The sequence below is a fragment of the Melanaphis sacchari genome, unplaced genomic scaffold (assembly GCF_002803265.2).
Source record: "Melanaphis sacchari strain LSU unplaced genomic scaffold, SCAv2.0 Contig23_pilon_pilon, whole genome shotgun sequence".
NCBI lineage: Eukaryota > Metazoa > Arthropoda > Insecta > Hemiptera > Aphididae > Melanaphis > Melanaphis sacchari.
Genome location: NW_020271114.1, coordinates 4,340,094 through 4,412,182, shown reverse-complemented (window position 1 = coordinate 4,412,182; position 72,089 = coordinate 4,340,094). Strand labels below are relative to the sequence as shown.

Genomic DNA, 72,089 nt, shown 5'->3' with positions numbered 1-72,089 from the left:
ACACAGCACACGCCCACTAGAATTCGAGTGTCAACCTCGTCATTACAATTGTTTCCTAACGCCCCCGCTGTGCGCATCGCACTGTATGAATACCGGTCCACCCCTTCCATTAGAACATCCACCCCCGCATCAAGCCCGCAATAGAAATACGACTTTATTATAATAATTATTATGCGAGTAATGCGTTGGCAGCGATAGTTTCGTATACGAAGAGTTTAGGTTTTGTGTTTATGACTATACGTTATAATAATAATAATAATAATAATAATAATATTATCATAATAGTATACTGTCACACGTGTATTATTATTATATAATTACGAAGATATAAAGTTTTTGAACCCGCACAAACCCTTTTTTGACTCGTGTGACCAAATAATTGGATGAAATAATCGTATTACTTGTGCCATGTGTGTACAAAGTTGTATTATATTATGTAACTATACCTACAATATTGTACATAAATGCTCATATGTCACAAAATTAAATAATATATGTTTTTTTTTTCATATCATATTTGCATTGATATCATTTGCTAACTTCCGTGCATATATTGTCATATAAAAAGTTTCGAAAAAAAAAATTTACTCTAACCTGTATTCGAGGTAAATTGCATTAGTGGCAATACATTAAATTCGACTTCTAAATTATATATTATTGTCGAATCTATGCGCACAACCAAATCAATGAACACCAAAGAATTTTCAAAAAAAAACACCTAAAGTGATAATTATAAATTATAGACGGCACCTCGTAGAAAAAAAAAATAATTGACTTTTTAAAATAATATGCGTTGTACAAAAAAACAAAATAATTATGTACCTAATACACCAATTTCTTTGTAAGATTAACTTGTATATTATATTGGTTACTTTGCCGGTATGTATACATACGAGTATGGTTATTTCAACGGACTTAACGGTGTGTTTTTTCGAACTCTCTTTGTCCGCAGCGGCGTTATCTCTCACAAGAGATAAGTTTCTTTTCTCGTTTTAAATAGTATACAACAATAATAATTTACATACATAGTTTTTAACGACTTTCATCACACAAAGAACAACTGTAGGGTCATTAGACCTTAGACCGATAAGACAACTTTGTTATATAGTGTGACCAAATTATTATTAATGCACACGTATATACCTAATTGATTTGTGTTGCCTGCAAAAACACCGCATGTGCACGTTGCAGTAGAAGCGGTTATCGCGCAGAGTAAGTATACACATCTATAAATTGCAATTCCCAGGTGCCACCTGCCCGTTCTGTAATATAGAAATTAGGTGTCGAACAACGTGAAATTGTTATCGCCACGGTGGCGGCGTCGGCGGCGATCGATCGCAGGATGTCGATGAGACACGCGTGAAACGATCGAAAGAGAGAGATAATTGATTTGCGATAACTTTTAATGAACTAACGTTACTAACGTATTATAAGAAAACGATTGTTATTGCGCAATCGGATTATAAAACCATCTGTACATACTATAATGTACGTACGAGTATAACATGAAATTATAATATTATTAAAATTTTTGATTTAAATTAATTTCTTGAAAAAAAATTGTTTTAAAATCCTCCTGGAGTTAAGTTCTTTTTAATGTCACTGGATCATTGTAACAAGACCCGCATCGGGCAACTCGTCTCATTAAATACAATATTATAGAAATACCTATACTATTATTATGGAACTGGCTCCGCGTACCTATACTACATACTGAACGTCGGTTCCAATTATTTGAATTATTATTATTATATGACCGGATGGCAGCAGCGGTATAATATTTATCTTTTTCATAATATACTAACAACCAAAGTTCAAATATTGCAGCGGTGGTCGTGTATAATTTAATACAAATGTAAATTTAGTCGGATACAGTACATTGTATACAACGCGTGTGTAGGTATATATATAAAATATGTATAGGTACACGTATAATAGGTATGTATATACGTGCGCAGACTTTGTTTAGAAATCGTTAGTTCGAACCTTTTTCGCGGACGAAAAATCGTAAATGCCGATAATACCTATCTGTCTCCCCCACTCATGAAGTTGAGTTCACTTAGCACACCGCACTGTTATAATATTACTTGAATGTATAATATGCATGGTGTAGATAGGTACTTGTGGCGCACACACTAATACGCCATCAGACAATATTATAAACACGCTCTCTTTTGTTGGCGAATACCATTGATCAGATATCCATCGTGTATCGTATAGTCTTTAAAACGTACAAAGTTCGCCGACTAAACATATCGCATTCAGTTGTATATATATGTCCTTACATATGTTGTCGTTATCCTGGTTCAATGCTGGGCTATAACATACTATAAGTATATAACATTCCCGCTACCTACGTGGTAAATTTCTGTTGGTAAGTATATTATGAGTATAAGTACATGACGGCGCTGTACTGCTATTGACACCACTGTCAGCTAGTGTAAAAACAAATGAAACTTTTTAAAATTAAAACTTACGCCACCACATAATACATAATATTATTATTAACCATACATAATATATATAGTACGTATAACACATTTCAATATCGTTGTTGCAGACAGACGTAATAACAATATGTATATACATGTACCTACATCATACATTTACAACTATGACAAGGAAGTTACCTCAATGTACTACTGGTGTCTATTAGAGAATGTTTATATTTTATTTAATAAAATATTTAAAGTGCTTTAGAAATTTAAAATTTTGCTGCACACTAAATTTGACAACACAGATCCATTTTAATTCACCAATCAAATTCAATGCATTTTTTTAATAATAGTTGAAAAATTACGAAATACGTAATCGTTTAGAAATTAGCTAAGAAATATTGCTTAATTCATCATTGCTTGGAAATAATGTACATTAATGTTATTTTTTTAATTTACGTCTTTGACAGTTTGATATAAATATACAGAAAAATATGGCAAAAATCAAGATTGTAGATTTCTTTGAATTTATTTTAACATTAATAAAACAATTAATTAAATGGGTTAAATTGAAGAAATATTTGATAAAAGACAGTAGAAAATGTAATAACCACCGTTCATAATTATTATCACCCAATAAAGGTTGAATTATTTTTAAATTTTAAATAGTCTTATTTAAATTGTGTATAAAAATTTTAAAATATTAATAAAATTATATTTATAAAATCAAAATCAATGTCTGTTTTATACATGAAAAATGAATGCAATTTTGATTTATAAACATAAAAATAAAGAACCGATATTTAATTCAATTATTTATATATATGCTAACCATATACCAACATTAATTATTTTTATGAGTATCACTATGCCAGAGTAGCACAACTACCGAGTTATTTTTAGTAGGCCAGCTAAGAACATTTTTCAAATTTGTGATGCCACCCACTAATTAATGCCCCTGGCATTATCTTTACAGCGTTTATTATTTTGTAGGTAGGTACAATTTATTAGCTGTAACACTTTTGGCACACAAAGGCTTAATAGCTATAATGTTAGAAAGTATATTTAGTATTATTTGTACGCACAAACCAATTATTTCATAGCGGACGTAAAAGAAAAAAACAATTAGAAAACTTAATATTCTGGTGAAAATAAAAAGATCAGAGAATATTGCTAGCCAGTGACTATCACGAGAAAATGTGTAACAAAAAGTTAGAATTGAACAGGAAATATGATTTTAAACCGTTTATACGGTCCAAATATATTTTAAATTTGTCAGAAAAAAAAAATTAAGTTTCCAATGAGCCGAATGATTTTTTTTTTAATGTACCTGTTATAATAATTTCCCGTTATATTATGTTTGAATAATTTTTATTAACGGACTGTTATAATAGGTATGTTAAGAGAAATGCTTATCTATGGTTATTAGTAAGTTATTTATGTTGTAGTTTAGAGTTCACGTAAAATTCATTTTTATCGACTTTTAAAAGATTTGTCTATTTCGATTTTTATTACATTTTTACGACATTAGACATGTTATATACACAATATGTTAATAGAGTACTTGTGTATATTATCATCAAATCTGAATAAAACGATTAACGCAATCGTATGAAATAAGTTTTAGTGATATAATCTGTAGCCTATACAAATGCAATAAAACGAATATAACATCTATCTACATTTAAGTGTTCATCAATCCTTTGTATCACTTGCATTTTGGGGAACGATTTGATGTGCGGGTTAAAAACTCAAAACTGAAGTGGGTAACAATAAGGGACAGGAATAAATGTTTAGCAATAAATGGTTTATTATTGAACAATATTGTGTTGAAAAAATATTGAATAAAATGAACCGACAAATTTCATTTCATTTTTTTTTCTCGTTTCACTTTTATCGATGTTTAAGCTTTTCTAATATAATTAATCAAATTAGATTTGAATAAAATACGAATCAACCAAATATTTTAACGATTGTATAATCGATCTGTATAATAATTATTAATTCCATCTTAAAGGGAGTATTAATGTAAATGTTGGATGTAGGTACATATAAACAGTTTAACATAGTTACATTTTACTAAATTTAAAAACGAATAATTAAAAAAAAACTGGTTGAGTGTGCGGATTTGTCCACCAAGGGTAATTACTATAATTACAATATAACATCATGCAAAAAAAAAAAGAAAGTATTAGATAACATTTTTGTCATAAAATATAAAAAACACTAAAGGAAGTGTGGTATATATAAATACTACTATACACATACAGCAGTTTTTAAAACGTATACATATTTTATGCCTTAATTATTATTTTAATTAAATGGTCCCAAACGACGTGATTTTTAGTTATTATTTTTCCACTTCGTGACGTTATGTCGTTATGATAATTTATTGTATAGATTAATAAAATTCAATCTACCTAGTAGTTATATAATAGTAGATGACAACTATGGGTATTATTTTAATAAAATAAAAAATAAAAAAAAAAACTAAAAAATCATAGACGTTTATTATGTTGTGTAGGTACCACACAAAACGAAATTTGTTATTTTTAATTAACCAGAAATAGTTTGAGTATATTTTATAGAGTGGGCATCGAGGCACGGACATGTTGTGGACAAGTCACCTATTAGATTTTCTTGGCCCATTGTGAAAAATACAGTGGGAGGCGTCAACAGTAATCGTAAATCTTTTAAGGCTACTTAATTACCAGTTTATTTTTAAAACTGGTCAAGATTACTTTTGTCTCTTTGAATTTTAAAAAACGTAATTGAGCTCGAAAACTGGTCTATGAAAGTGTTTAATCTAACACTGTATGGGACCAAGGTTAGAATTGATATTAAACTTTTTAAAGAACGCGTCATCAACAGATTAAATACATACTGCATGCTTTATAAATAATAACGAACATAACTATATCGAATTTTCAGATCGTATTTGTATAAACAGATTTGCCTTTATAAATTGTTTGAAGGTTTAAAGCCTAAAGGCTTTACGTGTTATAACACTTAAAATCTTATTTATATAAATTTGAATTGCATATTGATTACGAAATATATTTTATGAATCCACGTAAAAAGTATTAGTGTCTAAATTAATTATGTATAGCTACTATACCTATATACTTATAAACCTGTGCTCAATAAAAAATATACATTTTATCATCTTCAATTAATTATAAGACGCTGCATAGGTAGATACAACAGTTTATTATTATATATTTATTATGATTACAATAATTATGATTCAGTTGAATATCATATCGTAATTAAAATGGTTAAAATAAATAAAGTATAAACGCACCTTCAACAAATTTTTTCTGCCATTTGTTTTGTACGATTTATGTTTGACTTAAATTTAAGTTTGATATATTCGTAAGCCGTATACCAGTTTACATATTATAATGTAGTAATAATTATACTGAGCGATGAAACATTTAAGTCCTACGGATTTCTTGGGGAATACGAATTTTTTAAGCGCACGCTTAGTAGATTGTTTTCAAAAGTTTACTATCCCACCTTCCATGTAGACTTCTTAATGATTGTTAATATGATAATTTAAATTTCATTAAGACAATAGTTGCTTCTATTGCAGAGGTGGTTTCTTTAAATTTCGTAATAGGAGGGCCCATCAATATTATCATCATAATATTATATTTTATGAGAATTGCTTAATTTTTATCAACTCTATACGAAACCTTTTTTCGGTAAATAAAAACTCAATGCTCAAAAATTATGAATATTGAATGGAATATATAATTATATATTAATATACATACCAGCTGGTAACAAAAGTATGAATAAGAAGTTTTGTAATAGCTTCAAATTGTTAATCTACTTGTCATACTTGCAATTGAAATTTAATAATAAAAATATTTCTTAAACTCAATATAGTAATGATAAAAAATATTTTTATAATAGTTTATTGAAGTAAAAAATGCATTTATGATATAGAATACATTTATTTAACATTTTAACAATAAAACCCGCATAATAGGTATACTATGCAAAAGTGCCATTTGATAAATAAAAAAGTATTATAATATGAATAGCGTATAATAGTACTATATTATACTTATTAAGTACTTGTTTAAACATAAATGGACATCTGTGGTATTATTATTATTTTAACTTTTGTATAGTTTAATATGTATTGAAAATCAAATCGTATGTAATGAATTTAACATAAATATAAGCAGTAAAATCATAACAAATCTGTTATATCTACATAATATGTAAATACTATTCCAATGAAAACTGTTAATCAAACATTTAAAAACTTAATATTTTCTTTTATTTAAAATTATTCTATTCATGGATTTACATAAAACTAAGTAAATCGCATTATTTAACTCAAATAATAAACATTTGAAAAAAAAATGTATTATAATATTATACTCGTAGCATCGTAAAAGGTAAGGTATAATGATACAATACTTTTTGGACAATTAACCCACGATAAATGTTCTTACAACTTCTTTTTTTTTTTGATGAACTTATTTTTTAAAACTATATGTATAATATAAAGTTTATGAAGTTTACTATATACAAGTAAAATACTCAATAACTATATTATATACATTATAATTATTATGAAAAATAAATAAATGTTTTAATATATTTTATTTTCTTCATTAATTAGTTTTAGAATTAATATAACTTGCTTCAAAACAATTATTTAAATAATAGATTTCCAAGGTAGAATAATAGTAAGTATTTTTGTTACAAATAACTATGTTACTGCTGAGCTCTGATAATACGTATACGAAGTACTATTATTTATTATTATTATTATTTTTTTTTTTTTTTTTATTGACTTAAATACGGTTAACGTTGATAATAAACTAATAATATTCTAATAACTATATAATAATAACATATATAAACTATAACTACAATAATTATACGTAAACATATACTGGAGGTACCCCGAAAAAAATATCGTTGGTAAAATATCGCAATAAAAATGTCGTGAAACCAATATATCGTAAAGAAATAATATCGTCGTAAATCATTATTGTAAGTATCTGTTAAATCCGAATACACCAATAATTTAAAAGAGCAAAACAGTAAGTTGGACTAAACAAGTAAAAAGAGTAGTAGTAGATTATCATAATCGAAAGTTTGAAGATCATTTTCAAGGTAATTCATTTAATATATACTTCCATAATTAATATACATATTTAATTATTTTTTTTTTTTTATTTTTCTTTTAATACTTATATCAATTTTATTAAATTATACATATTTTTATCAACTCTAATATAATATATTTATATAACAATATTATATACTTTGAAATTTTAATTATATAACATTATTTAAAAATATTATAAAATATCAATCAATAATCAATATTATTTATTTCTAACTAAATTACTGCTATATTTCATACAGACGATATATGTGCTGGCCGTATTTATTCTATGCGATATATTGGTTTCGCGATAATTCAGTTGTGATATTTTGGTCACGCAATATTTTACTGGCGATATTTTGTCGGTAATTCCATACTGGATCAAGTGCGCAGAAAAATTTTTATAGGAACCCCACCTAAATTTTTTTTTAAATTACATACCTATTAACTGCTTTTTTCATCAATATGAATACAGTAATATAATGTTGTAATAACGCATTCTTATTTTATAAGTTATTGTTTATGTAATAGGTATATAATTATAAGTAACGACTCTTTTTACACATAAACCATAAATTCCATATGTTTTTGCGTTAACCACATACTTTTATACAAAATAATGTCATACAAACACTAATAAATAATAATCAATAATCGTCCTAACCCTGCACTTATATCCAACCTTTTTTTCTACCATTCTCCCTTACTATCCAATTATTTAACTTTCTTAATAATTAAACCATTCTTACTAAGCAAATAAATAAATTTGAAAAATAATGAAGTAGAATTTTTTAGACTAACTTCTTTAATCAATCTGTTCTGTACATATTAATTGTTTAGACATATTACCTATACTTATTATATTTGTACCTAATGCATACTTCACGTGAATATTCTTAAATTTTTTTTCTTGATATTAAAATAATCTCGTATAATATGTATATTAATATTGAATGAACAAAACCATCAGGTGTTAGATGAATTACAAAATTCACGCGATCTGTCAAAATAGTGTTTAAATATTACATGTAGGAACTACACATATATTTAGCTTAACTGTAGATAATTATTCATTATGCGGTGTTTATAATGATACAACATAATAATTTTATTGTTTCATCAATATAAAAAAAACTCATTAAGTTCGACGAAAATAGAAATGTTTAAAATTATATGCAATTTAAGTTCCTAATATTATATTTAATCAGATTAAATTTTAATAATATGCTTAAGACATTTTTGTAAGCTTGTATTTGCATAGAAAGTAAAATTTAGTCATTTTAATAAGTACATAATTCAATAATTAAAATATTCCAACCATTGTGAACTTAAATATATCAACTTATTTTGTTGGTAAAATAAAATAAATTTGACTCATATAAAATGTGAAATTTTTATACTATATATGAATTAAAACACGTGACGGTAAACATATATTTGAAACTAAAATATTCTGAATATTTCAAATTTCTAAAATTATCAACAAATAAATTTAAAGGTATTTTATTGTTTGTTAATGAATTGATAGTATTGAAATCAATGTGATAATATTTTTTAAACGTTAAGTCTTTGAAATATAAAAAAAAAAAATAGTAAACTAAGAGCAAATATCGAAAGCGTAAGCTTATATATCGATAACAGATATTTATACAGATTTTACAGTTATAGATAAAGAAGGAAAGGCCACTGAACGCAAATATTTCTAATTTATGTTTATATTTTAAAATATTTCTGTGAACAGGACGGAACGGTGAAACGGACGGTTTAATCAAAGAGAGGAGATAAAAATTAACACTTCAGTAATAAATCGTTTTCATAATTTACATCTAGATCAAATTAACTTCCTACACATATTATCATGTATAGTATGCATTGTACACGGTATACCTTATTTTTAATGCCATAAGGATTTATGTGTAATTTTACGAGTATAACCTGATAATTTGAACACTATTTTAGATGAAAAACTACTAGTGTAATATATTATAATAAAATAAAAGTAGGTTGCTTTAGTAGGCACTTAATAGAAATAAAAATAATAAATAATAACAACGTAAAGAAAAACGTTTCTGTAAAGTACAAGATCTATAAACAAATATTAGATTGTAGAGTCAGATCATTATAGATAATACAATTACACATACTCAAAGAACTTTAGTCAATCAATTAACGATATTATATGCTATTTCAACAAGTAAGAAAGACACTATTGAAGTATTGAACAAAACGCTATTATTGTTGATAATGATGTATTGATGATTTTAAAACAGTTACATTTTATTTTAAGAGCGCGGATAATAAACATTAACGGTCATAAAGGCCACCCAGTGCAACAGAAAAAAATCACTGTTGGACTCATTATAGAACTTTATCAGTCTATTCAATTTGACTAGATGCGGTATAAGAGAAATCAAAGAGTAAAATTAAGGATCTTCAAATATGCAACATCGTTAAAGTCTCCACAGCGTAATGTCGGAAAAAACAATTTCTACGTATTTTTAACGGAAAAAAATCAAATCAATAGCCACAGACCACAAGTGTAAGAAAAACACGTGATATAATGTATGTAATACTATGTCAATAAATTTGTCGTCGAGTTCGTGTATAAAAATACATAATATAATATATTACATCAAACATAGTGCAGCCGGTGCAGGTGTATTTGAGAGTATTGTGATTAATTTAAAAACTTTTGACGTTTACAGCACCGACCGTTTGACATAAAATATTGTTTTTTATTACGAAATTGTAAAAAAAAATAATAAAAAACGCCAAATCGATAAATGAAAATGGCATATTAAACAAACATAAGACTTTGGGCGTATCCATCCTAGGATATTTGTATATATTAAACACGTACAGAAGACAGGTCTTCACTATATTATATTGCGAGTGAGTAATCGAAGATTAAGAAAAAGAGAACGATTCGGCGCGTGTTTTGTTATGCGATTATAAGTACCTATGCGTTTTTACTTCTATACCAATTCATAATTTATTTTGTCGGGAACATCAGTAATCAAATAATAGGTTAGTACCTGCGTATATACTGTATATACACAAAAATTATTCTTGCTCACGAACCGACAATAGCGACGATCCGCATAAATATAATTATACCCTCGGAAAAAAAGCACACAAAATAATGTTAACCCGTAAGCATTATTTTTTTTTCCTTTCCAATTGCCCAGTTTTTCGTAATAATTCCAATAAACGCTGCCGCGACATAAGTGTGTGGCACGCGCTCGCACATAAATCTGTATGTATATGCGTGTATTAAATATATGTATATGTAATATATTAATATGTATAGGTATAAGTAATGTAATTTTTCGATTCTGAACCTTACGGGCACAGGTGGACGAGATAATATTGGACATAAACGAGATATAATACGAGAGGTGTATAAATAAAATAACTAAAAGAAAAAAAACGAAAACGTCACGCGATCGTTCCACATATATATAATAATATGATAAACAATATTGAATATATATATATATATATATATATATATATCCCTATCATAAAATTATATAATAATATGCTATATAATATTATTATATTATGTTTATATTTATACATAACATACATTTTTATATTTCTATATGTATGCAGAGGTACGTACAGTGTATTTGACGTCTGATGTTAAGTGTCGCGGGCACGCACCGACCACGACGACGCGGTATATATATAATAACATTAACACGGCAGTCTTTTATTTTCGTTTTTATATTTATTATTTTATATATATATATATACATGTACATATACGTATATTTTTATTTTTGGGCCCACGCGCGACCGTTTTTTTTTTATAGTATGAAACAGATAACTTCCCATTACGTGCGACGGACGACCAGACGGGCCGGCGGCGGCATTTTATATTTTTATTTCGTTTTTTTATTATTATTCTCTCTCCGCCATCGCCACTGATTTTACTACCAATAATTCCACCTCGCGGCTGCCCGACTGTCTGCCCGCTCTCAAACGCGCCACCGCAATTTATAAATGCGCGCATTATAATATTATATATACTACATAGTATAATATTATGTATCGGTACGCATGAGTCTTGTTTTCTACACGATCATACCAGCCTCTGGGTTCGACCACTTAGGATCACAACCGTTTATAACATTTATGTAAATATCGCACAATACGAAAATTATTATTATATTATTATTGGCGCGTGTTTTGTTTCTTACCCCTGTCCCGCGCAACTACTCGGCTCGCAACGTACCTACATAATAATATAACAAATTCCACGGTAAAATCTATAGACGTCTGACGTGTTTAACTACAATATACATTATAATATAATTCACACGAAATTGCGTTTTAATAATATATACTATATGCGAGCTCGCGAAAATAATATCTTCTTGATATACTTTCAAATCATATATTATTAACCACTTGACAGCTACTTTTAAAGAAATGTTAACATGTATGATTATTGTTATTACTTATTACATAGTTTCTATAATTTTCAGTACAATCCAAATATCAACTATAAATTTTTTTTCATTTTGCATAAATTATGCTAAGTTTCAAATTCCTCAGTCCGTCAAATTTACAACTATAGTCTATACTCTATAGGTATATTATATTTTCTTATAAAATTCACGTAATGTTATGAAGGAAATATATTATAAATCTCCAAAAATTCAAACATCATAACGCAATCGGATTTTTTTTTTCTATATTGTTGTATTTTTCTTTTTTTTTTTTTACTATATTTAGATTAAATTTAATTAATTAAGAACAATAAAATAAATTACTTATAGGTACATACAGGTAAATTAAATTGATAAATCAATTAACCCCATTAAACTTAGCTAGTGATGGAGCAGTAAATTAATTTACGTAACTTCAACGGTAAATCTACATCATTTTATTAAATATTAAAATATTTTAATATAATATTTATTACGAAAATATATTTTGGAGGTTTTAAGCCATTGATAATGTACGTGACAAAAATATACAACAGATAATAATACACACTACACAGCATTACTAACAAGTTTATTCAAACAACAAAAAACGAAAGTGAGGCGAAATGCACTCAAGTCTTCGAAATATTAATTTGAAAGTAGTAATTTTTAGATCTTTAATAGTTAGGATAAATAAAAAAAAGGTTATCTTAACGAGGTTTTTCTAGGAAAAAATGTTTATTTAGTTCAAAGTCTAAAATATTCTTAAGATTTTAAGTAGTCTATAAAATTTGGAAAATCCAACGCTCATGTTTATAACTAAATTTTGTTGCTTTCCGAAATAGCGATTTTAGGTAATTTTTTTACTCAATCCCTGCCCTAAGTATTTAAAACAAATTGAAAGACCGAATTATATACTTCTTCCAGGTATTCCATGTGTTAGTTAGTAAAATCGTATTCATTATATTAAATTTAAGAATACTAGATCTTGTTTTTGTTACGCTAAATAAATAAAAAGTTACAATCGATAATTTATGAAGACAAATACTTTACTCTCAAATTTGTTAACATTTAAGACAATTGATGATCAAAAAGATAATTGATGTATTTTTACTCAATTTCATTGATTTGTATAGTAAGTAGGTACATTGATAATTGAAAAAGCAATAAAAACAGTTTTATCTATATCAGACAATTTTTATTATTATTTAATTGAATATTTACTGCATATTCCTCATTTTGCTTTAATTTGTACAACTTTCCACGTGTTACTAGAGAAGAGTCATAATATGTCATTTGCATAATAAGTATTAATCTATTTATACTCAAATTACCTACATAATTTATGAATAAAATTATCAAAAACCGACCTAGAATACTCTATTATGGTATTTTATACCTAACATTAATGAATACTCCATTTTATGGTAACAATATTAGTCAAATATTTTCTTGATGGGATCCAATTCAATTTTAGCTTTCATTATTAATTTATGACTTTTAAAATTTATAGTATTATATGTATCTATTGTTTTATTTTATTTTAATTTCTTTTATAATAACTATAATTTAGGAATTTTTTATTGAGAATAAACATTTATATATATATTTATGATACAAACTTTAAAAAGCACACTTGTATTCAATATACATGGATAAGGTTAGGTGTAATACCTTTATCTTTATTAAAATAATTACAGTGCATAAAACACCTATTATTTGCTATTTCAAATTAAAAAACATTAACAAATTGAATAGGTACCGCTACAATTATTGCAACAAACCGTTCAGGCTAGCTTTGAAACCACAACGTCAACTAATTTATTATCGTGGAGCTCATTTTAACGGTATTTAGGTGTTTATAATATTTATAGTTATAATTTATTTTAAAATGGTTAAATGCAAATATCTATAGAATAAAAAACATTGGGCATTTTGAACGATTCCACCACATTGGTCATTACTGATTTAAAATGTTGTAATCCATAAATTCATATTATGAGTTTTATGAACTGACGTCGGACATTTACTTTTGGCACCAGAACATAGACCAACCGGTAATCTATGCAATCGATAGTATATAGACGCACGAAATATGTTTAATGTTTATACAGGTTTAACCGTTTAACGTGGTTATTTAAAACGCATTGAAACCATCCATAATATACTATAATATTACACATAGCTATAAAGGCAATTAAATTATTTTCTGTTTACGATGTGTATTTCGTAAACCAATGATTTAAGTGATTAACTTACTCAAACAACAAACAAACGTATGACCAGGCAACGATAATAAACAAAAACATACTTTATTTTTGTTATTAAATAATATTTATCACAACAATAGTTTTTTTTCATACACGCGCCAATGTGTACAGTTATGTACACGTACCTAATTATTTCAAGGCTATATAATTCATTGCAAAATTCAACAATATTAATAATAATAATTTAAATGGTTTGAATAAAAATTTGATTATTTCCCATACTCCGTTCATTACACTTAACTACGAATCATATACTTAACTAAGTGTATACGTGGTTCTTTATTAGGGGTTATTATTTTACACTAAAAAAAAATGTTGATTTTCATTTCCGCCAAATCTAGTTCTTCTTAAATTATAAAATGATAACCATTTAGAATTACTCATAGACTATATTCGGTAGTGGTTCTCGTTATTATTTACACATAAATACTGTTTTTTAAGAATTCCATATAGGTAAATAGTTTTATAGTTTATTTTTTTCCAGTGGACGTATTAATTAATTAATCTATTTTGAATATTTTTTATTTTTGGCTTTTTTATATTGGAATTGTTTATTTGTATGTACACAATTATAATCAACGATTTTAAAAATATAGGTAACAATATTAGGATGTAGAATTGTTTGTTGAAATGTATGGTATGATTCTCAATTATTTATTATACACAAACTATCATTGAAATTGGATCACACTGTGATTGAAAACATACTAATTTCAAGAATATAATTTTCAGTCAAAGTACTATAAAACAATAACATTACAAAACCAGAATTATGTTCAATGTTCAATGGTTCTCGAATCTCAAACAATAATTTTGGAAGAAAATTGATTTAGCAAAAACAAAAATTTAGTTTTCGGTAAAAACGATACACGTACCTTTATAAGGTATAAGTTGTAACTCATAACTTAAAACGATCAAATCTTGGGATGCACCTAAAATATGGATATTTCGTATAATATAATAATGTATCTAATATTTATGCGATTGAAATTATACATAAATGATAAGATAAATATTATTCCAACATGGTGCAATAAAATACTACAACCATGAAATTTTGTGTCATTTGAATTGCACAAATTGCCTGTCTCTGTTATTTTGATTGAAGACCAAAAATAAAAGAAACATGACCAATAATACAGTTAATTCAGAGAAAAAATTAATGTAAGCAAATCACAAATCATTGTTCGATAAAAAAAAAAAGTTAATGAACTATTTAAATCTATTGATTATCGGATACGTACAATAATTGTGTCAAACTCTATGGCACGTATATCCTCGTATTAATCACTATTCTCTAAGTTTTCAATACTATTGTTTCCTCATTCGACTTCTGAGAATTGCGATAATTATATATATTGCGGTTTCACTGTCTCTCTGCGACGTGTCCTGCTGTTGTATATTATTGTTGTCGTGCGGATAGGGGCGGAGAGTTTCTCTCGTCTCGCTACACTATCGCGAGACTTTACAGGTTTCATTATGGTTTTTTTCACTGGTTTGAGCACACATCTGCGTTTGTATTATGGGTATTATTGTCAAATGAAAATAATATATTCGACTATAGATCAAAGGCATAGCCAATTAGACAGTTCTTGCGTACAATTTCAACAGGTGGATCACCGGTATATATTCCGGTGCAGTGACATCATTACACCGCTACATATATTACTTGAGCCGAGCATCAGGTTTTACGGGAAAAAATGATAATAGCTCACGGTTTCATGTCCTCTTCACTATACCCCTCCTCCACCGCTAATACTACTTATCACCGCTCGTCTGCCTCGCGTGTTTCGCAATAAAAACAACAGTCCACTATCATTGATCATTATCGACGGACCCAACCGTGCAGCGACAGAGTATATTATTTGACTACTTCATTATTGTAGACGTTCAGTAATTTACTGCAGACGTACAACAAAACTAAATGTCATCTCGGTTTGACCTAATGACCGGAACTTCGATAAAGCAATGCAAACATCCTGGTTGATGCGGGTAAATGCTACAAGCGAATCCCCAATAAACCTGTACAAAACATACGAACAATAGATTGACGGGAAATCCTTAAGTTTAACTTTTATCCAACGTGATCTCTACCTACGTAAATTAATTCATTTTACCCTCAACAAACTAAATGTGTAGCGAACTGATAAAATTGTTTGTTTAAACAAATTGTGTACGACTCAAAATGTCACGGTTAAACTGTATATAATATGTGTAGTAATAAATAATTTAAGCTACCTAACTATTGTATTCTGTTGTTTTATTTAACGTATTTATTTTTCGGTATCTGAATTTAATATTTGAAGATATAGAAAGAAATTACTATATATTATATACTTTATATCTATAGTGTTTTTAAATATTCATAATACGAGCACCTATAGCTAGATGACATTATAAATATAGATCAAACTTCGGGATTTTCATAACCAGATTTTTTATTTTGTGGCTTGAGTAAATTTAAATTTTACAAATTTTCATAATTAATCGTAACACAATACTATGACTTATGAGTATGTTAATTATTGACCTACCAATTATTATATACTTAGAAAAGCGCTTTTTCAGTTAATATGCGAAGGAAGTATGAGTATTTCCATAATATGGCCGACACGGTTTTCATCTCAGTTCATATTATTTTACAAAATTAAACAGCTAAATATCTGTTTTAGGAATTAATCTTTACACACGAATGCACATGGCAAATAGCCATACTTGTTTATAATATCAGAATATCCATTTTCAATAATGGATGAATTAATGATGTTTTATCGGTTCTATGATTTGTTCAATCTTTGGCGGCGTGTCAAAGAATAATGTTTAACTTGTGAATCAATATGGTTATTTGATTTTAACCAATGCATAGTATTTTTAAATTAATTTAAATAAAACAATTAATAGTGTTGGAATTAAATGTACTAAAAAATAAAAAATAAATATACTAAAAATCAAAACATAATAAGTAAAATTCGTTTTTAAACATCAATAATTTAATAAATTTACCGTAGAATAAAACCTATAGGCGGCAATAAAATCAAAAATACTTAAAATTTTAATGATAATTTATATCAAATTTACGTGTGACCATAATTAATTATGACTAAAAATAGGGTTTTATATGTTAAACCATTTTTTTACATAAAGTGAATGAAGAATAGTAAGTAAATTTAATAATTATATCAAACTGATAACCGACTAGCCGAGACTAAAATTTGCATGGATATTTAAAAGAACAAATGTCATACAGCTGTAAATTTCATGAATATTAAATACTTAATAACATTAAATAGGGTTATAATGGTAGTGCCTAGTGCCTACTGTAAGGAGTATTATATAGGCAATTAATCACGATTGGAAAATTTAGAGCTAATAGAACAATATTTAAGCTCTAAATTGCGCACTTATAAATAATATATATGTATGAGTATGGCACCACGGTAGTGTTACCATAGGCATTACCACTGATCGTAATCTTATACTATTACTTCTCTCACATAATATAACACGTTATATTATTATGTGTTAGAAGTAATAATACAAAACTATAATCAGTGGTATACTATAGCGTTTCCCATACGGCCATACGTATTATGCACGAAAGTGTTTATTATGTATCGTATCGGAGAGAAAATAAATATTCAAAGATTTTGATTGATTGTATTTATCGAACGAAATAGAAATACGGTTCTAGATACGCGTACGATAATAATATTATTATTATACGCTTTGTTATAATCACGAGTCGGCGATCGCCGCACGCCGGCGCCGCCGTATTACAGCAAAAACAATATAATATAATATTATTATTATTATTATTACTGTCGTTGGCGTTGGCGTTTATTCGAACGTCGATTGGCGATAATTAGTCTGAATTCGTATGTAAGTATAATATAATATGTTAACGAAACGTTTATGTGTACGCGCAGCTCGTCGACGACATACACACTCGCACCGTATATAAATATATGTATAATATTATAATATATAGATAGGTAATGTGCACACTTAACCTCGGTATCTGCACTTTGTCACAACTGTCAACTATACACGTATATGTGTATACGATTCTCACCAGGGAATCATGAAACTGGTTGGTCGCGATTTCGTTCTTAGATTACACCGCGTATGTGCAACGTCCGTCCGTCCGTCCGTCCAACGATAGTGTTGGGGGACCTCGCATTCCGATTTTTTTTTTTTTTTTTTTTTTTTAAATTCCGTTTTTTTTTTTTTTCTTTCGTTTACAATGACCACCGGACCACGTGTGCGCATTCAAAATGTAAATAACCCATAATATGATTATATTATAATAATTTGATATGCTTAATATTATTGTCTATCTACCTGAATTGTAATTTATTTCATAGATGATTTGTCTCCGCGCATGGGTTGGATGCATACTATGTGTAGTATACTTTTAATATACAAAGTGATCATCACCATGCTTATTCTCATTTATTTATTTATTTTTTTTTTTTATTTAATAATGAATTTATTCAAATTCCGGTTTTTGGAATTTTTAAACTTATAATTAAAGACCAATCTTCAAATTCTCATGATTAATTGCACTACTTAAGGAGTGTTATGTGGCGAATGGTGGTACAAACTTCTGTTTCTCAAAAGAGAATCCTCATTTTTACTTTAAATTAGTAAATGAATTAGTGGATAATTGTTTTAAATATTTTAATATGACTATTTCAAAATTCGAATGCGTGGTTTTTGAATCATTAAATTAAATTGTTTGATAAGTTATTAAAAATGACATAAACAAAAATATAAAATAAATGTAACATTAAATCTAGTATTTGTTTTAAATTATAAATATTGATAGATTAATACAAACTACTAAAATTTCCTAATTACCATATCTTTCAAAACCATTATATTATATATTATTGTAATATGTTATTTGTCAAGTGTATTATCAGCTTGTGCTTTAACCTATAAGGCGTTAACTTAATAAATAATTAAATTATCAGGAACCTATTTTTTTATTATACAAAGTTAAATAGTTAAAAAATTACTTATTGGCATTTTAATTTTGATACATCAGCATTTTCAGAAAAATTATTCGTTAAATAGCTCTGAGTTAAAAAGATTTAAAAAATAGAAGTTTGTATTTCTGCAAGACACTCCATAATACAAATTATTTCAAGAATTACAGTTCAATGGAATATTTAATCATTTTAAAAATCCGATTGTAAATAATTGCATTAATGAGAAGGAGAAATGGGGGATCATGATTATGAACCACCCTGTATACATACCCGTCGTTCTTTTATTAATATCATATAGGTATATATTATTTTACTATAGATAAATAGAGTTTAACCTATACATAGGAAATGTTAGTGAAAAAATATTACAACGATGATAATGAAAACACGCGATTATTACCTTCACCGGTATCTTACAATAATTTTCCGTCTTATACACATATGCATTATACATAGCCATGTATAAATATAACCTACGTGTATTATAAAGTTTGCGAAAAATTACAGTGATTACGCTTTTATGGATAATACCTATTTAATATTATATATTATACGTTCACAGTGGAAATAGGTTTTTAAAAACCATTCGTGCAAAACGCAGGCATAGAAATTGCTGGAGAAAAAATCGGTGTACACATATTAATTATAGGTGTGTACGAAGGAGCGTTCTCGGGGCAGTCGCCGTCGTCGTGACGGTCGTCGGTCATTCACAAAACGAATATAACATATTATAAGATACTATAATGGATCGTTAAACGCGCACATCAACGAGCACTTTTCTCGATCCCGCGAACTAGTATACGAATATAATATATATAGATATATATCCGAGTTACACGTACAGAATATTATGATATACATATTATTATATAATCGCAGACGTTAACGACTTGTGGACGAGTTGATATCGGGTTGATACTTAATTTCAAACTCTATAAATTACGCACCGTTGTAGGTACTTCAAATTCCCTCCTGCAAACGATGAGGTTCTTAAGAGAGAAAAAAAATATTATACATGGTATACGTGACTTGGTCTAGACCTAGTGTGGGCGAACAGCGGACGGACACGTACGTATACATCTATTCTATTGGTGTTTTTCTCTTTTAATTTTATCGTGTACGTACATCATGTACACGGTTAATTAATACGTACATAATAATATAATATGCCGTGTACGAGCGGATAGGTGTAAACGACGCGAGCGCGCGACTGTACGATTGTGATGGTGATGATGTGGTTGTATTTACAAGTATATAAATTATATAACGCATATATATTATATACGTGCATGTACCCAACCTATATCTGTAAATTAATTGAGTGGAAAAGAAAAACGATTAACGAGCGCGGGCTGTCGCGTCAGTCGATTATTATTATTCATATTAATAATAATAATAATAATAATAATGATACTTCTATAATCGTCGGTGTCTTATGGCTACATGTTGTCCGAGTACACGTCCCAAAAATATTATGATATTATGCACTCTGATCAAACGGTGGAAGGAACTAGTCGATTTTAAAAGGCCTATGTTTTGGAATGTTTACAGTAATTATTCACGATGGTAAAATACGCCGCCACCACTGCTGTGTATATAATGTGTACACATCTAAACCAGAAAACCAGTATCATAATAAAGTATACACAGTAAGTATATCTGTGTTTGTTTCAAGCGTACGCCCGGGGGGTCGGATAATATGTGGTGTGGAGTTGTGACAAGAAATAAGTAATTCTTTTATATATCTCAGAGACGTCGCGCACAACAGAAATAAGAAAAAATATCATTTTCCAAATGAATAATTAAATAGGTATACACATAAATGTATATTATAATATAAATTATACACACGCCGCATCTGATACATCGACGATGTTCCAAAACAAAAAATACGACAATAATCGTGCATTTGATATGGAAAAACGAGAACCAACGTTGTATATATTACGTAGCTAATCTTAACGCTGTAGCAGAATAAAAACTTTCGACCCATTCGATGTACGCCTACATAGATATTCTTCGGGCGCTAATATGTTATTATATACCTTATTAGTTATTACACTGTTACGTAACGCGTAGAGCAGAGTTTAAATTTATTAACGTTATATACTTTTATGAATTGATGCGAATAATATGATTGTGTTAACACGTATCTATAATGTGTATAGGCTGTAATTTTTTTCAAATATGGCTTATGAATACTTTCAGAGATGGAAAATATACTATCTATAGCTATGAAATCATTAATTAATAATTATTATGGACATATTATTCACACTATACACTAAACTTTACTAAAAACGAAAATTAAAACGTATATTATTTTTACCTAATTATAAAAAAAAAAATTGTGCATAATATACACACCTTGCGTCATGACTCATGATATATTCATGAAAACAAGACATTTGTAATTCGTGGAATCGATAATTTAACATCGCGGTTTATTCAGTGAGTTAGTGACAGTTTCTCACGTAATATGATATAGTATATTTTCTACTTCCCCTCCCCACTAAAAAAAAAAAAAAAAACAATGTAGTGACAACAGACAATTAAAAGACAGTAGCTCCCCAATTCTGGACTTAAATCCCATTGCGCCTCTAATTCAAGACCTATTTTGTAATATACTATAAAATATCATATTAGAACTTTTAAGTATATTAAAAATGTGATTATGCATACATCACTATAATATCAGACTTTGGTATAAGTATTGATCTTGTTGTATTATTATTATATATATATTAAACATACCTTTTAATAATTTAATATACATTGATATTATTAATTATTGTGTATTTAAGACTTAAGTCTAGTAAGCACTAAACTGATTGTTTTTAATTTATTTTCAGTATCATTCTAAATTAAATACATACTCGCGTTCAGTAGCGCATTTAGGATAGGACTATAGAGGAAATGACAGCAGTGGTAAATTTTTAGAGAATTTTCACGTATACATTTTTTTTTTTTTTAATTGTTTCGTTGATATTATTTATCCTTGGCATTAATAAGAGTCACCAGTTACAAATAATTGTATACAGTTTAATACTAACTCGTGTCCATGAAATTGGCATAGCGACTTTATCTAATCTGCAATTCAAAAAATGAGACAATATATTGAAAATCAATTGTAAGTATTTCATGACAGTTTCTCGTATAATGTGAGATAGGCACTAAAGCATCATTCTCAAAAGGACAAAATTTATTTTAGCTTATATTAATGACTTATTTTTAAATTTAAAAACCAATATGCAATTGATTTACAATACATAAGCATAATTTTCAATCAATTGAACAAAGTCGGGAGCTAGCTTCACGGACATCACTAACTAGGTTGGCAGTGAATGCAAGATTATTCTGTCTTATAATGTGTTCTTATGTTCTAAATGTGCTTCTTACGACTGTTTGAACCAACCACACTATACTTTACTCAAAAGTTCTATGAACTTTGGTAAAAATCATTATTATAATAATTTTATAAGCTAATACAAATATGTTCTAGTTTTAATATTTGTTTTTAATAGTTACATGATTATGGATGATAGGAGGGTTGGCAAAATGGATTTGTCTTAAGATAAAATGATCTTAGATAGTTAGCTGAGTTAGTTAATTTGGTATTTCATATTTGTCCTCAAATCGAATACAACTCGAAAAATCGAAAAAAAATTGACGTTTTAAACGACTAAGTTACATATTTCAGCTCTCTGTAAAAATATAAAGTTCTGTGTGAATCGTCGAATGTAATAACTGCAGTGTTATTATTGCTAGGTACCAATCGTCTACTAGCAGCCGCGTGAACACGCTACCTGTTAAAATACACGCAGACGGATGTTGCCGGACTACGCGCGGGTGTGGCAATCGGCTAAGAAGAAGAAGAAAATTATCATTATTGTAATAATAACTGTGATTGAAAATACATAAATCTTTTATTTCCCTGCCCGAATTTCTACTGCGTTACACGGATTAATAAGCTTGGCCTGAGTAGATTTTAATATATATATATAAATGTATTATACTGCCTATTAAAATACATCATCGTGGGTAAGTACGCTTGTAAACCACTACGTGATATAATGTGAGTTACCATAAATCCGAAAATACGCATATAGCAACGAATTAATAAAACGATAATACGTCGTCATTAAATAAATTATACCTACGTCGTAGTGAATATTTGATGTCAAATAATTACAATAACTCATTACGAACAAATGACACGCCCAATAGGTTCTTGACTACCAAAATTTGTTCTTCAAATGTACACACGATATACATATATACATAAATACAGTAGGTACACAGATACACACACACACCACATAATATATAGCACGCGGGTATCGAGCTAAAAACGTATAAAACTCGTTTTGCGAAAAATGATTAAGGTGTAGTAAAATATTATTAATATAATTTAGTGGATGACGTTACTTAAGAAGATTAAACACAAAAAAAAATTCAGAACCACTGCTGAGCAACGTTCATACGATATAATAATATTATACTGTGAGTACCTATCTATTATATCTAACGGACCCAAACTAAATACGATGTATATAACATTATAACAACCAGATACAAGGAAGTGTACCTATTACCCAATCACCAGCTAACGGGCGCGGGTTATTGTACAGATTGGTTGCGATTAAGTAGGTATAACGTTGACTGTTGAGGATACAACGGTAAGTCGCAAAAGGTTATCTTTGAGAGATAGAAAATCTTTTATATTTCCAATAAACACGATAATATATATACAACACCGTGGCTTGTAGATTCTCGAAGAAATTTCATACTAATAACAAGGTCACAAAAAAAAAAAAAAATTCGAAAATCAATAATAATAATAATTATTATTGCAACTATCAAAACATTCTCTCTGTGTCACGATTAAAATACACAATTTCTAATTGCAACTTTTATGGGCTTTAATCATAGATAATGTATTAAATTTTTTGACTTAAAACGCATTACGTTGAACCGATTAAATCCGTTGGCGTTGACATTCCACCGCGGTAAGTGGTAACTGATAACTATACGTACACCTATACACAGGTGCGTATCCGGGATTTTTAAAGGGGAGGGAGTGTTGTAACTTAATATTTAAATACAACTTAGAGAGGAAGAGGGAGAGGCCATTCATGGATACGATCACATTAATACAAAATACGTTTAACTTTTGAATGTTTCTCTATACTATTAAATATTAATATAAATAAAATATTATAATGATATTCATATCAATTTAACGAGACGACTCTTTCTGATCAAATCTTTAGATAATAATCTTATCTGTGCATAATCATGTCACGGATCACCGGATATCATAATAACATTATAACATTTCTAGCAACTGTTAATTATACATTTTTTAAAATCCTGAAGCTTATTTAGCATATAATAAATTTTGGATTGTATATTTATATTGCCAAAGGGTGGAGGTGTTTTAACTGAGTTAAATTAACTCAAAATAAGTCACATGTTATGGTTATAAGTTATAACTTATAATGTTGCGGATTTCATTTGATTACAAATAAATTCACTAAGTATAATAGTTATTAAATTATGATTAAAAATTATTAATTAACATACTGTCAAAGACATCCACTGATGTACAGAAATGTATTGAGTTTATTACAGTACAAATGTAAATTGGTTATACTAAAAACATAAACCACAGCAACGGGAAAACCCCACCAGGAAAAATCATATGGAGTGACACATCACATTAATCCATAATAATATTTAATGACACTAAAACAATATCAAAATAGGTAAAATAAAATCTAATTTCTTACCTTTTCAGTAGAAGGTTTCGTCGAAAGCTTGCAGGGGGCTATAAAAATCCAGAATTCAAAATGCCGAATCGTTAACGTAAAATGCCGGAATGAGATGCATTGCCTTGGCATCCCTAGCTGGTACAATTTTGAGTTGAAATTTGTTTGGTATTATGTTATTGATTATGCAACAATTTGTAACCACAAAATAAATTATCTTTGCCGTAACCATCCGTAAACGCTTTGTGAGTTTTAAAATTTAAGGCACCTTCACAACTTGACCGTGAAACGTGATAACGATGGTAACCGCACGGTTCTGGTATAATGATTGAACTCAACTACGCGGTAATACGGTATTAGGGTAAGTTGAGGTATGGAAAAGAAAATTACGGTTAACCGACAATAACCAATCACAACTTTGTAATATGCACAGTAAGCTACGAAAACGCTTGTATATAGAAGGGACGGCGATGTATTATTTTTATTTAATTTTATTCAATTTACGGACATTGGACATCATATTATTATATACAATGTAATTATAAGATAACAATGCCATAATATCAATAATACAATTTAAATATCGTCCAGCTATTTATGTACGCGTGTATATTACACTGCTGACAATGATTATTTTTTAAATAAATACGGAAATGATCGTGGAGAGATACCTATTGAATAATGATTGTTATAATATCGGGTGGCTATCGTATGAGTTTCGAGGATATTTTTAAAGGGTTGATGCCATTGCCATTTAATATGCTTATTCTCATTGATGATATAGTAATACAGAGAAAACGCGTCTACAATAATAAATTAAAGTATTGTTCTAAAATTTGCATACAAATGTGTTCTATATGCAGGGGTCGTACATATTAACTATTTATTATTTTATTAATTTATTTTATTTATTATTTTTTAGACACACTAAAAAATTTTTCCACCGTTTGACGTTGGCGATAGACGTAAATACCAACAGATGAACTAGAATACGACTTTTCCAAAAAATATTTTACCATATTACGTTTTAATCTCTCACTCCTTCGGGTTAAAAACCTCCGTCAAGAAAATTTGTATACATTCAACTGTTAATCATATGCAATAATATTTGTTTCTTTAATAGAAATCAGAATATTACACCAACGACAGCGTAAAACTGAAACAAAAAAGTAGGTATATTCAATATTTAAATAATTTGAAAATGAATAACTGGTATGACGTACGTCTGAACTACTATTACTATTGAGTAAACCACCGACAAAATTAAAAGTTTACAAAAATAGATACCTATAATCATACTTGCACGAGCTTTATTAATTAAAATATTAATTTTTTTCCAAATTAGCTGCAGTTATCTCTAAATTTATAATTGATAAATAATACAATAATAAACTATGATGATAACATATTCAACGAGCTATAAATAGGTATACACAAACCGTCAATTATTGACATAGATGTGTTTTGCACTGGATAGGTACATATTTTTTTTTTCGTAGTTATGCAGATGCATGTTTCGTTAAAAGTTACAAGTAAGTTATAACTACTCGTCGACATGATATGGTTTGTGAATGATACGTTTATAAAATACGTTACCTATAACCTAACCTATAAGGTAAATCGATAATAACTATAATGACTCTCATCTGTATAATATAACTATTAACTGTATTATAGCTATAATATATGCGTAATATTAATAATAACCATAGGCGTGTTTACGGATCGGGTCACTTTGGAAATGAGCAGACCAGTGAATTATAAATCGATTTGAAAATAATTGTTAAAACTTTTTTTATGCAGCAAATACCTTTATATAATACTGATTTTATGCGAGAAATTTTCCTAGCAAACATTACCTATACTCTCAGCCAAATCTGCGAAATCTGTTCCGAACATAACTACGCCAGTATGACAATAATATCAACAGCTAAGAGTGGTTATACGGAGTGGTCCGAATTCACAGGTGGGTTCACGTTTCGTAAGTATGTATATAAATATGTATAATAGCGAGCTTTATGGAGGTTCTCTGTGCGGGTTTCGTAACACAAAACGTGGACGACCAGTAAAATATTACAATACGTAATCGTAATCGTCATCATCGCATCACCGCCGACGCGCCGTTTAAAACGCACCGAAGCGTAAACGCCCTGCACCGGTGTAGTTTTATCTGGACAGATCATCTGCATCACAGCTCTTGACTGTTACACATAACCCGCACTGTACGATACAATCGCGCACGCTGCAGTACACACACTATATTATAATACTTACTTGCAGGCACACGACGCCGGTCGACGGATTTTTATTTTTTACACGATAATAATTAATACCTATATCTGTACATTGCATAGATCATTTATGTTATTAGACGTACGGTTTGGTTTTTTACGCATAATATCAGTATAATTGCACCGAAATCAAGAAACAAATTATGATCATCTCTCTCGTCCACGAGATAATATTATTATTATCGCGATGACGATCGTGTATTGTAAGTATAAAATATAAATAATAAGTAGAATTTTCTCAAAAAACTAGTGTTTTTTATTTATTTTTTTTTTCTACCAATATCTATCTATAGGCACCTATCGCATAGTATATTAATAATTGCAGGTAATCGGCGGTGTTCGCGTGTCCTCGCAATTAACATAAAACGCGGTTAAAACCATCCATTAGCTACAGCACACAAACGGCCGCGTATAGGTATATACACTTATGGAACACTGCAACGTGCTACCTGCAACCGCTGCGACGCCGATAGACCAATTAATATTATGCTCTGTCGCATGATAATATTATACAAAACATAATATTATAATAATATTATATCGATGTTTTATAATGGCCGTGTTGTGCGGCGCGTATCGCGGCGAACCGATCTCGCGCAGACGGCGGTTATCGATCCGACCGGAAATCAACGGTGGCGGCCGGTGCTGTCGATGCTGCAGTATACCCGCCGCGCGTACATATGCACCGCGCATAATTATTATATTATTATTAATTATTATTACCTAAATAAATAATATTATTATCGTGTTCTATTCGGCACGACGACGCACGTTCGATCACGTTTTCGGAAATTATAATGCGTTGTCGACTCAGAGATGAGCCACACAGTTCACCTGCGCTTTTAACGTGAATACCCGGACATCGTGTACGAGTACACAAAGGTAACATGTTATCATGATTAGAAAGTGACCAAATACTTTACGTGTGTAAAAGTGGGATAGAAATATCATGGCGAACCTACCCGAAAGCCGAGAAAGGGATGATTTGACGGAATGAGGAGGAATGATGGTAGGATTATACTGCGGGTGATGAGCAGTATACTTTAAAATTCGATAAACCACACTGTGTGATATCATTTGGAAACAGATTTTAGGTCATAAAAATAATAACTTACGTAAAATATATATCTAACTCTTTATCAGAACAGCTCTTTTCATCCCTCTCTACAAAATTAAAATACAATATGACAGTTTAAAAAAAATGCAATTGTTTTTATTTCTGATAATTTTAAATGTTTTTGTAATAAACCGGGAAAATTAATATGATTTACGTTGAAATTATAAAATTGGGATAAAAGCTATTAAGATCGGTAGGTTAGGTTACTTTCCACGGACAAGACAAAAACATTTAGCGGGACATTCATTAAAAAATTGGGACGCCAAACTATAGTCATACATATAGGTAGGTATGAATCATACCGTAACATGATGCACGTTGGCAGAGGGGGCGCAAAACTTGGTACAAAACGAAATGGATGCAAACAGCTTGAGTCCCAAATACGGAATTGAATCAGTATTAATAACCATAACTCTACGAGACAAAATTTTGTCTGAATAAAAATTTGCCGTCCTTAAATTGAAAAAAGACAGTATCATTATGCAGTAAGTCCCGTAATCGTCATTCTTTTTAAAAAATAATACTATAAAAGGCACGCCGAAATAATTATAAAAATAGAGTGGCACCCGTCCCTTGCATTCTCCCAAAATCGAGCACTATTTCAACTTTAAAAAACACATTTCAATACATTAATTACACTTACCGTGACTAAACCACTTATATTGTTGTGTACCGACGTTGAATTTTGTGTTAAAAAATATTCAACACTGTAATTTTATGATATTCGTTATATTTAGTCGTTCCAATAATTATTTTTTCGTTGTAACGATCCGTGTATCATAACACAAATATATTTAACTTTTTTTTATGATGTTTATACGTCTAGTTTTGATTAAATCCGAGAAGTATCTTATTCTTATACGATAATATATTACATTTTCACACCACGTATACGGTGTACTATATAATCTGATTAGTTTTTGGAAGTTAAACAATTTTTGTGGACGGGCCCCCTTCGGACCCCCACTTTATGTATAATATTATGTATAAACCAATAAACCTAGGCCGTTTATCACATTTTTCCGTCAAGACAACAGATTAACCGTGGCCTACGCAGCGTCAGCAAGAATTCGTTAACGGAGGGTGACGAACAATTCATAACCACACATAATATAACTGATGAGTTTGGTGGCCAAGGAATACTATATAGTTGTAGTGCTCTTGATCGTAGCCTAACATTTTAAATTTTAACATACTCATAACATAATACAAACAATAAAAATATTCAATTAAATATTGATTTGAACAATATTTATGCTGTAATCTTGATATTATTGGGTTTATTTTTTTTTAATTGATAATCCGATGACAGTTCTTAAATAATAGTTTTAGTTCATAAAATAAAATATGATTAGGTTATTTTTATAACCTAGTTTATAATATAATAATGTTGTCAACATATCTCTAAATGTATGTTACATTCAATGCATTCTTTCTTATATATGTGTTGTCAAAGAACATTCCTAATACTAGTAACACATCTAGAGAAGGGGAAAATTAAATTCCCTCTTTTTCCCTCACAATTACGCCAATAATTGTGATCATTTACTGCTCTATAACTGTTAAAAAAAAAACCAAAGAGAAGGGGATTTCTCCTACTTGTGTCTAACTACAACTAAACTGAACAGCGAGTGACCGTGGTATATGATATATAGATGGTAGGCTACGGTCACCATCGGTTCAAACAATCTATTGATAGACACCGATAGTCAAGCATTGGTCATCAGAATATTGGCATATGATGATAATAATATAAGGAAAAAAATAATTCAAGTCTCCACTTTTTTTTTTCTTATAAATATATTTAATAGAATTTTTTTTTCAATTTCGTTTCACGTAAACAAACACAGAGCGGCACAGACATAATATTATTATTACATTAATATAATATTATAAACGAGTAACAATTTTACAATAATGTACGGTATGCAAAAAAAAAAGAAAAATGTCAAAAACCGATAAAAAAACAAAGTTGCATTTTAATTCTTATAATTTCTGTTGGTCTTCTCTTAACACATGAATTTGAGCAAAGCTTAACATTATTATGACGACAGCGAGTTTTCGCACGTCGCATTTTAGTAAAAATAAAAATAAACATACACGGATATAGGACGACACATACTATACTACGCTGTACCAGTATATATTCGAAAATAAAAAAATCGTTTACAGGTGCGTAGCGTACGTTACATGCATTATTATTATATAAATATATTATATTCATAGGTACATAAATATAGTGTAATACATTGTAATGAAAAAATATAAAATTTATAATTAGTTTTTTTCACGGACAATCAGTTTTTTGCGTCGTTCACTATTGCTATGGAAAAAAATACAGTTTTCAAATGATATTATTTACGGCTTGAATAGAAATAAAAACGGTTTATATCATTTATATATAATATATATATATATATGTATATAAATAGGTATGTTTTATACAAATAAAAATAATATTATGTCCCTGTTTTACCGTTTTCCGTTTAACAATCTCACGACAGTTATAACATTTCGTTTCTATCACATCATGCACGTTTTGTATAATATAATATTACAATAAAAATAGCATTATACATTAATAATAATTCAATCGTCCGTATATAATATTTATGATATGACGTTATTGTATACTAACGATAATCGTTTGGTAAGAAAAAATGTCGAAAGATATGTGGTTTCCGTAATAAAGAATTTTATTTAACACGCTTCATTAAGAAAAAAAAATTAATGATAGTAATAATAATAACAGCCGCTTCGTATAGGGATTTTGCGATAATTCTTTTATTTTTACAAATCGCGAAACGTATTTCCCGTAATCAGGTATTTAGGGAGATTTTGTTATTAAATTTGAGCAAATATTCGCTTCAGTGCGAACAAAAAATGAAAAAAAAACAGTATCAACATTGTATGAATAATGACGACGGATGACTGTAGCTGGATGACCAGAATGTATCGAGTCGGCAAATCTCGCGACGATAACAATGGTACAAAAACGAAAAAAAAAATGGTAATAAAAAACGAACTTACGTAGGATGGCACGTCGCGGTACATAATACATAATAATAATATACAAAATAATAGTTATCACACACCCTGTTGTTTTACACTTATTTGAAAATTAATTAGAGTAAAAGAAAAAAATACATGACGCGCGTATGACGACGTTCGTTGTTGATTTACGTAGACTGCGCGCGGCGACGACGATTGTCAGCGTACGAGACGAAAAATATATTTTATACGCGAGAAATCTTCTCTCGCGGACCAAATACTTTGTCGTGGTGTACGAAACACGTAAGCAGCACGAGTCGAGTCGTATATCGACGACGAAACGAAAAAAAAAAATGTAGGTATACATAATATAAATAATAATAGTAACACAATACCCGAGTATTACGATCATATTATTATTATTTGTAGTCAATACACACATAATAATATGAATGTTATCCATACGAGAAAAAAAAATGTAATCGTTCAGGAAAACGAACAATTAAACATGATATACATGCGCATAGACTTATTGTTATTATTATAATATTTTATCTTTGGTTTTGACAAAAAGCTGTGTGCGCACGCGCGTTTGTAGTGTAGTATGTTGTGTGTGTGTGTGTGTTGTGTATGTGTACGGTGTGTGTGTTCTGTGTGTATCGTTCTTAAGACTAAAATTTACAAGTACAAATAGTATAATAACATTATCGGCGCTACGTTTTATACATTTTAATAAATAATATTATTATAAACACATTTTATATTATTTACTATATCATTAGAATATTACTACACAAACGTGAGACGTTGACATCATAATAACAACATTACGACCCCGTCCGCACGATTCCGCGGACACCGCTGCTACTGCGGTTCGGACTTGCAGAGGACCTCGAGCGGGGGCGACAGCAAGAGTTGGCCGTCGGTGGGCGAGGCGGGCGACGGCGGGTCCAGGCCTAGCGCGGCCGCCATGGCCGCGGCCCCGGACGCGGACGACGACGAGACCATCTCGTACCGGGAGTGGGTGCGCATGTGCCGGGTGATCATGTCCCGGCGGCACGCGGCGTACGGACACTGCGGACACTTGTACGGTTTTTCGCCCGTGTGCGTGCGCTGGTGCGTGCTCAGGTGATCGGACCGCGAGAACACTTGCCCGCACACGCGACACGTGTACGGCTTGACGCCCGTGTGGAGTCGCATGTGCCGGGTGAGCATGTCGCTGCGCGCGAACGACCGGTTGCACACCTCGCACGGGTACGCCTTGGTCGCGCCGCCGGACGAGTCGCCGCCACCGCCGCCGCCGTTTTCCGACGACGACGACGCCGGCGTCCCGGTGATGGACGACGACGACGCCGACGCCGAGGTCTTGTGCCGAGAAGCCATGTGTTTGGCCAGCCGGTCGTGCAGGCTGAACATCTGCCCACACACCGGACACACGTACGCCACGTCCGAGCCGACGGGCATCTCCTCGACGACGGGCGACACTTCCAGGTTGTACCGGACGGCCACCGAAGCCTTGGTGGTGCGCGATGCCACGTCGCCCTTGACTACCGGCACGGTGTAACCGCCCGCGCTACCCGGCCGGCTGTAGTAGCCCACCGACACGACCGACGTCGTAGGAGTGGCAGTGGAAGAGACGGCGGCCGGGAGCGGAGGTGACGGCGGCGTCGTCGCGGCGTTTGCGATGACGGTGGCCACGGAGGGTTCGGCCGCTGCCGTCGGCGGTTCAGGTGCGGTAAACGGCCAAAATCCGTTCTTCATGGACAGGTCGAGCGGCGAGTCTTGGGGCGGTTGCGGCGGCGGGTGCGCGGACGATCTGGAGCCCGCGGACGGACCCCTCTTCCGAGCCGGCTTGTCCAGCGGATGTGGCACCGAGAACGGCCTCTTGCCCCTCCGGCTGCCGGTCCCGGCCGCGACCGTAGTGTTCAACCTGACAGCCGCGGCCGTCGAAGCGGTCGAGTCGTCGTTACCGCCGCCGCTGCAGTGTTCGGCTTTAGTAGCTTCGAACCACATAGGAACATCGGAATCGGAATGGCTCCGCCGCTTCCGGAATATGTCGGGCAGGTATTTGGTGTGCAGGTAGTGTTCGAACGTGTACATGGAACCGGCTAACAGCGATGCCGGCGACATGGGCGTGACGGGTAACTGCTGCGGATTCTTGTCGTGGTGCATCATGTTCCGGTTCAGTTGGTGGTGCTGCTGCTGCTGCTGCAGCGATGTGGGAGGCGGCATGGGTGGTAGCGGGTGCCGGGGCGGCGAGGTCCCGTCGCCACCGCAGAACAGGCAGTCGCACTTGGGGTACTTGAGATAGTGATGAAGCGGGTGCGGTGGGAGCGGTGGCGGCGGGTGAAACTGTTGCTGGGGCGGTGGTGCGGGTAGATGCGTCGCCGGCGGGTCGTCCGGCCTCGTCCGGTTCGGGCTGAACGGCGAGTCGGTGTGGGAGCTGCGCGGCGACCGATTGCACGACGACGATCCGGCTGGGCTGAACGGTTCTTCGTAACTATCTTTGCACGACGACCTCCGCAACGACTCGTCACTCTCGTACTCGACGCCGTTCTGGACGTGGCCGCTATCCACCACCACCATGGCTGTCACCGACCCACCGTCCTCCTTGATCGTCGTCTCTTCTTCTTTCACGGCCACGACCTCGTTGTTGTTGTTGTTGTTGTGATTACTACTGTTGTTGTTGTTGTTGTTGTTGTTGGGCGAAGTCGCCTGACCCGCCAACCTGTCCAACACTTGGTTCAGGCGTTTCCGCTTTTTGTGTTTGACGACCACCGGACGCGCGCTGGGAACGTGATGTAGATGGTTGTTATTGTTCGTGGCCAGCGGATGGTTATTGTTGGTCTTGTAGATCGTCGACCGGCTCGCCCTGTCTGTCGGCGGCTCCATTTCCACCTCAGCCATAGTCATTCGTGCAGCTAATCGAACAGACTTTCGATCACCACAAAACGACGCACGCGCACCAACAAGGTGGTGACCTGAAACGAAAACAATTTCAAATTAAAGCCGATCGTTTAGAACCGTCAGTGTATTCATAAAAAATAAAGTTTTTAATAAAAGTTTGTGTAACTAGTAGAAACAAATATATTGTTTTTTATTCTTGATAAAAACTACACTGCAGGCTAAGCTTTCAGAGTTGCAATATCGAATATTGTAAATCGTTTAACATTTTTTAAATGCGTAATTATTATTAATTAACTCAAAGGAAGTCCACGACGCAACGTGTAGTTTTTATTAATCAAACACGCAACTTTGCTACGACACAATTTTAAAGTTCAGAAAAATCGAGACGGTGTAGAATAAACAAGCAAATAAGTATTAAACGAAAACATTTTCAGAGCTGAGCTTGAGATTTTCCATAGATAAAGAAAGGTTGGATCCTTCTCAGATGAATCACTCACGCAGAGAATATGTTTTAAAACAAAAATGTTGAAAATTTAAAAACATCCACGAATAAAGTCGGAAAAATTGAAATAATATTGTAACGCAAAAGGGTAAAGGCCAAAATCCATAAGTAATCTACGAATGTAGATAAATCCACCACCTAAATAAATAATATTTATTTATTTTTTTAATTAACATTAACACATTATAAATTTTAGTTATTGTGATACTTAGTTTTTTTTTCACTTTTAAATTGGAGTCGCGGTCTGCACGTCGCTAGTCGCACACGTTTAATTACGCTCCGTTATTTTCGCGATCCCGTCAAATTTTCGCGTCCAAAATTGTCGTACCTAGTACGTAAAAAAAAATTCGCAATTCTTCCCTATTTATTTATACATTATAAAAACTGGAAGTGCGCCTAAGTGCGTTTTTTTTCAATCCAAATGTAAACGAACTGAGTTTACGTTTAAATAAAGTTCTTACCGTCTACTAAATCCGTCACGCTATCGCTGCAACGCGCATCGGTACACGACCTTTGCCCACAGATAACATGCCGCGTTCTCTCAACGTACCCACATCGCCGAAAGTGATTAATAAACATGCAGATAAAAACAAAAACAGCAACACTATACAGGCAGCTCGCCTAATCAAAAATTCTACAAATAATCCTATGCTGAACTCAACAGATCCAACTTCACTCCTGGTTGATAACACGGATGCCGGTTGGACACAAAAGATAAGTAAAAGAAACCATTCTGATTCATCTGAACCAAAATCTCCGGATCCTACCTCAAATAAAAAAAAAAATAATAAATTATTTATAACGACAAATCGTTATGAAGTGCTTACTCAAACCGAACCTGCTGCTACAATAATTGAAGCTGACACTGTCTCCGAAGGATCTATCATTGCTGATCATATAAAACCCCCACCTCCAATCTTCATGAAAGGAGTTTTAGATTTCCCTGGCTTTTCCTCAGTTCTAATTGAGCTGATCGGAGTAGACAATTTTTACTTCAAATCTTCCACCGATCGATTAAAAATACAGACTGCTAACCCCGAATCATATAGAACACTAATTCGCTATTTGAAAGACCAAAAAGCAGAATACCACACCTTCCAATTGAAAGAGGACAAGCCACTGAGAGTGGTTATTCGAAATTTGCACCCCTCCACACCTACGGAGCTGATTAAAGCTGAACTTGAAACACGTCTCTACGAGGTTAGGCAGGTCACAAACGTGCTGCATAAGATAAATAAACGCCCACTTCCACTTTTCTTCATTGACTTGGAGCCCACTGACCACTCCAATGAAATATTTCAATTATCCTCCCTTCTTCATACGAAGGTTAAAATCGAAGAGCCATACAAACCAAAGTTGGTAAGTCAATGCCTCAACTGTCAAGACTATGGTCACACGCGATCCTACTGTGGCTACTCAGCTCGTTGTGTCCGCTGTGGAGACTCACATTCTTCTTCAATCTGCACGAAACCAAGAGACTCTCCTCCCAGATGTGCCCTATGTGCAGGAAACCACCCAGCCAACTACCGAGGATGCAACGTCTATAGAGAACTTCAACGTCGAAACAAGCCTAACAACAAAAGTAAATTTTTACATGATAATGTTAATTTTAAGTCAACTAATAATAATTCTACTGTAAAAGAATGCCACCCATCTGTGGAAACCAACCCTATAACCCTCACTCCCTCTTCATCCCAGAGAACCTATGCCCAAGCTACTTCAAATCAGTCAAGAGATACCAACCATTCTCCCCCTGAACTAGATTTTGATAAAAAATTTTCAAGTTTTCTTGACGAATTCAAATCAATAATTAACCCCTTAATTACACTCTTAACTCAAGTTATCTCATCTCTCTTAAAAAACAAAAATGATAAATAACTCACTCACCTCAAAATCAATCATCGTCATCCTTTTCAATGCTAATGGAATAAAAAACCGCATCAATGAATTACAAGCTGTCCTATATGAAAAACGTGTCGATATTGCCTTAATTACTGAGACTCACCTTACCAAATATTCCAATGTTTTTATCCCAGGTTATACTCTGCTCAAATCCAATCATCCAGACAACAAAGCTCATGGTGGTGTTGCTGTCATAATTAAATCTACTTTGTCCTTTTCTCCCCTACCAAACTTCTCACAAGATTATCTTCAATCCTGTGCTGTATCTATTAAGCTGAATCATATACCTATCACCATCGCTGCAGTTTACTGCCCCCCGAAACACAACTTATCTTCAACTCTTTTTCTCGACTATTTCTCATCATTTACTTCAAATTTCATAGTCGGTGGAGATTTTAATGCCAAGCATCAATCCTGGGGCTGTCGAACTGGCAACCCACGTGGCAATGTTCTACACAATTTCGTCAATGCAAACAAATACTCAATTCTAGCACCTCCAGGTCCAACGTATTGGCCAACTTCTTTACGCAAAAAACCTGACATCCTTGATATTTTCGTTGCCAAAGTACCAAGTAATTTAGTCTGCACTCCGGAAAACATCCTGGATCTAAACTCTGACCACTCATCTGTACTTATGACAATCAATGCATCCCCAACATTACGTATGACAGCTCCAAAATTATTTTATCCTTCAACTGATCGTATTAAGTTCCATAACTTAGTAGATCAAGAGATCACACTGAACGTTAAATTAAAAACTCTGGAGGATATTGATAACGCCGTTGATAAATTTACCTCAATCATTCAATCAGCTGCATGGGCATCCCAATCTAAGTCTACCCCAACTTCCAACAGCACGCCATCTTTACCGATGCATATACGTTCATTAATTACGGATAAAAGGAGAGCCAGGGCAAGGTATCAAACTTCTCGTTTACCCTCCCACAGAGCACTTTACAACAAACTTTCTAATTCGCTTAAAAAACAACTTCTTAAATACAAATCAGACATATTTGAACAAAAGCTATCCAACTTATCCTCTTCTGACGGCAGCCTCTGGAGGGAAACAAATAAACTCCTACAATACAAAACTAGCCTACCACCTTTAACCAAAATTGACAATTCTATTGCTATAACTGACGAGGACAAGGCGGAGTCGTTTCGTCAGCATCTAGCGGAAATATTTAGGCCACATCCCGACGTAAATAATCCAAATCTCACCTCTAAGATTATCCAGTACTTAGATTGTCCCATGCCTCTTCATCTCCCTGAAAAGTGTTTTACAACAAACGAAATAAAAACAGCAATACAAAAATATTCCACCAAAAAAAACACCAGGCTTTGATCTTATTACTGCAGAAGTTGCTAGATGTCTTCCGAAAAAAGCTATACTATTTCTTACCTATTTATTTAATGCAACCTTACGGCTTTCATACTTCCCACTCTTATGGAAATTTTCAAACATAATCATGATTCCTAAACCAGACAAACCACCTGATCTGCCTTCCTCGTACAGACCAATAAGTCTATTACCTTTTCTAGGTAAGATACTGGAAAGACTGATACTTAAAAGGCTATTACCTTACATTTCTACGAACAAGATTTTACCTGACTCGCAATTTGGTTTTCGCTCAGCTCATAATACAATACACCAGGTACATAGACTAGTTGACGCAATCTCGTGCTCCCTAGAATACAAGCATTATTGCACTTGTGCTTTTCTCGACATTAGCCAAGCGTTCGATAGAGTTTGGTACGAAGGTTTACTTTTTAAATTAAAAAAATTTCTGTCTCCCTGTTTATATTTATTAATTAAGTCTTATATAAGCGACCGCCATTTTCAAATCCGGTTTGGCTCCTCAGTATCCAAAATCGAGGAAATCTTAGCTGGAGTTCCCCAGGGCGGAATCCTCTCTCCCTTTCTTTTTAATATCTACACTTCTGATCAGCCCATCTCCCAGAACACAGCTGTAGCTGATTACGCGGATGACAAAGCCATCATATCAATTGACAAAAACCCTATTACGGCCTCGGCAAATCTTCAAACTCATCTCAACCTAATGTCTGATTGGTACACCGATTGGCGCATTAAACCTAATCCCTTTAAGTCAGTACACATAACATTCACCTTATGCCACTCCATTTGTCCAAATGTCTATTTAAATAACATACTTATTCCCACAGCTGACTCAGTTAGATATCTTGGAATTAACTTGGATAAGCGCCTCACCTGGAATAGCCATATCCGTATAAAACGACTTGCCTTAAACGCCCGTCTTCGCAGACTACGAACGCTACTCACAAATAATAAACACTCCAGCTTAAAAATTAAAGTTCTTATGTATAAAACATTACTAAAACCTCTATGGACTTATGGTCTCCAACTATGGGGTACAGCAAAAGCGTCCAATACAAACAAAATTCAGCAATTTCAGAATATTGCTCTTCGAAAAATTACTAATGCTCCACCCTTTGTTTCGAATTACACTATACATAATGACCTGTCAATAAAAACTGTATCAGAAGAAGCTATACATTTCTACAAAATCTTTCATGCCCGGCTGCAAACACACCATAACCCACTCATTAAAAATCTATCCATTCAAACATTACCTGGCAACCCCAGGCGTCGATTAAAAAGGAGATGGTGCCGTGATCTGCTAGGGAACTAATATCAAATAAAAAATTATTATAAAAAAAAAAAAAAAAAAAAAAAAAAAAAAAAAAAAAAAAAAAAAAAATCAGTATATAAAAATATAGCTAGTTTTCATACAACCTCCAGTTAAGTGCCATCAATGGGTGGCTTCTTACTCATGTACTCATGTATTATATTTTAACCCTTATCAAATATGCTAATTGTGCAAAATTGTACAGATTGTATATATATCGTGTAAAAATAAAAAAAAAAAAAAACTTTTAAATTGGCCCAACCACTCCTAATTCTAAAAAAAAATTGTGAAGTTTTACTGCTATACTTAAAGACCACGTTTGATTTACCGATATGTACAAAAACTATGAAATTTATATAAAAATATAGAATATAAATCATAATTTGTATTATATTATAAATATTAACTATAAAAAAACAGTTTTAAATTTAACTAAAATATTAATATAATTAAATATAAATGAAGGCTCTTTTTTAAAATTAGATTTCTTTTGGAATTAATTTTTTTGATTTATTAACAAAAAACATGCCTTGATTTGTATTATAGCTTAAAATATGCAAAAATATGCAACATACATTTTTAGATTTGAGTTGAATATGTATTACAAAACGAATATGTGCCAAATCATATTAATAATATGCAAATGAATGTACTTCCAAGCTCTGATTATTATTAATATTATCATTATTGTCATTATGTAGGTATTTTCTGACAGCATGTTAAAACGACGGATTGAGGGAGGGCGACGGCGACACAGAGAACCTAACCCGTTCACCGCCGAGTGAAAAAAATTGCGCGTAATACTCGATACGACGGGTGGTTACTGGTTACGGCAGCAACGTTTGAGGACACGACTGCGACGCGTCGTTAATTAGTGCTCTCGTAGCCCGGCAAGGACGCCAGAGATAATAATAATATTATTAATATTATATACATTATATATATATTATCATTATTATCGTATGTGGATATATTATAAGAGACACGTTTATTATGTATATATATATTAATACACTATATACATATGACGTTACGCAACGGTCGTTGTAGATTGTTAATTGACGAAAAGAAAAAATTGTTAGCAATAATACACACATATAATACGTGGTTGTATTATTACCAATATATTAATATATATATTTATTATAGTGTATGTGTGTGTGTGTAATATAAAATTGCCCAACTCAATATATCGGACACAGCGGGGAAGTCTCGTCGGCCGCGGAAAAGTTGCGTGGATGTATAGTACAGTCATCTCGCTGGCACAGACGAATAATGACATCTCACAGATACCTGCAATACTGCAGTATCATACTTGACGTATTTACACCGATCGTATAGAGACCTCAGACAGGTAACGTCGCCAGATTTACACCTACGGTAATAGTCCGTAGTTTTATTTGCTCGACCATTATTCCAATTTACTCTCTAAGTCTCTGTAACTAGTAAGCGTATATAATACATTGATATGATCAACACAGATTGAACATCACAACATTTATACAGATATTGAATATGGAAATGGTAAAAATACAGGTCGGTGAGCGCGTTTGGATTTTTTGGCCCGAGGAAACTTCAGTAATTATTTTATTGTATAATACGTCGAACTATCAAGGGTATTACTATTTAAAAATATTCAAATTTTTGGTGATAACACTGCAGGCTAAAATTAATGAGTATATTATGTGAAAATCGGTTAATACTTCTTAGCATCTCTCAAAAATATTTCACATCGTACAAATATTGATTATTAGTAATTATATCTAAAGGTAGCTGTTAGATGGTATGTAGTTAAACTGCACGCCTTATATGTACTTAAAGAAAACAATTATCAATACGCTACTACAGTACACATCATACATGTGCAAATAGTGAATACTACGACCAACTGTACGCGATTTGAGACGAGCGGCTAACCTTTAAAAAATCAATGAAACTATACCATTGGCAATATAAATCGTCCGAAATCAATTGGTTTGATTTTTTATCTCATCTTTCGTGCTTCAATCTTAACGAATCGAAAACAGCACTGTTACTGCATGATATAAATACGAGTGTGTACGTCTCGGTGACGGTTTTTTTTTTACACACACACACACATATATATATAAAGGAATTTTTGGAAACTCGACTGACCGTATATACTTACGCACGTCATCTCATAGTCAGTAGTAGTAGTAACGTAGTAAAAGAAGTAGTAGTACTAATGCATGGAAGCGGTGCGATCGTGGTGTTAACGACATTTAACCGGTTTCGCCAGAGGATTATGGGAGACGATTTTGTTTGTTTTTTAATTTTTTTTTTTTTTATTAGGCACTGTTGACGTTTAATTCTTAGTTTTATTTTATTATTCGTTTCCAAGACGCTTGGACTAACCCGATATAATAAAACGATCAATAACTGAAAATTCATCTCGACGACGATCGTAATGTTGTTATTATCACATTATCATCTATGCGTACCGACCTGGACCATTTTGTCGTGTGCAGCGACAAAGACGACAGGCGGCGTACATACAACGATTATGTTCATAAATTTCAACAAAAAAAATACTCACGATGACTACGGTGACAATCATCGACGACGGTCATCGATTAAAACCACATTTGCAACTCTCTATAAATTATAATTTATAATATAATCCACACGGCGGCAGAAGACGACATTTGTGTGAATTTAAAATATTTTCACATAACATGCTTATGTACGTATGTATATATAAAATTATAAAGTTATTGGTACGAGTTTTATTGGCGAAATCGAAAGGTCGTTTGAAATATCGCTTCACGCGTCACAATGATTGAGCACTTTTTTTTATATAATTTACGCGTATGTATTCCGTGAAGAAAACCTACGACTATTTCATATTATTATTTTACCTACGATAAAACGTACATAATATTATATAGGTGTATAAAAAATCAGCGGCACTGAACGTCATCCATGGCGAACGTTCATTACACGACCATTAATCCAAAACATATGCAATTTAATATTAATACGTATAGTAAATGCGCGAGGTGCTTAGAATACCCTGTTACAGTAAGTACTAAGTGTACAATAAACAGATGTATATTATTTAATTTATATGCGTTGTGCCGCGAGTTTTACAAGTTCGAAAGAGATGACTACTGCGAGTTTAAATTTGAAAGCCGCGTCTTTATTGATAAAAATGGGATACACCAGGATAAAATTACCCTGCGTCTCTCCCTCTGATCATATTGTAACGAGTGGTGGCACTAAAATACAAACAAATTTCACAATGATAGCGATGTCTATATTACAATTTTACGTACAAACGCATAGTGTATAGATTTTCGGACACTTACTGACAACCCCTTGACAATAGAAAAGTCTGGTTGTCTAATGTCGTGAGGTGCATTTGAGGAACGCTATCACCACGATGATCGACAAAACTACACAATGTTATTGTACACCGCAAAAATCTAAATGCAGTTTATGACGGATCGAAGAACGCACCAAAACGATATTAAGTTAAGTGAAAAACGATTATTTATATTATAATTAAATATTATTGCTCGAGGACAATAATAGTGCATATTATATTATTTTAGTGACGAGCAGTAAAAACAAAGAGACGCGTGCGAGTTGCTCTCACGCTGCCACCCATCGATATACTACAGCGATATCATGTTACAGAGTGCATGATTTACGAGATGATGTATTTATGCGTATAGTGTTTACTATAGTGTACTATATAGTGAGCGTTACATGGATAACAAAAATACTACTTATATTTTATTATAAATGCCGCGGCGACGGGGTGGTAACGGGAGAAAATATGAAATCGAACGGACTTACGAGGCGCCATATGAACTGCGGGACGTAGGTGTGTATATAGTAATATATTATACACGGCGTATTATACATATATCACGACACGGGGAAAGACGGATGGTCGTCCTTGACATTGGGTCGATCGAGTGTGTTCTGTGTCAGAACTACCGCGGCCAATATAGTAAAGTAATCGATAAAATACGCTACAAGCGGACGTAAAAGCATACAACGACAAGGGTAGTTTTCGCAAAAACATGGCAGGAGCGGTAGAGAGGAAAGCGCGCGCGCAATCGTGTCTATGTGTATATATGTGCTACCTGTTGCTATGTTGCTACACGGGCACTGCTCTCCGAGCCAACAGGTTAACCACCCGATCCGCTACCGCTTTCGTGTTTTCCGATGACCGTGAATCGCGACGTTATTTCGATTTCTATACACACGCACGCCGAATATCACGCCGAGGCCATCGACCGCAACTACCGCCGCCACCACCACTTTGACATCAACCCCTGTTACTCCAATTTAAACCACCCTATCACACAAATAAGAATCAATACGGTTTTAGGACGACATCGTAATAATAATAGAGTAAGTAACGGGTGGTATTTTTACTATTACATGTAGGTACGCCCAATTTCGCAGTTTTCCTTTTCACAGCATCTCTGGCGCTAGCAACTCACCATCAATCACTCAAATAACTGTTCAAACAAAAATTCATTCGGAAGCTTGCTAATCCTACCAAATTCGATGAATTCTTTATCGAATATTTCTCATCGACGTGATGACACAAGATATGTATTGCAGTATCAAAACTAACTGCGACACATAATGCACACGAGTACACGACAGGCCGATTTTCGCGAACGTGTATACATATGCAAATTACAGAGACAACAATTATTTCAAATTTAAGCATTATTATATTATTATTGTTGTCAATGTGTGGGCGTAAGTGGGCGTAAATTGTGGGAGCGTTTCGCGCGTAGGTCGCGTCCTAAACAGAGGACGGCGCGTGGGCCCCCCCTCGCGCGACTATATACTCATATATATACTCCTACGCTACTGTTTTCTAGAGCAGTACTTTCGGACTCTGGTCAAAATACAACATAATAACCGACAGCGACGACTTACGTCTCGCAATATTACCCGACACAACGACACGCATGCACTGCGGGATGCTTACAGTAATAAAGACTACGGCGGGGGATGATGTGATCGATTTGATTTTTGAAATTAAATTACCTAACTAACGCGAAAACCAAGTGCCGCGGCTTATTTATTACTCCTACAATCGAATACATTAATTACACCAATCGCAGTATATCGACACAATATATTAATACCTCATATTATTGTATTAAAATGTTTCGAATGTGAGTTACACTTAAATAAGTTATTGCAGCAGAAAAATCAAAAATCCTATCTAACGAGTCCCCGTGATACGTAATAATTTATGATATACAATAGCGCATAACCAAATTCAAAAAAAGAGGGTATCAGCACTGTGGGTATATCGCGTAGTATAGTTAGTTTCGTAACACGCGCGTTAGGCAATCACAAAGCCCTCGTACGTTTACTATAAATATTTAATATATACACCTTAACAGGCACGTCAACCACCGTAGGTGTATACATTATTATTATTATTATTATTAGTACAATCATATTATCGTCTTCTCTCATCCCTCAGCGGTACTCGGACGAAGAGTTTTACACCCCTTCGCACGAACCAAATACTTACGCCCTCCGTCGGCGACGAGTCGTATTGTGTGTGCAGTGTTTGTATATAAAAACGCGGTACGTGTCAACGTCCGTGATGTGCAATAAGGAAGAATAAACCGCACGTGCTAAACTACTATTGGTCGCTTGGGCCCAAAAGAACTAAAGCCGACCCACTCGCGCAGCACGTACCAAAAACCCAGGACCTCGAACAACCCTTTACTCCAGACCACCGGACAGTGAATATACGGATTAGGCAACATTTGAGATGGTATGACGGCATCAAACATAAAATGAGAACCTCTGTACAGTAATCTAGAATGTCGATAATGAATGATGATAATAATAATAATAATTAAAATTTAAAATTAATAATAGGTATGCAAAAGCTATCGTGGACTGTCATCATGCGTCTTACAATTATTATTTTATTTTTTTGAGATCGCCCAATGTATTTCACAAACACGTTAAGTATTATGGGCAATGAAAACCGTTAGAATTAAACCAAAAAGAATCATCAAAAAATGCCAACATCGCTTTTTGTTTTTGTGATATACAAAATTGTAATAAAACGAAATACTACGATCATAGGTACACGTAACACACAGTAAATGTATATAGGATACAGCGATAGCGATGACGGGTCTCTGGCACAAATCCGTTTTGTATTTACTCCGATAAATTAACCAATATTAAAACCATAATTCCTGAATTTTATTTTAAATATTATATATGCGCTCACGAGTTTTGTCACGTTAAAAGACGAGCGGACATTTGTACATAATAATAAAAAATACGATTGTTTTCTTAAGTAACATGACCTACATTATACATACAACAGGACTTGTGAGTTATTTTTCTTTAATACTTCAAAACAATTTTAATCCTACGCGGTGTATAATATTTATAAACGTTTAAACTTAAACCTAAAACTAAAGTGTCATATTTTCAAGGTGTACCTATAACAATAAAAGATAATAATACATTTTTTAAATTATTGTTTTAATTTAATTGATATTTTTGACGATGACTATACAGTTATTAATGTTGACACTCGAATCCTGAAATATGCAGTTACGGGAGGTAGGTTTACATTAAAATAAAATAATACATCAGCTATTCCTATATAATAACATAAATAACTTATAAAATTAATACAGGGAGCAAGAGTTTTTATTTGATTAACCTGTATGTTTCATTTATGAACGGAAATATCATATTGGAATTTATAAAAAAAACAAAATAAAAACTAACTGTCTGGTAAACAATATTTAAAAATTATGAATTTTTTTGATAATGAATACGTAACAGCTTTGCGCGACACAATGGCAGGATGCACCTTTTTTTCTTTATAATTCACCCACCAAATCTGTTCAAAGGTCATCAGTACATCCTTGGCAATCATTAATTATTTATCCTTGAAAAATATTCAACATTTGAACCCGTCTAGCACACGCACGTTTAGTTCACCTCCCCCATTTCGCATAGTATTATAAGCAATATATTTGAATATTCAGCCTTTGTGTACCTATGTATTATTTAACGACAATTTTATTTTGTATTAATTTCCTGTAGGCTCAGGTTAATTATTTAAATTTAGATGAGGACTGGATTTTCTTGTGTAATTTTTTTTCACTAGAACTAATTTTTTTTTACTTACATTACATTATATGTATATATATAAAACAGTAATGTAATATTTTTCATAACATGTCGATTTTATTTTTCCCGGGGGACGTCAATAAAAAAAAACATTCTCTTCTAGATAATAAAAATTATAAAATAATAAATGTTGATCGTAAAACAGTGTCCGGCGCTATTAAACTTGACGTCGGCCGTAAACGATTTGTTTAATAAACATACCTAATATATAAGCATAACTACTATTATACGATTCATTTATAAATTATAGGTATAACCGTATAGGGAATTTGTAAGTATATGTCGAATAATTTTATTCGAGTTTTATTTTATAAGCTTTCAAGTTTACACGTCAATGACAATCTCATCTTATGATTCGGATCATTTTGTATATTTATAAATTTTCAATTACCTACCATTGCATAACTACATTGTAAAAATAACTTAAATAACAAACATTTTGAAATAAGTCAACAGGAAAAATATTTTAATACAATTATTATTTATAATTTTTTAAATTTATGTCAATTACTTTTTTTTTTGACAATAAATTATTATTATTACTAAATTATTTGCCTTGTGAAATTTAAATCCGGAATAGAATTTCATCAGTCGGGCGAAATTCACAACATACGCGGGTGTGTTTAACCTAGCATGGAGGGGTAACTATATTTTTGCACAAACGCATTTTCTACCGGATGTGCCATTTAAACAAATTAATGTCTTATTTTCAGTCATCGCTTTATCCAGGCAATTCTGCACGCCCGTAATTAAAACACGATTAGGACAACGACGACGACACTTATGCATACAACTACTTATACCAAAGAATTTTGACCACACCGAAAACACGATAGACCTACGGCCTTGTATTACCATATAGACAGAATCGATTTTTCGAATTCATTGGTCACTAATGGGTTTCTTATTACAATAATCACCGGTTTTCCTCTGAACTTGATTTATTAGTTTTAAGTCGAAATTTAATTGAAGTCCTCGCGTTCGACACATCACACACATACACTACTGTTCTAGTTCGATAATTACATAGGTCGGTATTATTTCAAAAATCAACGTGTTATTAAAGTGTCTCGAGGAACGAAAAAACGTCTTAACCGTAATATCAATCGTAAAGTTTAAACATTTTTTCGATGAGTAATCAAATAATGAAATATGCCTAAATGTACACACACGCGCTATTTAAGTCACATTCGCCGCGACCATCGGAATGTGGGGCGTAAATGTTTTCGATACTCAAAAAAAAAATTAATAACAACGCCAGTGATAAAAAAAAAATACCTCATAAATATTATTATTATAATAATAATAGTAACACCGAGATGAATATTATATTATTATATACGATAAAGTGCGCACGTTAAAACACCGGTAAATCTGCTCACAGCGAAAACGACCTACGTCGGAGCGACGACGACCATTATGATAATACCCTCAACAATATATTATTAACGATAAAAACGATTCTAACCTGCTGAAACCTGGGTTTTCTTTTTCTGTTATTTATTGACAACACGAATCCGAAGACAGCAGAAAACGTGCGATTTTCGAGAATACACGGACAAAACTTCACGACGGCCGCCGTACATCGTCGAGAATACTATGGTAAGTCACAACGCGTCAAGCATTAATCTCGGATCGTATAACATGTGATATTATATTTTATACTCGAGAGGAGAAAAAAAAATTCACAGCGAACGATAGACCGCACACGAATCCGATTTTACACCGCGATCGAGTAAAAAATCGTCATGATAACAATACGTTTAATAATGATACTATAAAAACGAATTATCGTGTGCGCGTGTGTCCGCGTTTACGTATAGGTACTTCGGCGACGGAATATCACGGCGCGTGTGCGTAAGTATAAATGAAAAAAAAAAAGAACGATATAAAATACGAACGACAACGGTGGTAATAATATTAATATCATATAATATTTTTGTATGAAAAAAAAAACTCGCGGGCGCGTGTTGATCGCGCTCGGCGTTTATAAACTCGATCGTGAGACACGTGATCGTTGCGCGGGACGTTTACATTCGTGAAGATGACACACGACGAACGTCCGGACCGCCACTGGCTGGCCGGAGAGCTCCGCGATCACGTCGCCGACCTATACCTGGCGCACTCGTGACGTCCGGCGCTCCGCTCCACGGTGACGGCCGGCGCACACACACGCGCACCGTCGCCGTCGACCGCGCACGAACGGACACGAAACGATAGCCACCTCCGCCACCTCCGCCAGCGCCGCCACCACCGCCACCGCCATCGCCGCCGCCGCCACCATCGCGTCGACGACGACGACGCCTCAGCGGCTCGCCGTCGCAGCCACGCGCGACCGACCTCCCCGTAAAATTTCGCGACGATAATAATAATATTACGTGCGATTATCGTCGTGTTGCCACGTGCCCACCGTCTCACTATTTTTACTTCAACGGAAATAATAATAATAATAATAATATTGTTCATATTTTATTCGTTAATGGTTCACTAAAAATTTAATAGACCGATCGTGTTCGAAGGATAATCACAGCTCACGCACCGCTGTTATCGATTCATTAATAAATAATCATTGTAACTCAAAAGTTTGGCTAATAGCGAGTTAATGTTCGTCGGGCGACACGGTATTGTCCAGCGTTATTATTTTAATAATATCACGTAACAATATTGTTGTTACGAATTGAAAATTAATTATTATTATTGTCGAGTCCGAATTGGTTTTTCTCATCAATACACTATGAACAAACAAATCGTTTGGAGCCGAATATCAGTGTTCCAAGAGATAAAGACCACCGAACCGTCCACCACCACCCCCCTCGGCAAACGCATACACGCACCATACATTACCCAACCACTAGTTGCGCCAATGTTGCACACCCCTCCCACACAAACAAGTCGTCGGTACGGAATAACTGGAATACGGTTATCAAAGTCGCCACACGCCGAAGCCTAAAAATAACTTATTGACACAACGACCGTATATAAATTGTCTCTCGCGCATATCTTGTTATGTTTGAAATAGGTAAGTACGTTTTGTACATAATAGTAACGTACGCGGTACGCCTATTTATACATATTTACGCGTATTAATATAATATAATATTATACGTACTATTACGTATGGATGTAAATACGGGAGAACGACCATAGTCTATAGTAGAACAGACAGGTATTTTTCGAGTTACTTTAGTTATTTTGTTCGGGACTTTATCTCTTCTGCGTTCGAACGTGTATATTATTATATTATAAAAATAACCGATGTCGAAGCAATCTCGTGCGAATATTATTTTTCCTGGCCATTACTCAACCGTTTTATCGATTACACATTAGACGTTATATTGATATCGCGTACGAACGCGTCACAGGCTCCGGTAAACAACCCGTACGCAGTATGCACTGTACACAGCACTGGCAGCATTTATAATGCGATTTAATAATACATAGGTATTCGATTTTATCCACAACGGTTGATGTCGCGTGCTCGCATTCGAATAGTCTGTGAAATTTACCGCCGCCACCGCTATTCTTCGTAGCGGTATTACATTATTTTCTCTAGTCCATCTCGAAGATTGCGTTGTAAGCGACAAATAACACGATAGGGCCCCTATCGTAGTAAATAATAATGATAATGATATATCATGCGTGAATGACTTCGGAATTCGGACTAGCCAGTGGTATGATCGTCGTCCACACAATACACGAAAAACAATAACGATCCACGGCGTGTACGGATGTGGATTTCCTTGTAATATTTCCAACCGGAAAATTCGATAAAGGGGCCTGCCGTATATCGTTATACGATTTGTCGTCGCTTGGCACATAATAATATATGCATTGATTTCTTAAGCCAAAGTCGTTAACCGTACAGTAATAATAATAATAATAATAATTTGCTGAGAACATGCACTTGCACGGTGTTGGTTCTATCGATTTTATCGTGGTTTGACGACGGTACGATAATAATAGCATCGTAGTTGAGTTACAGAGAAGGACGAGTGTCGCACGTGTCGTGCTCAAAACAACGATCAAAGTGCGTCAAAATATCTTTACATATTATTATCCTTAACCACCCACAATTAAAAATTATAATTATAAATGTTTACACGGAATCGGTGATTATACTAAGAATAATCATAATTATCAGAGTTTCATAATTTCGGCCACGTGATAATTAATTTATATGTGCACTCCATAATTATTCGTATCAATTCAAATTATTTCAGCGTTTTTAAATGATAAATTTAAATGTTAACGATTGCTCATAATTAATATCGAAAAAATAAATCATTAACTATCGGCTATCGGGTGACGGATACCTACAAATTACAGCGTGTAATCGTGTGAACGTGGTGTTAACTTAATCAACCTTACCTAATCTAACTTACAAGGTATTTAAAATTCATCTCCATTTTTCTATAACGATCCCAAGCTTTTGAAAAAAAAAATCGAAAACATAAGATATCGATTCCGAAACGTTCGTGTATAGGTAATAATGTGACACGCGCTAGCGAATAAACCGATTCACGGCGGCATGACGGGGAGAGGTGGTTTACAAGCATGTATGGTTAAGGTTCACACATTTAAAAATAATGAAATCGAAAAAAAAAAATTCGTAGGTAGGTATAGGTTTATTATTAATCGATATATTTTTTCTTTTCATTATCCACTGCGCAGGCAGCATGCAGGCATCTGTGTAAAATAACATACAACATCAATAGGTGTTATCGTCGTCGTCGTCGATACTTGTCCTGTCCTGCCCATATACACGTACATAATGGTATACGCTATAGCTCGCGCGCGCGAGCCGTCGGAAAGGAGACGCATACACAAAACCGTTACGAAATCGATTATAACATAAAATATTATTATTTTTGTCGGGAAGCGCGGAAAAATCGACCGAAAGACGGCGGAGGTGGCAGCGGCGGACACACATTGACTCACGTCCGACGCCGTCTCGAGTTTGACTCGCACGTAAAAGAGTGACGACAAAAAATAAAATAAAAATAAAAAAAAAATAAATAAAAAATCATATTAATAACAATAACAATAACAATAATGATAATAATAAAAACGATTTTCTTTTGGAGACCGGTCGACGTGTGCGCGCTAAGACGCGGAGACACGAGAGGGTGACGTCCGCCCGTCCGTCCGTCGCCGCGCCGGACCGCCACCGCCGCCGAGACTCGTGCCGCCCACGTGAGTCGTTTTTCGTCCTCTCATCCCCCCATCCGCCGCTCACCGCCCCTCCCACCCACCGTGGACAGACAACGGGCGGCGGCGCACGGGACGCGATAGCACGTGCCCGTCCGTCTTCCATTGTACGCGATCGCACGTATAATATATGTACACAATATAATAATAATAATAATAATAATAATAATATAATATAATATAGGTAACCCCCACACGTGTATACACATATAACATTATATCTATTATTATTATTATCATTTATTATTGTCGTGTACGAGGGTTGGTATGTGTGTGTGTGTGTATAATATGCGCGGCCACCCTCGCTTTTGTAACGCACCGGGTCGCGTGTTTAACAAGATTTCGCGCCGATACGAACAACACGCAGCCGCCGCCGCCGCACATAATATGGTAGGTGGATTATACACATTATTATTATACGTTCGTGATTTATTCGTGTTTGGCGTTTAGGCCGACGACGATCGGACATCGAATAGCTCCGCGTGTATCTGTTACCTTTTTATCGGTTTCACGGGTGCCACGGTAAACGAGCGGGGCATCGGTCGCCCGACGGGGTGCCGTCGTCGTGTCGTGTCGTCGAAGTCGATAAGTCGCGGTCCGGAAGAGTAGTTTTTACTGCTGTGGTCGGCGGTAGTCGTACCATTATTATAATATAATATAATATATTATTATTTATTATTATTATTATAAAATGCGATATACCTACACCGCGCGAACAATACGCGCGGCCTGTGTAGTCTCCTACTGATCTCGCTCTGGTCTGCGCACGTTTTATTTACGGGTGTAGTACGTAATGTAAATTGTGATGATAATATATCGAGGTATACAAGTATATATAATAATAATAATAATAATTTGAGGTTTACGGCGAAGAAGAGACGTATAGTATTAATATTAATAACGACCGTTATTATTGTGCTGCGGGACCGCGGTGTACGTGTAATTATTTGTTATTGGCTGTTTATAATATAATACATAAATATGCGAGGTGGTCGTATTACACTCTTGTGCGTGTATAGATGTGTGCGTGTGTGTGTTGGGTGTCGCGTTATAATAAGGGCGAACTACGTGTTTTATATACAAAGTCGACTGACGGACGACCGTTTTTTTTTTTCCTTAACAGCGTCCCGGCCGAAAGAGAGAGATTGTAAAACTGTCCGAATCCGACGTCCGAACACGTCTACGGACAACTTGTGGCGGCAAGAACGAACATGTATCATAATATACATATAATGACATAAACAATACGATCGTTTACGAGCGCAGCTGCTAGCGGTGGATTTTTTTTTTTATAAGGGCCGGTAGGCATATCATAATACGCAACGTCTTGTTTTTCTCGTGGTTGACGCGTTTTCGACGGATTTCGTTAGTTTTTTTTTTTTTTGTTTCTGCGACGACAACCCGGGGTCTCCTGATAAAATCAAGCCCTGTAATAATGTGGTGTTTGATTTTTTTTCACCGCGAATTTATAAGGTTACGGTTAGTTTGTGATGCAATAATCGTGAAATCATAAGTCACTGAAGTTTTGTTGTATATCTTATAATATACGAGTACCTACAGTATACTAAATGAAAATAAAGGCTCGTTAATATTCCTTGCCTTTTTCATATAATATAACCCATTTCTAGTTTTACATGATATAGGTTTTATGACGGTCTTATTTATTATTATATTTTATGTCTTGTTCGTGTTTACAAGTAATTAATCATTTAAATTCGTGGGATTAAAAAAATAATATAATATATCCATTAACAACAATTTTAAATACATTTAATTGCGCATGCAGAAAAAAATCTCTTTACTCGGTCGTATAATATACCAACACGCCCACCACAATATTCTAATTAATAAAACCACTTCATTTATTGGTAGAAAAGAGTAGATAAACTGATGCTAATATATTATATTATATGTCGATATACCATGGTGAGTAGATAGGTTGATAGGTACTTAGAGAAATGCGTTAGTTTTCACCCGACAAGACACTGTAGAAAATAACGTGTCACGAATCGCGATCGTAGAGATACGACACCTCATCGTAGGTTACTTGAAAAATAATAATAATCAATAAAAACGGCCACTACGTATTTGTAGAAAAAATGGAATTCGGGGTCTGGACGAGCACAGATGCGGAAACGCGTGTCAGCTAAGTACTTGGATTCTTATCAATACGATCAGACCAGGACTGTATCTATTGAGGGGCGTGACGGCCGTAACAATGCGGTTCTTTTATGCACGAAAAGAAAATAGCTTTAACGGTTTTTTTTTTTTTTTTTGTATGAAGAAAAACAAATATGTATTTACGTATTTTAATCTGCACACACGCTTTTTGAGGAGAACAGATTTTGCTCGTTGTGGACTCGTGGTATATCTAAGTAAAAAAAAAAAACCTCTTAACTAATCGTTGCAAGTAAACACAGTATATACAATAAGTTATAACTATATAGTATATAGTCATATTGTGTCCGTGTTTACTTAGCATGCGTATATATCCATTATACACACAAATATTTCTTTTTCAAAGACATAATATACGCGCATGTATTGCAAAAGATATAATCTTGATGTTTAAAATTTGTTCATAGATATAATATACGTATCAAAATGTTTATCTCGCCTATATTATATTTACTTTTTACTTTTTGTGCATTTTGTTATATATACCAACCATTCAGTATATACGGTAAACGTAAACGGACATAATGTAAAGTGGGTCTTAAAGTTTATACCTAAGCTTCATCTATGGTAATGTGAGCAATCAAACACAAGTTCTTAAAATGTTTTATTTAAAATTTTAATTTTAAGCCGTTTAGTCGAATTTAATTTTAACCATAAACTTAAGCTTATAGTACCTATACGTATTTGTTTACTTATAAAATTTTAAATAGGATATACGTGTATACTGTATAGGTATTAAGCATCGTATAGTAATATAATATAAATCTCTTTCTCGTGTAAAAGCGATTCAAGAAAAACGGGGTTGATCGATCATCACTATTACCATTGTGCAGGTAGACCGTTATCCGTGTAACAAAATCTTATTTTCAAAATATAGTTATGACACGTGCGACCGTTTTTTTTTTTTTTTTTTTGGCGCATTTCGTCTTGAACGTCTCATCGACAAAGACCCGACCCAAAGGAACAGCTGCATCGTATGACAAACAACAATCGATGACGCCCCGTGCGGCTGTTTGATCTCGTAACAACCCAAACGAAATTGGATTAGAAATTATATTATATGCAAACACCGTAAACGGCAACGCACACATAAAATTTAACAAGAGTTTTTCTTATTCATTGAATTTCCACTCGATTTGATCCGTCCGGTCCACAAGAATATATTACGTCTTGCCAATAAACTACCAAGCGTCCTACTACCGGAAATTTCTGTCCGGTTTCGTAATATTATATACATTTAAATTAATATTACTATATTACAACGTGTCTAGACTGTTATCTTACAGTGGTCGGACGTATTAATTTCAACTTTCATTTTCATATCAAAAATAGATAATAAGGTTATAATATTATGTTATCGCAGTAAAAATTGTGTCTACTATATAAAAACCGATTTTGATAAAATTTTTGCCGTCTATATCTATATTATACGTGAGAATCAACTTAGTCAGAACAAAATGTATGGATTATATAAATAATTATATAAGTTTAAAGGCATACGCAAAGGCCATAAATAACTGAATTTAAAATTTTTTATTAATTTTTTATGATCCGAATATTATTTTATTTTGAAGTATCTCAAAACGAATATAAAGCGATTATTTTGCAAAATCAATCCTATTCCTGAAGCAGTAAATTATTTTTTTTTAGAGGACATTTTAAAAGATAATTATTATATTATTAGAATTGTTTTGATCTATATATTATGAATTTTAAACTACTTATATATACTTTTTTTACCGCTGAATGAACCCAAAAAGCAAAAATATTATAAAATCAAAAACACTAGTTGTGTATACTTGTATAGATATTAATATTCGGTTGTATTTAGATGTTACTAAAATTAATACTACAGTCGTTACAAAACTTAAATATTGAAATATGATTAATATTTAATAGACTTTTTCACGAAAAAATATCATACAGTAAAAACATTTTTTAAATTTTGAAAAAAAATTAATGATTTTATGTATATTTTATAATAATTGTTATATAATTTACGATTTAAAATATTAAAAAAAAGTTTTTAAAATTTACTAACATAAAAAATAAAATAAAATATAGATTTCAAAACTGGCACCACAAAATAATTTTATAAAACGACAATAAAAAAGAAAAATTATTTACACAGGATTAATCAAATTTGAAAGAATACTATGACACATTATAATTTATTGTTATATCTACCTATAATTAAATATTTTTCATTGGTGAAGAATTTACTTTAAATTTATCTCATAGCCAAACTTGTAATAATTACACATTTAATTAACATCTGAACATTTGATTAAAGGTATCTTTGTTAAAATTAAAACTTCTTGTTTAATATTAAGCAAGTTTAAAATTTACCATTAGACAGTACCCTAAACTTTTTGTTAAATATTATAATCTGAAATTATTTATAATATTTTTTAGGTATGAAATAGGTATTATTATACTTCATACAGTTACATTCCATATTCAACAAGAATACTAATAGTTTTGAATTTTTAGCTCAAATTAATTTTTTTTCGTATAACTGAATAATTATAAGTTAAATGAACATCAAAAATGATTATAATATAATTTTAGAAACTTTCTTCTAAATGCAACAAACCAATATCTATACATTAGAAGTTTAAGAATATTGTGGGTGAGACTAGGGAAATTTAATGATAGGAAAAATACATAAAAGTCGACAAATGAGTTGGGATTATAAAGATAAAAATAAAAATAAAAGTTAATTCTTAAAATACCATCTAATAGGTTTCTTAGGAGGTGCCTAATGACAAAATTCGTCAAGAAAGTGTCAATAATTGTAATACGATAATAATGTACTATTTATGTATAAATAGTATAAACAACAAAGTTGATACGTAAAGCAAACCTTTTAACAAAAAATGGTTAGTTTGAACATATTATAATATGTGTGAAAAACAAGTTTACATAATAATGTGTATAACATAGATTGCAAACAAGGCGTGGACGGTGGACTAAACCTATTTGTATTTGATCAATGTGTGTACTTACTGTATATTAAAAACCAATTTATTAAAAAGTAAATAGAAGTTTAGAGGTCTTTAATGATTATAATATGTAATGTAAAGCGTAAGGTTCAAGTTTTGTTTGATAAAACTTTTAATGGAATTTGTTTATAACTAGTCGAACAGAGATCTGCAATGTAATTTTAAATCGTTTAGCAAACATGCGTTATTTAGCCAATTAAAGTTTTATATCGGTAGGTACAGAGAAGATTTTATAGTTTTGCAAATTGTTTAACACTATGACTAGCAAATAACTCTCTACGCAGAGTAGACCGAAAGCAGCGACGCGGCGCCCACGTATGTCACGAGGTCGAATCCGAACGATGTGTAATATTTGACACCCAAAAAACTTAACGGTTTATTTATATGCCTATTTGAACTTAATTCTGTATTTGTCTGATGGCCCCAAATCATCGGCTCGCGCTTTGAGAATAACTCGGTTGTAAAACTAATTGGTCCGGTCGGTTATTATTATTATTATCATCAACATCGGTGCCACAACGATGGATTTTGTACTTAAATAGAAATAAATGTTCTCGTCTGATATAGTATAAATGTCATAAAAAACGTTCAAAAAACACAAAAAAATAAAAAATAATAAAAAAAACATGCGTACGTATATCGCCCGCAATCCAGTTTTGCATACTACATTCCGGTTTTAACGTCAAAACCGATAAAAATAAGCCCCCACCAAAAATAAAAATAAATAATAATACTAATAAATAAATAATAACAATAATAAAAAACGGAATAAAACCAAAAAATAAATCAATTTACCTTGTGAAATCGTGGCGTGGAATCTCGAACGTAGACAGACGCCCACGAGACGTGTCGTGGGTGAAGATCGACAAAACGAAAAAAAAAAAAACAACTAAATAATAATATTATTACGCACACAGCAACACACGATTTTTAATAAATTATTAAACAAATACGAAACGACGTACTACGGACAACGTATAGATTATATTATTATTATTAATGCGCAAAATGTTTTACCGTGTAAAAGTTATGTAAAAATAAAATAATTTAATAAAAAAATGGATCGCGATATCAATATTATACCGAAGTACACAACGAGATGTGCACGCCGAACGGGCACGATACAGTGCCGTGTGTATAGTCGCGTTCGTGCGACAAAGCTCGGTTTTTTTTTCTCTTTTATCTAAAAAAAATATTTTCTCTCGCGCCGTACATTAACGTATATTATATTACAATAATACGATTACAATGATAATATTATTACGTGGTACACTCTTGCAACAGGTCGTTCGGTCGCCTGTTGCTGACACACTGATCCTTCTTCGGTTCCGCCGACGCCGCTTTTACTCGCGGGCGTCGAACGTCGTTGTCGTCGTCGTCGTCGTCGTAGTAGTAGTAGTAGTAGTAGTAGTAGTAGTAGTAGTAGTAGTAGTAGTAGTTGGGTCTTCCCCCGAAGGGCGGACGGACGGACGGACGTCCGCTGTGTGTGGGGGGATCCCTGTAACCGGTGGGCGGAGTCGTCGGGTTAACGTCGGCGGTGGTGATGTGGAAGGGTGGGTGGGGGTAGTTGAACACATATTATACAATAGTATTATAACGTATTATTTACGTGTATGTGTGTATGTGTGCGTGCGCGAATGCAACGTGCCTTACCTGCATGTACGCGTTTAGATGGTTTCGTACCGTCTTATGCTGTGGCGAATGTTCGTTGCCGAAACCGCAAATTATTATTACACACACACCAACTCATTGGGTACAGCCGTATAGGTTAGGTCTTATGGTCTGTTTTTATACTTTTTATAATATTATATATTTCTGTTATAATTATATCGTCGGCGGGGTTCGGCCTGGGGGCTCATCATCCGCGGCGGCCCGATGGTCGCTCGAGTTTCAGACCTACGTCAAAAAGAAAAAATATCATCCCCGACTTGATGATAATTGATAATAATTATAACATTTATCGACCCGCCGCCGCTAATTGCGCACTGCCGCCTCGCGTCGTCTATACTCTTTATATAATATTATGTACACTGACGCGGGCGAAAAACCCGTTAAAACATCAAAACAACGACTTCACCGTCCGGATTCGGAAAATGATGTAGTGGTTTTTTTTTTTGTTTGAATTCTCTTGGGACAAATTTTTTTTTTTTAATAATAAACGCTCGATCGAATCGGGGGTATACGCTGTAATTTGCCCACCTAGTCCCGCCGCCGTACCATAACGCCCGGTATATTTTAAATATAATATATAGAACATGCTACAATAGATATTATATATATATATTAGTAAACGGCGCCGCATAAGAAACATATTTAAAACCCTCGGGTAAAATTTATCTCAGACCCCTAATTATATTATATATATGTATGATGCCGGTCATTCCTAGGCCTATTATATCTAATAATATTATACATATTTATATATATATATATATATATTATAATATATTTATTATTATATTCATTTTTTATTTTAGTTTTAAATCCAGAACAATGTAGGTACTTATCTATGTATAAAACGTAGGTAGGGGTATAAACCATACTCAACCACCCGTAATATATGCGTTCAGTTCGTTGATATGTCCATTATAATTTATAACATAATATTTAATATATGTATATATATATATATATATATATATATATATATATATATATATATTCTAAACATTACATATACACACATTATATAAGGTGTATTATTCAGGGATTCTATAAAAAAATATTATAATTTATAAAATATTTTGACCACGTTTGGCCACAGGAGCTGAAAACTATTAATATTCTGACACGATCAACTTTTTGAATTTTGACACGGTATAATTTTATCAAAATAAATATTTAAATGAAATTTGAGGAATTTCGGCTTCCGCATAGTGTATATACCTATACTATAATACTTTATTAAAGTATACAATTATTTAAAGTAGATATGAAAACAAAGAATTTTAAGTTAATATCAATGTATTATAAATAATCAATATTGTAATCATAAATTATGAAAAATAACTAAAAATAATAAATGTATAATATATAGGTACTTACTTAAAGTTGAGTTTATTTTTATTTTTTTATAAAAACTTGAATCGATAAGACGCGAAAACTGATACTGTGTATACTAGGTCGGAGCTTCGGTAGTCTAAACCTGCAATGAATATACTAAAATACGAAACAAGAATTGCACTTACACAGCGACTAGTGGCATATTATATAAGTCCAAAACAAAATAAAATAATTTTATGTGTTCCTTATACTATATTTTTTAGTTTCTAATGTTTGTCGACCTATTAAGAAAAACTTATTTTCACCAATATATTTATACAGGTTTGAGATGTACATTGCAAGCGAGTGACAGCAAATGTGTCATGCGTGTTATTGTGATCGCCCATGTACAATGTACATATAGACAAAGAAAATAATTCCCATAAACAAGTAACATACATGGTTGATCCAAGTATTGGAAATATTTAATGTACATATTATGCATTAAGTAAATAAGTTATTAACTAAAACTCATCGTATTTTTAACCAAACAGTTATAGTTATAACTAATAAATTATGGTAATATCGACTATAATATTTTAAAATTTTAAAAAGTATTAAATTACCTACTTACAAGTTATAGTTGTAACTATACTATTATAAAATAGTAAATTGGAGATTGTTTTATGGTTTTATATTGTTATGGTTATTATAAAAATGATGAATTTAACTATATTTCTTTACCATTAGTGAGTTGTCAATGTTTCGTAAACTATCTAACGTAAATGTTATGTCTGTATTAAATTTCTACACTAAGTCGTAAACTATTTTGTCGGCAAATAAAAAAAATAAAAATAAAATGTGTATTTACTGTATAAACGAAGATGAAGTGCGATGATTCTGCATAGATTTTTCCCATGCACTCGACGGCCTCTGCTTTCTCTATTATATTAATTCTCCGTTTGATAGATTTAAACGAAAATTATTTCACTAAATTCGATTCAAGTCTATTGTTGACCTAGAAAATTATAATACTTAAGAAAATAATCATATACTTTTAAAAGGCAATAAATCATCAGAACGTATATGTATACCTCCATGTATGCGGTAATTGATTGTTTTTGCATTTCATGTACAGGTTAATAGCTAGTTTTGGTTTGTACGACAGCAGTGATGAACAACCGGATCGAACGTGATCTTGCTATAAAAGTTTTTTTCAGAAAAATTAAAAATGTCCTAGAGGTTCACAACATTTATGAAAATGCACCATTTATTTCTATCTCGTACATATAACGTCCCTTAGTATCTAGTTTAATAAAATATATTATATTATAAAGATTGTATATCATATTCATACGTCATACATATATATTATATATAATATTATTACGGATCTAATGAACACCTACTCGCGGATAAATCAAAAATACTTTGTCCCGAATAATAGGTCAGAATATAATATTTTTTTTCAACATGAATAAATCAAGTCAACGTAGCTATATACGACATATACACGTGCCCATATACATATATAATAAACATTAATTTATCCGTATATATATATATAGGTACATGTACACGTATTATATTGTTGGTCGCGCGAAACATGACCGATGACTATAATACTTATATATACCTATCTATATAATGTACGTTATGTACGTAAATATATATATATTTATACCAGGTACCTATATCTACCTAATACGATACGAACAATATGTGTGTAGACTATAGGTATCTCCTCAAAGTCGTTGGAGAAGTGAGGGGAATACACATTTTTATTATACCCGAGTGATGCGAACACGCGTGGTCCGTCCGACGTTTGAATACCGTTCATTGTTTGAGACGCGATATTATTTTTCATATTTTCATTCTTTTAATAATTGAAATTATAATAATGCTCAGCAGAACAAACGCGGTCGAATATACGAGTATGTATAATACATAATATACTTGATTGATATACTCGGTCATCAGTCAATTCCGCACAATAATTATTATATTATTATATTACGCGCCTACATGCGTTATTATTGTATTAATATATGCATAATTATCATTATAACGGTTAATGCATCGCAGCATCATCATAGGGTGTAGACTGCGAACGTTGCAGAATTATAATATTATTAGACGTTTGAATCGTTTTTATTAAAAATTACTTACAAAATTACATATACATCTTTGTATCTTGTGTTCGAAAACCCACCCGTGTTCGGAAATAGTTATACCTAAACTATATACATTACAATAATAAATAAATAAATAAATAAATATTATTATTATACTTATTGATCTTCAAAAAATACTATGTTAAAACTATTATTATTATAGTTGTTCAATTCTTATTTATACATTATGATTTTTTTTCGTTTCGTTTAACACCGCTGGAGCGTTTCAATTTATATCATTATTCATTATACATATATAATATACATGTTTTGGGTTCTCTATCATTTGCATGAGGACCATAGTCGATAATTTTATTCTTATTTATGTACACGAAACACGCACACAATAATATATAATATTTAAACGTGTGTAACATTACATAATATAACAACAGCATCGACCTGCAGCTGCATTATTGACTGTTTTATCTCAATACTTATTTGTATGTATAAGAAAAAAACGCAATAATTGCTGTTATAAAGCACATATTTAGAACTTTTCAAACGGATGTAGTTTAGCTGAAATTTTAAATTTATAAAATTTACGTTATTTACTGTATTTATATGACCGCCAATTTCGGTGGTGTGTGATCGGACCTATAGACTATAGACCATATAAAACACGTGTATTGTACACAAATTCATTAAGATGATACTTATTAATTATTAAATTAATATTAAATATTGTAATGCAGTGTACTTCCAGTGACTTTATAATCATATAGACCACCTAGAATCTAAAATCTATAGAGCTTATCTGTAGTACTTATCTAATAAGTAAAACAATTTAAAATTTTTAACAGTTATAAGTATTAATGTATTATAATTTATAACAAATAAATAGCTTATATTTATGCACTAACTTGATGTAGATATGTACGATGAGTACATTTTATAATTTTTTTTTTCAATAAATGTATATACGTACAGTCAACTTAATCGTACGGTTTCTAGCAGAAACATTTTGATCGTATCAGATTAATGATAATTGTTTATATCTTTTTATAGTTATTATTTGACTGCTACATTACGTAGGTACCTATAAGTGCAGCCATTACGCGGCACCGACAATCGTAATATAGCAGCGGTTGACATGCAGATCGTCAATCCCGATTGTACAAATGATAATTATAAGGACTCCGAGACCTGGGCTAAGCATTTATATTTGTAATATATTATTTATATTATGTTTATAATGTATATATGTATATTTATATTGTATATTATATTATTATTGAAAAACTCAAGCCGGCTGCAATCGTTTGCTCGCCGCATCCCGCCAATGTTTCGACTACCCATTAATATTTCATATTATATTAAACAACGTTATTTGCAGTTTGTAATCTTGGCATGCGTTTTACGTTAGTAAAATATTATTTAATTCTTATCTCTCATCAAAATTTTGCTTTCCAGTATTTTTTCTTCTTTAGGTTTAGTTTATTCTGTATATTATAACCTTTGCATCAACAACGACTCGTTTAAATCAGTTTATATATACAGTAAAAACGCGTCAAACACACACATACACACGCTTATATGCAACATTCGTATAATGAAGATAATATAATACATGACAACTATTATCACCCAACTCTACAAAATAATATCTACCTATTTATTTCTATTAATGTCGTATTACTCAATAATTTATTATCGAAATAACGTAGATTTATGAAAAATCCATAAAAAAAAAAATTATATATCTTGGTTTTTTTTTTTATAATTTTATTATTCCAACTCGAAAATCGAATTGATTAACTATATTTATATTTATTCGGTACAACTAGGTTTTTTTTTTTTTTAATATAAACGTAGGTACTGCATTTTTAATACGTTTCTAATCAATTAGAATAAAGCACTAATCGGCGCCTACACGTAACAGGTCTTTATAAAATAAATAAACATGCATACATTTATATTTATATAAATACACATTTAAAGAATACTGGATTGAGATGTTTTTGTAAAAAAAAAAAGTGTTTCAAATTGTATATATTATAAAATATTAACAAACACGGGTTTATTAATCGTAGTTACAAAATTATATAATATTAAATATTTCGAATTTATAAGTGCACGTTGCAATATGCGCTAGGAGCATATACGACGTACCTATTAATATCAGTTAAGACATTCGAGTGAAATGAAAAAATCCGAGCATTTCATGAACACCATCGCGTAGCGTTAATTATTTATAATTGGACTCGAGATTTACCACGTTTTAACATAATATATTACACCCCGTGTATATACAAACTCGATAATATAACCTAACGTGGGACTCAATAACACTTAATAATAATAAGAATACCAGGTATATAATTATAATATATATATATATATTATATCCGTACAATTTACATTATATAGTACCTACTCCAGGTGTCACGTGTGTGTACGTTTACAGCCTAGCTTACTTATCTATATTAAGTGATTATAAATTTGCAGTAGCAACGCGAATACGACGATGACTAACGAGATAATAGTCGCCCCAAATATAATGATATTATAATATTATTAATTTATTATACTATTGACGACCTAGTCTGAGTGTATCTTTAGTATATACATTTAAATTACGACGTCGAATAAGTATTGTATACATGACTTATTATTGTATTATAGTAACACAAATAATAATAATAATAGTGATAAGCGTATGTATACATATATACATTAAGTGTATTATAATATATGATACGGAATGAACCCTGGTAAGCCTCATCGCGCACGTTTCGGTTTCTAATAATTAATTAGATACAATAAATATAGTATATGTACACGGTCTGATATAGACGCTTATTGACGTCATATAAACGAACACCTTTGACCCCCGTCTGCCGTCCGACCATCATCAATTCGACATTACTCCCACACGTAACTCACGCACCCTCTCCTCTCCGTACCACTCGGTGCGTCCGGTGCCACTGCCGCCACTGTCTGTAGTGGTTTTCCTTATCACTCTCCATTTCAATACATTAGTTTATATATATATATATAATTATATTACGATAATATTTCAATGTTCTATATATAATGTATGTAAATCGTTGACGTCAAATTGTTTACGCGAATACTGAATAAGGCTAAAACTTATCGGTTATATACTTAAACTATATTATTATTGTTATTATGATTATTCTTTACGAAGAACATAATATTAAAGATGTCAGTGCACCGTTTGTTTTCTCTCTCTAGTCCACGCGTAATATGGATAAAACGCATTCATGCAAAATAGTTTTTATGGTTTTTTGAATTTTTTGAGAGTAAAATAACCCATTACAGAAATTATAAAGAATAATATTTTAATATGTTATAGTTATGACTAAATATTGTCTCATAATAATCAAAATTGTTATTTTACTTTTATGACCATATATTATATTAAGTATAATAATAAATTAAATACAAAAGCGATATCTAAAGCCATCGAAAATATTATTCTCTATACACTTTGCGCTAGGTGATTTTCTTCTTAGAATACGAATTTAAAAAACCATGAAAAACCGATTTTGAGTGAACACAAATTCCATCTCTACGTTACGCATTAGTCATATATAGCCATAGAGGTGATAAATAGTATGCTGACTTCACCAAACACGTAAACTCTATTCGTAATCGAATTTATGTTACAATATTTTCGTACGCAATTTTTTTGTACATCGTAAAATTTACGTATACTTGATTATTGTTTGTGCGCAGCACAACAATTCATATACCTATAATATTGTACGTATACTTATAATTGTATAACCTACAAGCAGATCAAAAATTATGCGACCACAATAGAACAAACGATTACGTCATATAAAATTTTACTACGAGTTTAATCGGCTGATTAATGCATATTATATAAATATATATATATATGTATTATTATGTAATTCAAAAATACTTCACCACCCTAAATAATAATTATACGTGTGTACACCCTTCACTTCGTATTCCTTTAACCGCACTCTTACATACAATCTAGAAAACTGCCGCAGATTTTGAAAACAAAAATACATGTAGTATTTGATTTAAAACAGAGGGGGGGGGGGGTTGAATTATTTCTTATCGGTCTACGAATCGCAGGTCACACGGCGCGAGTATCTACGTCTCGTTGACCACTGAACCATATATTGTATTCAATCATAGCGTAAAAATACAATGTAATAAAATTTATAATAAATATATAATATATATATATATATATATATATTATATACACGATAATATATCTAAGCGCAGCGATTCCCTACTAGGCGGCATCATATATTATTATTCTTGTACAGGACGCGTATAGTAAACCCTCGCGCAGACAAAGACGACCGAAACAAAAAGAAACCGTGACGGACGCGCACATAGGTGCCTATATTATATACTATCAATTACTATTCCGGGGCGCAATAAATATAATATATAAATAAGTCGCAGGCCGCGCCGCGAAGAGCAGCCGGTTTCGCGGACGAGCATAATATACAATGATATTATAACGCGCGGGACCGGGGAGACGGTGGGAAAACGACGTGCGAATCGCGAGGATATCGTGTGCAAGAAACTATACAGCAGCGGTGTCGGCGGCGGCGGCGGCGGCGGCTGGGGCGGCTGGGACTGCGCGTCCCACGACGGGACGACCGATGTGCAGTATAATATTATGCTGTCGGGGGGCGGCGATCGCGGCGCGTCCCACCTGGAGAGACCGTCCGGCCTGTGGGAAGAAGAACCACATTACAAGAAGCCCGCAACGACCACGGCGCGGATGACGACGCACACGCACAATGCTCGCGCGTTACGTTCCCACGACTTTTTCGGGGGCGCCGTTTGTCCCGGCCCGGGACGACCGTCGACCCCTCAGCGCCGCATTGTTGTGCGCGCGCGCTATACATGCGCAGTGTCTAGGGGGTCCCGACGTCCCGTCCGTGGAACCCGGTCCAGGTGACGCAGATACTGCATAATCGCGCACCGATTGTTTACCGTGCGCGCTCGCGTTCTATTATTGTTATTTATTTATTATTTTATTTTATTTTATTTTTATTTTTTTTTTTTCAGGAATTGCGTGCCCGGTGGGCCGCCGCCTACTTTGCGCGTGTGAAACGCGCGTCTTTCGGGAAGATATCGCAAGTGCGGTTATATTGTATTATTACGATGAAAAAAAAAAAAAAAAAAAAATTAGATACCGATGCCCGCGAGGGGAGTTGCGATGCGCGTATACACTGCAGACATATAGCACCGCCGTAATATATTTTACGAGTTGTACTTAATAATAGTGCATCATTAATAATATCCGAAATGACTGGAACGTCGTAGTCTCGGGGTATGATGAGAATTAAAATGCTACAATCGTACTTTACGCGTTCACTTTTGAACGGCTGCAGTGTGACGACTACAGTAAATTCGGTAGTAGGTACCTATACAAATGTGCTGATCGTAGAATTATCAAAAACAAATCGCGAAAATAGAAACAATTTTTCAGGGACACTTATCAGTTATCACTGATATTAAACTTGTATTTTTAAGTTCATACTTTAAAACTTGTAAGGCTAAAAACAAAAAAAAAACGATTCTGTACACGGATATTACAACAATAGGTATAGTAACGTGATGTTTTCTATTGCGAAAAGAACGATTAATTCAAAGCACTAAAATATATTCCTAGATATCGTTTGTACTAAGATGGTATACAAATATAATAACTAAAATGGTTTTCTCTATTAAATGGTAAAATTTTTAGATATCTCTAATTTTTAGAACACATTTTATTGTATTTTATATAGAAGGTGTCACTAAATGGTAGCCTATATAAGTACAAATTTTATTTGGTCCCTATACATTTATGCATATGAATGTATACACAAACGAACAATTTTTTTTTTACACAACACGACCTTGGGCATTCCAACGAAATAAAAAAAAAATGTTATACATAACATTAACAGTAACGTCGTGGTGGGTTCATAATATTATTATATTATTGGAGTTTTAAATTTTTTACGAGTGTCACGAACGATATACCAACTAGTACGAAGAGAGAAGCTGAAATAAATATTTATTTTTTCCACACGGTTTTTGTCACGTCCGTTTGCGGTTAACGAGATAAGATCTTGCAGACAACAGCCATCCGTTATAGTTGTTTCACTGTTGCTCACACGCCCCCGCAGCGATTAGGCCGCCGTCAACGTATAGAAATTAATTGTGAAACGTTTTACTAAAAAGCACGTCAACTAGATATTATAATGCAATAATGCATACATCGAAAAAGTTTAAACAGCACGATTTATTATTTGAAATAATAACAGCGTAAAATAAAATTCATGTGTTGTAATCTTGTACAAAATTGTTGTTTTCAGAAATTTAAAATTAAAAATATGTTTTAATATTATTGATTTGATATTAGTAATTTATTAAGGGCGAAGTTCACATTATAATTTTGCACTAGTTGAACCGATTTCCTACTAACGCGACAGACTACGGTCTACAGTCTACGATTGCTGAAGTGTTGGCGATGCAGAGGGTGATCTGTAATCTGTATAATGTAATAAAATTTCTGATTCATTGTTGTCCAGTGTTCTGTGTATGTGTGACACGTATAAAATCTTGTTATGTTCTGTATTCGAATGACTGTCGCGTAATTTTTGGGTTTCGATTGTCTAAGAAGAAATATTATTGAATAAATAATGAAATGTGAGAAAAAATTAGAAAGAAACAAAATATAGGCGTGTGCGCTTACACGGTCATTAGCCCAGCCGAGTGCATCGAAAATGTGTACCGAGTGACACGGTCCGACTAATGGAACGGCCAACAACATCCAGTTTTTTTTTCGCGACGCGTTAATATTATTATATTTCATCCAACGAACGCTGGTATAATATAATAAAAAAAACGGGCCCCGAATAACGTTTAGGTGTATAATAATATAATACGCGCCAGATAGATTGAAATGTACAAATCTTGTTTCCTATAAAATGTACATTATAGATTTCGTATATTATACACACTGCACATCAACACATATTATGTATAGCTGTTGACTTAACAGTTTTTTCTTAAGCGTTAATCATATCCATTTTTCTGTTGTATTGTTGAATAAACACACACGGATGTTTTAGTTGTAACACTTAATCTAACCAACGTCCTCGATACATTGTTCTTCGCCTCGATCAAAAAGCATTACCATCTAGCATGTGCACTTTAAAATTTTTCATTAACTATATAGAAAAAACAAATAATTATTATTCATTGTAAAACTTGTGATATAGTTCGCTGGCTCCAGTCGACAAAATCTAAAATTACTCAACAAATTGTGTACCATTTTAATATGATGTGACTTATGTAGTTATTTGTAAGAACATACTACCACTGTGTACCTCAATGCGGGCCGGTAGTAGACTAAGTTCTAATAATAATAATAATAATAATAATATATCTATCAACATCATTATGATTTATCGTTTGTTCTATATTACGCGGGCACAGTGATTATCGGCGTAATATTGTTTTATATTGGTTTTAAATTTTTAATGGTACATTTTTTTTTTTAAATAAATGGTAAATATAACATTTGATCGTAATTTGTATGCAGATGAACGGGTAATAGACAACCATATACCCATATAACTAGACACTATACACCTACCCATAAATAGTGATATGTTTGAAAAGTTAATATTGCCACCGTCCCGCACAACCGCAACCGTTTAAAACAATTGTGTTAGCGAAAAGCTTTCAATATAGGTATGCATTTAGATCGATACTATAATTATGTGAAAAAAAAATTAACGATTATTTACTTCATTGTAAAATGTATATATATTATATTTACATACAATATTATTATTATCTGCCTATATGTAAATATATGAACTAGATACGATCGTATATTATTGTACCTATATTCATTTTTTTTGATACTGTTGTTTTACTTGCGGACTGTATAAGATCTATATTATTATCTCATGAATTATGACGGTTTACTGACATACGTATACCTATTTTATAATAATAATAATAATATAGATTGCTGGTATATAAAAAAAAAAAAAATATGAATATTTCGCAATAAACAACTGCTGCACATTAGGTATCCTAACTACAGGCCTAACTGCCCAAGGACTAGGACAAGATAATAGTATTATCTAAAAAATAGCTGGTATTCTAATGATAAAGTATAATATTTTAAACACGAAATAAAAATCGTTTTTGAAAGTAATTTATATTGGTCGTATTTGTTGGTTAAAAAACATGAGCTCTATCAACAAACCGAACTGGCTAACGAGAGAATCAATCACATCTATTATATATCACAGACTAATTGTAAATAATACAGATATTTGGAGAAAGAAGCGTTTCTAAAAATATCGTCGTGTTTTACATTAGCATGACAAGACTTCCTCAATTCAAATAGGTTAATAATTGGGAGAGTAGTCATTAGTCACTAGTCTGATAAAATATAAATACCTACTATATACGGTTTGCAAAGCGTTTAAAGTGTATTATAAAACCTTGGCTATCCGCCACTAAATGTATTATTTGGTTAATGTTAAATTAATAAAATTTTCTACTATCGACGTGTTTGTACATTTATTATTAAATTTATCATATCACTTATATTTAAATAGTTTACATCTTATAGATCATTATTAACCACTATAGGCTATGTTATGATGCATAAGTACACTAAATATATTAGCTACCTAATGTACGAGGTTACCAATTTTCGTATTCATAAACGAACCATAGAACTTGACTACTCGTCGTCATATCACACAAAGATATAAAATAAACATCATGCAAAAAAATCACATAATAGTTTGAATAATTAAATATCCTATTATATATTATAATAGTTAAATAATCAAATTATTAGTTATCTTTTAGTATATTATATAATATACTCTTGACCAGTTTGCCCTCGAAGTTCGTCCCCGACATCTATTTTAACACGCGTACAGTGCTACTATAGTGATATCGGTTTTTTTTTGCCACAAAACTAAATATTAATTATATTTATCGAAACAAATTATCTGACGAAATCTTTCTTTACGGAAATTTATCGGGTTTTTTTTACCGTTAAATTATTATTATAAAACCTATCCGTTATCCTTCGCTGTTCATAAACGCCATAAACGTTTTCGACTGTCCAGCAAATTTACATACAAATAAATAAAGTAATAATATATAAACCGAACTGGTTTGAACATTTTCACGTATAAGAGTATTAAGTGTTGCGTTGCACAAGAACGATTTTGATGTCGTTGTACAAATAACTTAATTTGATAAAATAATTATATATATATATATCTGATTTATATTAAATTCAAAACAATTTAAATACGATAATTTCGATTAAAAAAAATTGAAACGATCACCTATGATATATAGCGACTAATATAGGTTATATAAGTTATAACATATTGTGTTGTAAATACTGCACTACAGGTACTACAGTTAATACTAATTATTGCTTTTTAAAACATAGTACCTACTAGAAAATATGAGTGATTTAATATTTTAATCGATTTTAATATTTATAGCAGATTAATTTAAAATCATTTGGCGCTGCAATTAACCAAGTGACAAATATTATTAAACATTTTTAACTTTAAGAAAACTAAAAAGTACTACGTTTTTTCAATTTTAACATAATTATTAGATTTAAAATGTTTAAGCTATTTATTTAAAATTGTTGTAATGTTGTTATAATATTTAGAACATTAAAGCTAATTATAATAAGTAATTACTTGTTTAGTTGAATTTTAAATTGAAAAAAAAAAAATAATTTTATTTTTGCGATTTTCAAAAATTAATACCACCCAATAAAATAAAATTCAAAGAATTCAAAGATTTGATTGCTCTAAAGGGTATAAGACAAGTATAATTTATGATGTGGAGTTTTAATTGAATATATTTGAATGACAGTTTTATAGGTTATAAAACTAAATATACCTACATATTAAAAT

General features: G+C 32.4%; 1 protein-coding gene across 3 annotated transcripts; it reads right to left on the bottom strand.

The window, feature by feature from the left end:
• Nucleotides 1-31,852: 31,852 nt before the first annotated feature.
• On the bottom strand, nt 31,853-58,359 carry LOC112594740 (transcription factor btd-like). 3 transcript variants are annotated; one of them, XM_025339697.1, is made up of 2 exons: nt 57,788-58,359; nt 31,853-34,423 (listed from the first exon to the last, which is right to left on the bottom strand). In XM_025339697.1, exon 2 carries the CDS (start codon nt 34,353-34,355, stop codon nt 32,307-32,309), a length of 2,049 nt encoding a protein of 682 aa, XP_025195482.1. In that variant the 5' UTR covers nt 34,356-34,423; nt 57,788-58,359; the 3' UTR covers nt 31,853-32,306. The 3 variants fall into 3 exon arrangements, with proteins under 3 accessions (XP_025195482.1, XP_025195481.1, XP_025195483.1); XM_025339696.1 differs by lacking the exon at nt 57,788-58,359 and adding an exon at nt 48,070-48,748; XM_025339698.1 differs by lacking the exon at nt 57,788-58,359 and adding an exon at nt 43,538-44,019.
• Between the last annotated feature and the right edge of the window lie 13,730 nt (nt 58,360-72,089).

Bases quoted from the DNA above. Each gene is read 5' to 3' on its own strand.
- LOC112594740 (XM_025339697.1), bottom strand. From the start codon at position 34,355: ATGACTATGGCTGAGGTGGAAATGGAGCCGCCGACAGACAGGGCGAGC.